General features: G+C 45.2%; 2 protein-coding genes across 10 annotated transcripts in view; one reads left to right on the plus strand and one right to left on the minus strand.

Moving 5' to 3' along the window:
- Nucleotides 1-1,462, minus strand: part of Eps8l1 (EPS8 signaling adaptor L1) — a 15,979-nt gene extending 14,517 nt beyond the window's left edge. The window contains exons 1-2 of one of the 6 annotated variants that reach the window (XR_015738696.1): nt 1,126-1,236; nt 619-672 (exon numbers count right to left, since the gene is read on the minus strand). Coding sequence is in view for 5 of the 6 variants with exons in the window: in XM_085692602.2 (XP_085548728.2) it covers nt 619-672; nt 1,126-1,172 (101 nt within the window). In the remaining variant the exon portion in view is untranslated. The other 5 variants (XM_048427007.3, XM_085692600.2, XM_085692602.2 and 2 more) reach the window with 5 other exon arrangements.
- An 18,573-nt stretch (nt 1,463-20,035) lies between these two features.
- Rdh13 (retinol dehydrogenase 13) lies at nt 20,036-43,534 on the plus strand. Of its 4 annotated transcripts, none has more exons than XM_087909645.1 (7): nt 20,038-20,221; nt 21,412-21,530; nt 23,165-23,320; nt 32,992-33,096; nt 36,658-36,870; nt 37,995-38,096; nt 40,121-43,534. In XM_087909645.1, exons 1-7 carry the CDS (start codon nt 20,157-20,159, stop codon nt 40,363-40,365), a joined length of 1,005 nt encoding a protein of 334 aa, XP_087765771.1. In that variant the 5' UTR covers nt 20,038-20,156; the 3' UTR covers nt 40,366-43,534. The 4 variants fall into 4 exon arrangements, with proteins under 4 accessions (XP_087765772.1, XP_087765774.1, XP_087765771.1 ...); XM_087909651.1 differs by lacking the exon at nt 20,038-20,221 and adding an exon at nt 20,228-20,372; XM_087909646.1 differs by lacking the exon at nt 32,992-33,096 and having other exon boundaries at nt 20,036-20,221.
- Nucleotides 43,535-71,477: the final 27,943 nt, after the last annotated feature.

Genomic DNA, 71,477 nt, shown 5'->3' on the forward strand with positions numbered 1-71,477 from the left:
GCACTCTCCTAGCTGAGCCACATCCCCACTCCTTGTAATTTCTTAAATCCCCATTTCTACCAGAAAAACAGCAGGTCAGAGCTAGGCAATCAAGTCTAGTTAGACTCTTGCCTTTCATCCTGATCCTGCTTGGGGCATGTTGCTACATTTGAGCTGGAGAGCTCACTGTTTAGTTTCTGCCACTCTTTGTCTTCCTGTACAAGCCCCCGCCCCCAACCAGGAGATCCAAGTCTTCATCATCCTCACAACTTTCTAGCCGAGGGTCGATATTTAATACTAAGATAAGGACAGGAGCCGTGGCCGTTCCTAAAGACAGGAGTGCCTGCTGTGGGAAGGGCCGGCTGAGTCCTGTCGTGTGTGCCTGATTCTATCAACACTCGAAATATGTCCCCAATTCCCATTTATCGAGAAAAGGGGGTGGGTTCCAGGAGGTGACATGCCTCTGCCCAGAGCCACACCATGGCAGAGTATGCATATTTACAAATGAACCCCGTCTGTCTGTGCCTAGCCACAGGCTGGGCAGGGAGGGGAGCATTCCTCCTGAGTGTCTAGAGCCTGGGTTGTAGAAACAGGATTTGCAGGTGTGGGGGAAGGGTGGAGGGGCAGGGGGGCACTTACCCCGTGGTGGTGCTCATGGTGGCAGGATGAGTGTGCTGTCCACCTGGAGGTGCCCTGAGAGCCAGCAAAGACGTGAGTGACTGACTCGGCTCAGTGACGTGACCCTGACTCAACCCTCCTCCCTCAGACCAAGTTGTCCAGGCCCAGCCCGGCTCCTTTAGACCCAGGAGTCAAGACTTGACCATTTCCCCTCACCTAGGGGCGAGCCCCCAGCCCCTTTCCTTAGACCCAGGACTGAACCCTCCTCCTTTAGACCCTGAAGTCCAGATCTCAGCTCTCCTTTCTTACACGCAGACTTCCAAGTTCCAGCCATTTTTCCTCAGATCCAGGGGGCCAGGGAGAACGTTATCCCTCAGATACAAGAGTTGAGACCCCAGGTCTCCTTGTTCAGACCCAGGGATTCAAGGAGGACCTCATCTCTCAGATCCAAGAATTTAGACTCCAACCCTCCTTGCTCAGACCTAGGGGCCCAGAGGTTCCTTATCCCTCATATCTGAGAGTCTAGACCTCAGCTCTCCTCCCTCAGACCCAGGGGTCCAGGCTCCAGCTTGCATCCCTCATATTCAGATATCTAGCCCCCAGCTCTCTCCTCCCTCACACCGGGGTTGGTCTGGCCTGGCCGCTCCAGAGTTCAGGCTTCCTCACCTGCCTGCTGGTTCTGTCTGACTCTCAGCCTTCAGCTCGCCCTCCCTTGTATTCTAGACTCCTCCTTTGCCTCCTCCCAGGCCTTGTGGCTCCTGCATACCTGAGCGCTCACCTGGCACTGCTGGCCTGAGGTGGCTCAGGGGCGGGGTTGGCACACAGTCTCAAGTGCGGGGGCTGGGCTGGCTGCAGGGGATCCCGGAAATTATGTGTGTCCGCTGTAACAACAGAATAACAGCAGCAATTTGCTGCCACGCTTGTTCGCACATCTGAGTGAGAAGCTCCTCCTTAAATATATCTTTGCGTCTTCCTTGGCGCTGGGGGTGGGGTAGAGGCTGGATTTCCTATTGACTGACTAGTAAGGAAGTTAAGGCGTGGCGTGGTTGGGCCACTTGTTCATACGGCTAGGTCACCAAGAGAGTGTGTGGGGGAAAAGGAGATCAAACACTGACTGCATCTCTAGGGCCACCATGTGTCCTGGCTCCCAGGACACACAGCCACTGCTGCCCTGGCTTCAGGCTCCACCTACCCTCTTCCATCTTCCTTGGAAAATTTCCCTCAGTCATCCCTATGGAGCCGAGGGATAAGACTTGTCTCCTGTGAACCTTTAACACAGTTCCTCATGTTGTGGTGGACCCCCCAGCCATAAAATTACTTTGTTGCTACTTTGTAACTGTGATTTTACCACCATATGAATCATTATGATATGATTCATATCATAATGTAAATATCTGATGTCATGACCCGGAGGTTGAGAACCACTGACAAGGCCGGATGTGGTGGCTCACTCCTGTAGCACCAGCTTGGAGGCTGAGGCAGAAGGACTGTGTTGAGTTTGAGGTCAGCCTAGGCTATGTAGTACTTTCAAGGCCAGGCCAGGCTACAGTGTGAGCCCCTGTCTGGGGATGCAGTTCAGTCAATACAGTGATTACCTAGCACACATGAAGGCCGGGGTCAGTCCCCAGCATCACATAAGCCGAGCACAGATATGCACGTGTGACCCAGCACATAGAAGGTGGAGGCAGGAGGACCATGAGTTCAAGGGCATCCTCAGATGCACAGTGAGTCTGAGGCTAGCCTGGTCTACAATGGGTTCAAACAATGGTGGTAACAACAAAGCCTAGACCTAAACTAACAGCCCAGCTTTCCTGGTACATCCTTGGAATCTTGTTGTCAGGTATCTTGTTCCACGGTCCTCAGTGACTAAGCTGTACACACCGTGTCTTCCCCAAACCCATGATGAGTGTGTGTCTTTACCGAGAAGAAGAAACTGAGGACCAGTATACTCACGTATTAGGCCAAACAGTATTTGTAAGAGCCACGTTGTGGAATCAGCTGAGGTGCCTAGAATGTTTGAATGGACAAGGAAAATGTGGTACACATATACAATGGAGCACTATTCAGCCACAAAGAAGAAATGGTGTCGTCATTTGTGAGAAAATCAGTGGAACTGGAGAGCACCACATTAAGTAAAAATGTCAGCTGTGCACTGTGTGTGTGTGAATGTGTGTGTGCGTGTGATGGTGTATGTGTGAAGGCCAGACAATAACTTGTGCAGTCAGTTCTCTCCTTCCAATATGGAGCATGTCAGCTGTGCACTGCATGTGTGTGAATGTGTGTGTGCACATGATGGTGTATGTGTGAATGTGTGTGTGCACATGATGGTGTTTGTGTGAAGGTCAGACGGCTGTGCACTGCGTGTGTGAGTGTGTGTGTACATGATGGTGTATGTGTGAAGGCCAGAGAATAACTTGTGCAGTCGGTTCTCTCCTTCTACTCTGGAGGATGTCAGCTGTGCACGCATGTGTGTGAATGTGTGTGTACACATGATGGTGTATGTGTGAAGGCCAGACAGCTGTACACTGCATGTGTGCACGATGGTGTATGTGTGAAGGCCAGAGAATAACTTGTGCAGTCGGTTCTCTCCTTCCACTCTGGAGGATGTCAGCTGTGCACTGCGTGTGTGAGTGTGTGTGTACACATGATGGTGTATGTGTGAAGGCCAGAGAATAACTTGTGCAGTCGGTTCTCTCCTTCCACCGTGGAGGTGGCTTTGGGGGCTGATATCAACTTATCAGGCTCTGTGGCAAGCGCCTTTACTCACTGGGCCATCTCACCTGCCATGTTAAGCAAGAAGACCCTGTGTATGTTGGCTGCCAGTTAGTGGATGGAATGTCAGATTTGAAGCCTGCAAAACCCAGAAAGCAGATGAGGGGGCAACTCCTTGGCTCTCCCCTCCTTCACTCTGTGGTTCCCATCTGGTCTTATTCACCCACTATCGTTTCTTTCCCGGATCATGGAGGAGCTTGACAAGGCTCTCCCTGCTGTGTACTTGACCCCTGCAGTGTTGCCTCAATTCAGGGACCCTGAAGGACCCTAGATCCACATTTGGTTCCTGGATTCTTCTTCGATAAAAGATTCTTCATCTTTCAGATCTGACCTTACTTCTCCCTCCTCTGTGTTTGAGCAGAGAATTTCTTTCACTGTTCCTCGAACTCCAAATCCCAACCTACCACAGGGTCTTTGCTGGGGCTGGACTCTGAGGGAGGAAGGCTGGGCCTGGACTCCTGGGTCTGAGGGAGGAAGGCTGGGCCTGGACTCCTGGGTCTGAGGGAGGAAGACTGGGTCTGAACTCCTGGGTCTGAGAGACAAGGCTGAGCCTTGCTTCTCTTTGAGGAGCTGCGGAGCCCACCCACTGTCCCACCCTCCAGTTCTGCCCACCACTACTTCTGGTTGTGTGCAGTCCAGACAACACTGAAACCTGACCCTCCACCCTCATTCCAGAGCAAAGAGCTCTTCCTCCTTTCCCCTCCCTCTCTCTAAACTGTAGCTTTGGCTCCCAAAGTCAAGCGAGGCTCCCACCCCTCGCAAACCTGACTCAGTCAGCCCGGGGTGGAGGCTGAGAATGTCTCCCTGGACAACTCACCTGAGGAATCCCTCCCTGAAGAAGCCTTTCCACCCTGTGCCTGCTCATCCAGCCATGGAGGACCTCCAGTGGGACTGATCATCACCCGATCAGTCTTGCCTCAGTGAGCACCTTAGTTCACTGTAGTCCAGGAGGTGGGATTTTCCTCGTTCACATAGGGCCTTGGTGTGCTGCTGGTCCTTGACATTTTCTTTTATATATATATATATTGAGCTCTACATTTTTCTCTGCTCCCCTCCTTGTCTCGCCCCTCCTCTTCAACCCTCTCCCAAGGTCCCCATGCTCCCAATTTACTCAGGAGATCTTGTCTTTTTCTACTTCCCATATAGATTGGATATATGTAAGTCTCTCTTAGGGTCCTCATTGTTGTCTATGTCCTCTGGGATTGTGGTTTGTAGGCTGTTTTTTTTTTTTTTGCTTTATGTTTAAAAACCACCCATGAGTGAGTACATGTGATAATTGTCTTTCTGTGTCTGGGTTACCTCACTCAAAATGTTGTTTTCTAGCCCCATCCCTTTGCCTGCAAATTTCAAGATGTTGTTATTTTTTCTGCTGTGTAGTATTGTATAAATGTACCACAATTTCCTTATCTATTCTTTGGTGACCCTTGATACTTCACCATCTCTAACCTCTCCACTCCCGCCTCAGACCTCTCACATGAGATCCTGCCATAGGAGAAAAATCAAGTTTCTAGGTAAGGGAAGCTAGGGATGGTTACCGGGGTGGGTGGAGTCATGAAACAGGAGCTGGTTATCAGAGGACTATGTCTGCCTGAATACAAGAGAACTTGTTCATTCAGTACACAGCAACCGGTTAGCCAAAGGCCTGTAATTCTGAGGATGAGGCAGGAGAATTGAAAATTCAAGGTCTGCCAAGGGCCTGGACAACTTAGTAAAGCTTGTCTTAAGATAAAAGGTCAAAGGGCAGAGCGTGATGCAAAGGGACGGGGAAAGAATGGGATCAAATTCATGATGTGAAAAACACATAGAATAAATAAATTTTATTAATAAAATAAAAAAGATAAAAGTAAATGGGTTCTAAGGAGCATGACTTAGCAGAAGAGTGCTTGCCTAGAATCCCCCAGTGAGGGGCTGGGGTGTGGCTCAGTGGTAGAGCACCTGCCTAGAATCCCCCAGTGAGGGGCTGGGGATTGGTTAAGTGGTAAAGTCTGTGGGGAGGGGGGGCAGTGACCTGTGCTCTATTTTCTCTCTTTTTAAAGATTCAGTTTTAATTACTTTAATCATGTGTAAGTATTTGTGTCTCTACGTGTGTGTATACAGTCACCCAAGAAGACAAGAGGCATCAGAGTTCCCAGGATCTGGAGTTACAGGTGATTGTGAGCCACCCAATGTGGATGTAGGAATTGAACTCTGGTCCTTGGGAAGAGCTTTTTACATGTTGTTAACCTCTGAGCCATCTGTCCAGCTCCTGGGTTCTATTCTAAGTACCACATAAACATAAGGGCCCTGATTTCTAGTGTTTGCCTTACCCTTTCCCTCAATAGGAAACTCTTATTGAGGAAATGCACCCCATCTATATACATAGTCTTAGTTTGTGGTGTGTGCATGAGTGTAGGTGATAGAGGCATTGTGTCCTGTCACTGGAGAAAGTACTTAATGTATCTTTGAGAGACTGTGAGTATGAAGAAACCAGAATCTTTTCTGGTCAACTGAATGACTTTCTGTTCTGGTTTCCTTCTGTTGCTATGACAACCCCTAAAGCAGCTTAGGGGAGGAAGGATTTATTTTAGCTTTCAGGTTACTATCGTTTGTCCTTCTATGAGGGAAGTCATGATGAGAACTTGAAGTCAGGCCTGCTGTGGGCATGGAATCCCCCAGTGAGGGCCTGAAGGTGTGGCTCAGTGGTACAAACCCGCAAACAGACACACAGACAGACATAATTTTAAAAGAATCTTGGAGTAAAAGACAAAATCCAAACGTTTTAAAATATTTTTATTTACTTAGTGTGTGTGTATCCTTGTACATCCGCCTTGCATGCACATGGCAGTCAGACAGCAGTTTGTGGCAGTGAGTTCTGTCCTTGTGTCATGTGGATTCCTGGGATTGCACTCTGACTGTCAGTCAGGCTTGGTGGACACTCCTTCACATGCTGAGGCGCATCACAGCCCTCAGAGGATCTTATGGGAACAGAACTTCAAATTGAGGCTGTGCTTGGTGACCCTTGCCTGTCGTCCCAGCACCAGGGAGGTTGAGGCAGGTAGACTGCCATACATTAAAGGCTAAACTGAGATACTCAGAGAGCCCCCGTCTCAAAACAGGAAACAACAGCAACAAGACAGGGACTAGGGTGTAGCTAGGATGGCAGATTGCTTGCCGAGCATTCATGAAGACCCAGGTTCAATCCCCAGCACTGTATAAACCAGACATTGTGGGCACACCTATAACCACAGAACTCAGGAGGTGGGACAAAAGGATCAAAAATATAAGGTCATCCTTAGCTTCACATCCAAAGCTAAAGCCAGTCTGGACTACATGAGATCAGTAAAGGTACTTGCTGCCAAACCTGTAGACATGAGTCTAGTCCCCAGAACTCTCACAGTGGAAGGGAAGAACTGACTCCTGAAAACTGTCCTTTGACCTCCACACAGATGTAGTGGTACACATAATTAATTAATTAATTATTAAAATATTTATTTATTTACTTATTATGTATACAATAGTCTGTCTGTGTGTCTGCCTGCAGGCCAGAAGAGGGCGCCAGACCCCATTACAGATGGTTGTGAGCCACCATGTGGTTGCTGGGAATTGAACTCAGGACCTTTGGAAGAACAGGCAGTGCTCTTAACCTCTGAGCCATCTCTCCAGCCCACATAATTAATTTATTAATTGAACTGGTGAGATGTCTCAGTGGGTCAAGGCACTTGCTACAAGCCTGACACCCCGAATTAGACCTCCAGAATCTGTGGCAGAAGACAAGAGCCGATTTCTGAAAGTGGTGCTCTGACCTTCGCACGGGCAGCATGCCACACCCATGTGCACACACAATGCTCACACACACACACATACACACACACACACTTTAAAACAACAACAACCTGGTCCACATGCACACACAATGCTCACACACACACACACACACTTTAAAACAACAACAACCTGGTCCACATGCACACACAATGCTCACACACACACACACACACACACACACACACACACACACACACTGTAAAACAACAACAACCTGGTAAGAAACAATCATGGCTATAGTCAGCTAAAAAACTAAAACCCAAACCAAAGACACGATGCACCTCCCTTCACACTGAGGGAAACAAGCTTTCAGAGCAGAGGTGAAGCAATGGTGTGAGCAGAGGCTCCAGGGCCACAGGGTGGAGAGGGAAGGTTTCCCAGGGTGGTGCCCGAGTATTGACCTGGATTTTGAGGAATGTGCAGAGGATTTCGAGCTGGTGAAGGAAGGCCCTAAGGAGGCTGGTGGATGAAATCGGCCAGAGCTTTGGCCACGGCTGTGGGAGATGAGCGGGTGCTGCCGTGGTGAAGGTGGTCAGTCTCCGGACAGCTCAAGTGGATTTGGTCCCTGTGTCTGGGGATGTAGCTCAATGGTAGAGCGATTGCTTGGAATCCACCGACTAGGGGACGGGAATGTGGTTCAGTGATAAAACACTTGCCTGGAATCTAGCAGTGAGGGGCTGGGGACGTGTTGCTGTGGTTTGAACATCTGCTTAGAAAATCCACCAGTGAGGGGATGAGGCCATGGCTCAGCTGTAGGGAGCATGCCTAACGCACGGAAGGCTCTGAGTTCTATTGCTAGTACTGAAAAAGGAATGACTTATGTCTGTGGTCCACGTTACCACTAAAGGCCACATGGATGTCTGTGGTCTGTGCTGCCACCTGAAGCCATGTTGATGTTCCTGGGCCCTGCCACCGAGGAGGCCATGTTGGTGTCCATGGGCTGTGTTGCATCGGAGATCATACTGATGTCTGTGGTTCACCTATGGCCATGATGGTGTCTGTGGTTTGTACTGCCACGGGAGACCATATGGAGGTCTGTGGTCGGTGCTACACCTGTGGTCATGATGGAGTCTGTGGTTTGTACTGCCACGGGAGACCATATGGAGGTCTGTGGTCGGTGCTGCACCTATGGCCATGATGATGTCTGTGGTTTGTACTGCCACAGGAGACCATATGGAGGTCTGCGGTCGGTGCTGCACCGATGGCCATGATGGAGTCTGTGATCTGTACTGCCACGAGAGACCATACTGAGGTCTGTGGTCTGTGCTTTCACCAGAAATTCTGTGGAAGTTCATGGTCCATGCTGCCACTGACAAGAGCAAGGAAGCTTTTTTTGCAGTGGTATCGATGACTACAGACTCAAAGTTGAGAATGAAAAACATAGAAGACTTTTTATGACAACCCCCTCTTCTGACCTGACCTAACTCCCCAAAAGAAACAGTCTAGATAGCAAAGAACCATTGAAGAGAACTCTTGTTTTTTTTTGTTGTTGTTGTTTTGTTTTCCTTCTCGAGACAGGTTTTTTTCTGTGTAACAGCCCTACCTGTCCTGGAACTAGCTCTTGTAGACTAAGCTGGCCTCAAAAACTCACAGAGATCTGCCTGCTTCTGCCTGTCGAGTGCTGGGATTAAATGCGTGCGTCACCACCGCCCAGCAAAGAGAACTCTTAAACATCGTGATATGGATGCTGAAGTGTAGCTCTTCACAGTGGTTGGTTTCTGGTGGGGGTGGGGAAAGACAGTTTTCTTTAAGGAACGGGCCACTGGGAGTTTGACTTTGATCCAGTGACTATATGGGCAACACAATTTGGACTTGTGGGTTTTTTGTTTGTTTGTTTGTTTTTACTCCCCCTCCCCCGCCCGTTTCCTTTTTCAAGGGAAGGTTACAGGGTAGGAGGGAGAACCTTGGAGGATGGGAAGTGAGTGTGTTTGGGGTACATTATGTGAAATTCCCAAATAATCAGTAAACATATTGTGTTGGAAGAAAAAAAGTGTTCAGAAAAAATTTATTTACACCTACAACATATTTTTATTTTTTTAGATAAATTCTTATTATGTTGCTCTGGCTGTCCTGGAACTCACACATGGGTCACCACCACCATTCTTGGCTGTATTTTGATCTTATCTATCCCTGCTCCCTCCTCCAACTCTGCCCAGGACCCACCAATCTGTCTCATTCTTGATGTCAAGTCTTCTTATTTTATTATTACTAGTATCCCCTTGAGTCTGAAAGTGCTCACCCCATGCACATGTTGTGGGGCCTCTTGTTGAATCCGGGCAGGCCCTGGTGATGACACAAGGAGACAGGGGCAGGTGCTTTGGTGCAAACTCAAGGCCGGGCTAGCCTGACAACACAGTGAGTTCCAGGCCAGTCTGGGCCACAGAGTGAGCTAGGGGTGGTTGCTGGGTCCCTCATTAAGCTTGGAGACAAGTAGGATTCCCCCAGAGTTAGTTCCTGCTAGGAGCAGCCCTGAGCTGGGGGAGGGACAACACCTTGGATGCTTGACTGGTGCTTGGTGGCTCTCCAGAACCGGCCTGGCTGGCAGAGGGAGGTGGAGGAGCAGGTTGGTGGCAGGGACTGTTTGTTATTTGGGAGGGACAGAAGGTGAGGCCGCCTCAGCAGTCCCTGACTGAAACTGGAAGAGTTGGCCTTCCCAGGAGGTCGGTGGCAGTGGGGGTGGCCAGACCCCAGTGTAGGTGTGGGTTGGAGCAAGGTGAGGTTTTCTTTTCGAGATCCTGACTTTCAGTTTCTTCCTCTCTAAAATGGGTGTGATTTCTAGTACCTGCCTCCACAGCAGCTAGGAGGGCCTCCCTGTGTGATTGATCAGACAGGCCAACCGTTTGGGTCATGGTTAAGTAAGTGCCGGCCAGTTGATGACGGAAAAGCTGGGCAGAGGAATGAACAAACAGTTCAGTAACCAAGGTGACGTCAAGGGACACGGAGGCTCTGTGGACAGGCAGTTCTGCATTCCAGTAGCTGCCTTAATGGCTCCAGCCTCAGTTTCCTTTCCTGATCTAAGATCCTCCCCTCCCCTCCCTTCTGTCTTCTTTTTTTCATTTTTGGGAGACAGAGTCTCTAGCCCAGATTGACCTCAAATTTGCTGTGTAGCTGAGAATGATACTGAACTTCTGATTCTCCTGCCTTTACCTCCAGAGTCCTTGGGTTGCGGGTGTGCTGCCTGACTGGCTTTTGTAGTGCCTGGAATCACACCTAAGACCTCTATGTGCTGGACAGGTACTTTACAATGCTGACCTCTTGATCTGAACTTCTCTTAAAACCTTTTTTATTTTATTTTATGTACATTGATGATTTGGCATGGGTATTGAGCCCCATGGAGCTGGGATTACAGATAGTTGTAAGCTGCCATGAGGATGCTGGGAATTGAACCTGGGTCCTCTAGAAGAGCAGTCAGTGACCTTAATCACTCACGCATCTCTCCAGATCCTTCCTAAAAACTTTTAAAATTAATTCTTTGATAATATTATACATACTTTGATCATATTTACCCCCACCCTAGATCCACCCATTCTTCCCTACCTGCCCATCTTTGTGCCCTCCCTTCCCCCCACCTATCAAGTCGAATCGATGTGCCAAGCATCCTTGGGTGTGTGGTCTTCCACTGGAACAAGGAATTGACTCTTCCTCTCACCGTCTATTGGTTGTCAATGGTTCCTCTTCTGGGCCTGGGACTGCACACCCATCTCCCCTCTCTGGGATCTGGTCTGTCTTGAACTTGCTCAGGTTTTGTGCATTTGGCCATAACCACTGTGCGTTCATTTGTGCGGCTGCCCTGCTGTGTCCAGAGGACACTTTCCTGTGGTCACCCACAGATTCTGAGCCTTATACTCTTTCCACCGGTCTCTCACAATGATGTCTGAATCTTAGGAGGTGGTAGCGTGACGTAGATGTCCAGGTGAGGCTTGAGCACTTTGTAATCTCCCTCCCTCCCTCCCTCCCTCTCTCTCTTTCTTTCTTTCTTTCTTTTCTCCGAGACATGGTTTCCCAGTAGCTATGGAACCAGTCCTGGAACTCGAGGCTGGCCTCGAACTCATAGAGATCCACCTGCCTCTGCCTCCCAAGTGCAGGGATTAAAGGCATGCGCCACCACCGTCCGGCCACTTTGTAATCTCATGCCCTTCACAACTTGACCAGTTGTGAGTCTGCTGGCTTCTTTGAGCCTTCAGTTACCAGGCTTCTTGAGCCTCCATGATCCCCTAGTTGTTGCTAGGCCTCCTTATTCCCCAGGGAAAGGTGAGTATGCTATCCACCTATTCTGCAGCCCCAAGATGCAGGATGCCCATTCAGCAACCCCACAACGCAGAACAATCAGACGCGACAGGGAGTCGAGCCAAGCAGAAACTCAGTTTATTACTGTGAGCATCAGCTTATATAGCTTAAGTGACATGGTGTGATGTGGGGGTACCTCCAGCCAATGAGAGGCAGCCAAACCCACCCTCTGGCTGGAAGGGCTCTCTCATCCTCACTCAAACTCGAGCCAGGCTTTTTTCTGTCCTATAGGCCTTGAGGTACAGGCCTTGAGATAATTTTGGCCCAACAGAGTCTGCATTAATCCCTCCTACTGCAAATAGGAGCTTCTCCGATGAAAGTTGAGAGATGTGTCTCCATATTTGCTCTGGACTTTTCACGGCTATTTCTTCAAGATGTTCCCTCACTAAATGTTTATTAAGCATTTATTCTCTGCCAGGTATTGTGGTATGTTCCACAGATAGAGATATGAACAAAATAGCCCAGAGTGGCTCTCCTGGAGTTCCATGCTGGTAGGAGGCACAACACCCCCACATTTAGAAGACTCTGGGTTTTATCTTGCTACTCAGAATGTCACAATCTGAGACTTACAAAGTGCTCATTTCTGGAAGTTTCCATTCAATAGTTTGAACTGTGGTTGATCTTGTGTATGTGAAACCGTGGAAAGCAAGTCCATGGGTAAGGAATAGACTACTGCAGAGTTTCCATCTTTGAACTCAAGATGGCTGTCTCAACTGCTGTCTCCCAGCCAGGAGGAAGGAAGAAGTGGGTGGGGACTGCTACAATGCCAGCTCTGGGACCGTGAGCAAGGGGTGAAGAATGGGTGCTGGAGGACAGCTAGACATGTGGGGAGGGACCTGACGCTGGCGCTGCCCCACTGTCTCTCCTCAGCCCATAGTCTGCATTTGAGACAGAACAGCAGCAACAGTGAAACCACACACACACACACACACACACACATACACACACACACACACCACATACACACCACATACACACCACATACCACACACACACCATACACACACATACACACACATACACACACACACACCACATATACACCACATACCACACACACACCATACACACACACACATACACACCACACATACCATACACACCATACATACCATACACACCATACACACACATACTATACACACATACCATACACATACACACCACACACCATACACACACCACACATACCATACACACCATACACACACCACACATACCATACACACACACCACACACACACACATAAACACACATCACACACACACCACACACACACCAAACGCACATCACACACACACATACATAACACCACATACACCACACACACACACACACACACCATACACACCATACACACCATACACACACACCACACACACATACACACACATAAACATATATCACACACACACCAAACACACCCCCCACACACCAAACACACATCACATACACACACATACATACACCACACACACACACCACACACACACCACACACACACACACACACACACACACACACACCACAGAGCAAGCAAGCAAACACACCTCCCTGTTGACTGAGGTTTCTGTCCTGCCTGGTCCTACAGTCATTCAGTCCCCAAGAAATACACGGAGCTCTACATTAATTATAAACTGATTGGCCTATTAGCTCAGAATTCTTATTAACTCTTATAACTTATATTTTAGCCCATAATTCTTGTCTGTGTTAGCCATGTGGATTGGTACCTTTTTCGGCGAAGGCAGTCACATCTTGCTTTCTCTGTGTCTGGGTGATGACTGCAGACTGCAGAATCCTCTTCCCTTTTCTCTTTGCTCTGCCTCTACTTCCTGTCTGGTTGCCCCACCTATACTTCCTGCTTGGCTACTGGCCAATCAGTCTTTATTTCAAATACAAGTGACAGGGTACAGACCATTGTTCCACAGCACTTCCCCCCCCCTTTTTAAAACCAAGAATTCTGAATTGAATCTCCTTTGTTTAGCTTTTCTACTGATCATTATTCATAACAACTTGTAACCAACATTCTAAACAAAGGAAAATATTCATGATCCATTTTTTTTTGAGAATGTGGGCATAGTTTTCCAGGATACTTCCTGCTGATTGGGGGAACTAATAATCTTTTGGGGACCTAACGAAAATTTAGAATTATGATCAAGTCCTGACTGGAGTATCCTGTGAGGTTTGATCATCTCAGCCAGCAGTCTTGAGGCTGTTCTGGATGTAGAACTCAGATATCTGGGCCATTCCTCCCATCAGAGATTTCTCAGGGGGTGTCTTCCTTGGTCAAACCCGATTTTCCTTGACACAGAATGAATCCACAGTCCCTCATTTGCTGTGGAAACAAAAGCAAAACCTCTTCTCCAAAGTAATGTATCTTTTGACTTAAATTTTAAAGTCAAAGCATTTTCAAAATATATATATTGGATTAATCCAGCAGCATTTATAATCAAATGTCTTTTAGCAGCTTTTGCTCCTTCCTCAGTCATCAAACAATTTAAAGATAACATAATAGCATACACTATCCAGACTCTCTGTGTATTTTTCATCTTTATGTGGCTTTATTTTAACCTTTATTTATTTTATTTTTAGTTTTAATTTTTGACTTTTTCAGACAGGGTTTCTCTGTTTATCTTTGGCTGTCCTGGAATTCACTCTGTAGATGAGGTTGTCCTTGAAATCACAGAGATATGCTTGCCTCTGCCTCCCAAGTGTTGGGATTAAAGGTGTGTGCTACCACAACCAACTACTTTCTTTTTTCTTTCTTTCTTTCTTTTTTTATTTTAAAAATTTTATCCTTTTTTCCTTTCTCTTCCAAGCCTACACACATTTTTAAACACACTGTAAACATTTAGAGGTTTTCTTCATCTGAATCTGTCTTTACTGTATATCTCTCTTTTCCTGAGCACATGAGTCTTTAATTTGCTAAGTGATATGGCTAGGAGTAAAGCTGTGGCTTTGACAGTTGGATAAACCCCATTCCTTAACTTTCTGAGAATCTAGCTTCATGGTGAAGGTACTGGCCAGAGCCATGTTTATTGCCACAACTTTATGGCATTTCAAAGTGTGTGCCACCACCAAGAAGCATGCTGTAGGCTATTCATAAATACTATTTAAGTGTTTTGTGGCAGAGCCTCTTAAAAGGGCTGCAAAGTTTTTGCAGCTAAAACTGAGTCAGGAAGCCTCTCTTAAACGAGATGCATTTGCCTCTAGCAAAGAGAGCAAACCCGAGAAATTGCTGTTACTAAGAAGCCATGCTTAATGCTGTAATTTTGTGTCTAAAATTACCTCTCAAGCTCTCTCAGGTTTTCTGTGGATGCAATTGTCCACAAGTTGGGCACCATTCTGCTGACTGAGGTTTCTGTCCTGCCTGAAACACACAGAGTCCTACATTAATTATAAACGGATTGGCCTATTAGCTCAGGATTCTTATTAACTCGTATAACTTATATTTTAGCCCATAATTCTTGTATGTGTTAGCCACATGGCTTGGTACCTTTTTCGGTGAAGGCAGTCACATCTTGCTTGCTCTGTGTCTGGCTTTCTCTGTGTCTGGGTGACGACTGCAGACTGCAGAATCCTCTTTCCTTTTTCTTGTTGCCCAGCCTCTAATTCCTTCCTGGTATCCCAACTTATACTTCCTGCCTGGCTACTGGCCAATCAGCGTTTACTTAAAGTACAAGTAACAGGGTACAGACCATTGTCCCACAGCACCCCCTCTTCATGAAAACAGCCATATTACTCATAACTGTCATTGCTCTAAACTCCTCTGTGGCTACCTAGTACCCTTGAGCTGCAGACAAGCTCTGCAGCCTGTTTTTTATGCCACGATCTAGGTTCTTTTTCTAGAGCTGCATCCTCTCTTCTATTTCCCCTGAAACTTCACCTCAAAATCAGGCTGCTCCCCCTCTCCACCCCAGAGACATTCTTGTCTCCTACTTTTATCTATCTATCTATCTATCTATCTATCTATCTATCTATCTATCTATCTATCTTTATTTATTTAATTATTTATTTATTTATGCCTAGCTTGTCTCACAGTTGGGAGCTCCTTTTTCTGGCCACTGGTGTCCTGCCTTCCCACAGAAGCCTCCTCTTCCCTCTCCAGGATGCCCCAGTCTGTCTTTGTTTGCCCAGAGTCTGGTAGGGAACATCACCAACTCTCCTATTGTGTCTTTCTTCTTCTACCTCTTCAGTCCCTTCTCACCCACCCTCTGTTCCTCCATCTCTTTTGCCCTTCCCTTTTCTGAATTACTGAACCATTACCGTGAGGTAGGTTAGATTTCTAAGGCAATTTAAAGGGACAGACGCAGAAAAGAGAGTGGACACTGACCTCAATGGACTGAATGTTTGTTTCAAATATTGAGGGGCTGACATAGCAGGAAAGGGGTGTCTACTATAACGGGGAGGGAATAAGCAGAGTTTTTATAGGGGAGTCGGAAAATGGGAGCTACGTGCCAGTCCTCAGTTTCTCCCTCCTGGGTTGCTTGTCCAGACAAGGCTGTCTTGTCTTTAGAAGCTGCCTTGCCCCGGCCATCGGGATGCGGGTCATAGAGGAGTTTGAGTTTGGCAACAGCAATGAGGGGGAAGGGACTGGAGTTTCAACATTGGACCCTGCTCAGGATCTGAAGAGTTTGTTCAAGGTTTTTTCCAACAAGGTGTACTGATAAACAGAATGCTTACTTTACTTCCTGCGGCCATGTAACGAATGACCCCACTATTCAGTAACTCAAACAAGGGGCTATAGCTCAGTTGGTAGAGTACTTGTCCACCATGCATGAACAAAGCCTTGGGTCTGATTCCCAGTGCTGTGTAAAATACTTCAGTTTTCCTAGCTCTTAGGATGTCCAGTCAGGAGCTCTAGCACTGTATAAACCAAGCAAGGTGGTGTGAACCTGTAATTCCAGACCTTGGATGGGGTGGAGTCAGGAGAATCAGGAATTCAAGGTCGTCCCTCAGCTGTGGAGGGGAGTCTGAGCCAGGCTGGGTTACAAGAGACTCTATATAAAAAAAAATGTTGAAGGTGGAGGGAGGGAGAAAGAGTTGGAGAGAGAGGTAGAGAGGAATCCAGGGAGGGCAGGAGGGGCTGAGAGAGACCTTTGCTGGGTGCCTTGAAGCATCTGCCCTGGGAAGATCAAGGGACCCTGCGGGCGAACCCTCTCAGCACCTGGGACAGCACCCAGTGCGTGTCAGCTTCTTCCTGACAACAGAAACCTTGGCTAAGGGAGCACAGCCAGCTCGAAGTTTACAAAGACATTCCATCCACCATGGGTGTGTCTGGGAATCGGGTAGGAGGCCTTCAAAAGCAGGAGTTTGTTTGCATCTTTTTCTTTGTAATAACCACTTTCCTAGCCAGCCACGTTCCGGGACTCACTGTGGACCAGGTTCTTGTAAGCACAAATGACATCTTTCTGAAATTGCATGGTAGGGACTGGCAAACTGTGGCCTAATGCTTGTTTTCTGCACTAAGCTTTATTGAGACACTGCCATGCTGATTTGTCTGTGTATTGTTTGTGGGTCTTTCCTGCTACTGGGCAGAGTGGCTCTACTCCTAGGGCAGTTGAGAGGACCAACCGGCCTTCTCAGTAAGAATTTGACCTAGCAGTAGAGAGGAAGTTAGGATGCTTGCACTCAGGTTATCTTCAACTACCCAGTGAGTTAGAGACCTGCCTGAGCTACAGGAGGCCCTGTTTCAAAACAAACAAACAAACAAACAAACAAACAAGAAAGCAAGCAAACAAACCCAAGAAAATAGCCTGTAGTAGGCTTTTTCTTTTGGGTCACTAACCACCTCCTAAATCATGACATGGAGACATTATTAGTTTTGGATGCTTGGCCTTAGCTTATGATTGTTTCTGGCTACCTTTTAAAACTTAAATTAACCTGTTTCTCTTCATCAACATTTTGCCCTGGGGTCTTTTACTTTTCTTTGCTTCTGTATATCTTACTTTCACTGCTTCTTGTGTCTGTCTGTCTGTCTGTCTGTCTGGTGGCTGCCTGGCTTCTTGCCCTGGGCATGTCCTTCTCTTTCTCCCTTGCTCTCTCCTTCTCCTTCTTCTCTCTTCTCATTCTTCTCGGGATCCTAGATTCCTCCTCCTATTCATTCTCTCTGCTCGCCAGTCCTGCCTATGCTTTCTCCGCTTAACTATTGGCCATTCAACTCTTTATTAGACCAGTCAGATGCCTTAGGCAGGCAAGGTGAAACAAATGCAACACATCTTTACATAATTAAACATGCATCCTTACATTCTTAAACAAATGTAACACACCTTTACACAGTTAACATAATATTCCATAGCATAAACAAATGTTACACATCTTTACATAGTTAAATATTTCACAACAGTACCCACCATTGTGGCTTATTCCACAGCTTGGCTCCCCTTCCCCCACTGTCTCAGTTAGGGTTACTCTTGCTGTGATCAACACCATGACCAAAGCAACTTGAGGAGGAAAGGGTTTATTTGCCTTACTCTTCCACATCACTGTTCATCATTGAAGGAAGTCAGGACAGGGACACAAACAGGGGCAGAAACCTGAAGGCAGGAACTGTTGCAGAGGCCATGGAGAAGGGTTGCTTACTGGCTTGACTTCAACATTCTTATCTTCCAAGCTCCTACAGAACAGACCACTAATGTCTCAGCACTCAAAGGCTTTTCTAGCACAGAGTGCCAAGGTACTTTTGCAATCTTCTCCAAAACACATGGTCAGCGATCTCCAACTCCAGATGCAATTTTCTAATCATGCTCTTTCCAAATCCAGTGCTTCACTGGCATTGGAGCCTATTTCTTCAGGATTCTGGTGTATCCTGAAGGCCAGCCTCACAGACTGAATGGCTATTAGATTCTTGGACCATTGCTAGACAACCATTGTTGGACTAGCTGGCCCACAGGCTGTAAGCCATTCTAATAAACCCTTTCCTCCCCAACTTGCTTTTGGACACGTTGTTTCATCATAGCAATAATAACCCTAATTAGGACATCTCCTCACATTGGTGGTAAATGAAGGGACTCAGACATTTTTAAAAACACACCTTTTAAATTAAAGATTAATTTATTTATTTTATGTAAGTGAGTGTTGTGCCTGTTTGTATGACTGTGCGCCATTTTTGTGCAGTGCCCATAAAGATCAGAAGAAGATGCCTGGTCCTTTGGAACTGGAGTGACAGATGGTTGTGAGCTGTCATGTTGGGTGCTGGGCACTGAACCTGGGTCCTCTGCAAGAGCAGCAAGTGCTCTTAACCATTGGGTTATCCTTCAGGCCCAGGAGAATGACCTTTTACTGTTACAGTCTGGGAACTGTGAGGGCAAAGACTGAATTCAGCTGTGACTGTGTTGGGAACACAAGAGGCGCTAAATAATTGTTGGAAGAAGTGGTGAGGTAGTACCCACAAATGTTCATGAAGGCTGGTTGTTCTTTTTGGAACAACCAATCATCCCCTAAGCGTGACTTCTTACATAGGGGAGTGTCTGGATGACCCTGCAACAAGGCTTTCAGGAACACCGAAAAAGTGACACTCCTGCCAACAGAGAGTTTCCCCATTCTTGCCAGCACTGAATGTTTAACATAATTCAATGTTGCCCATCTGATAATTGAAAAATATTATCTCATTGTCACCTTCAGGAGGACGAATGAGATGCCAAGTGTGCTGGGAAATTTTCTACCTCAGGATGCATTCCTCCACAATCTATAGCTTTCCCCCTAACTTCCTTTCCTTCCTTCTGTCTGTTTTTCTTTTCTTGTCCTCCCCACCCCAGCTTCTAGACACCAACATTTCTCTGTTTACTTTTGTTTTGTTTGGGTGTGTTTGTGTGTGAGCACATACGTGCCACGGTGGGAGGTCAGAGGACAGCTTTTGGGAGTTGGCTTTATCTTTCCTCCTGCGAGTTCTAGGGATGAAACACAAGTTGCAAAGCTTGTATAACAAGCTCTTTCATCCCACGAGCCACCCCACTGGGCTCAGTATGTCATTTTAAAGTCAATAGCTTTCTTTTCCTTCAGACCCAGGGGTCCCGGTCCCAGCCTTCTCCCTCAGACCCAGGAGACCAAACCCACACGTCCTCACTTAGACACAGTTCAGACCCCACCCTCCTCCCTCAGACGGAGCGGTCAGGGCCCCAGCCCTCCTCCTTCCCCCACAAGACCTATGAAGAAAGTACTATTGTTAAATATCATGTAGTGGGGGAAGTTCATTCTACCGGGACTCGCTGTCTGGAAATAAATGGTAAAGGTTTCTACCAAACTCCCCCACCTCGCCCTCCTGAGACAGTGCTTTTCTGGAACTCCTTCTGAAGACCAGGCTGGCATCGAACTCAGAGATCTGCCTGCCTCTGTCTCCGGAGTGCTGGGAGTAGCTCCCAGCTGTTTAAAACAAAACAACACAACACAACAACACAAAACAAAACAAACCCCACCTCAGGAGGCTTTTGGATTGGTTGAGAGTGACGGCGTTTGATCCGGCGCTGGCACGCCCGTCAACCTCGGCCCCGCCCCATCTCCTGAAACTACGACTCCCAGCATTAAGTGCGCCATGGGCCCACCTCCCAAAGAAGCCCCGTCCCGGCGCTTGGTCCCACCTCAGGGCGTGTTCTGGAGGCCGCGTCCTTCCACGTCCACGCTCGCACGTGTTCTGCCGGGCCCCGGGTTGTAGTGGCCCGGAGGGCAGATCTATCGGCCCTTTGTTCCCCAACCTGGAATGAACCGCTTTCTGTTGCCGGTGTCCGTAGTGGGCACGGTGATCGGTGGCACCGTGCTGCTCAAGTGAGTCTGTGCGCGTCTCTGCGCGCACGGTGGTAGACTTGCGGCAGGGGACTGCAGAATAAGGCCAGAGAAGGATCCTTTATCCTCAGTCCTCATTCCTGGATTCTTCCAGCTTACCCACCAGCACCGCTTTTCCAGATTGAGCTGAGGGGTGGGTCACCTTCCCAAGGTCACCTAGGGAGAAGAGATGGGGCCCGGACCTTGCACACTTTTTGTCTCTGGATCCCTCTTTACTTTTCCTCCTCTCCGCACTTCCTGTCTGCCTTCTCTTCCATCTCCTCCCTTCTTTCCTTCCTTGCGTTTTTACACCGGGTGTCACTGTGCAGCCCTGGCTGACCTAGAACTCATGTAGACCAGGCTGACTGAATTCACCTGCCTGTGCCTCCCGGAATGCTGGGATCAAAGGCGCGTGTCACCATGCACGGCCTGCTTTTTTTTTTTTTCCCTTGCGTGTCTGTTTATGTCGTGCTTTCTGAGATTACAAGAGTGAGAGTGTGTCAGAGCTGGAACTGGAGTTGTGGATGGTTGAGACACCACGTGGGTGCTGGGAACTGAACCCGGAAGCTTTGTGGGAGCAGCAGAGCTCCAGCTGCTGAGACTTCTCTCCAACCCCACGCTGTATATAATGTACTTTAACCATAGCTACTTCCCACTCATGTTCTCCAACTCCCTGGACCCCTTCTGATGCATCCTCCTTCCACTTCATGTCCTTTATTTTATTTACATATTTTGAGACAAGGCATCACATAGCCTAGGCTGGCCTTGAATTTGCTGTGTTGTTGAGGATGACCTTGAATTCTTGGTCCTTCTGCCACTGCCTCTCAAAGCTGGGCTTATGCTTTACAGTCTTTTTGTTTTATTTTGTTCTCTGTGTAGACCTCGCTGTCCTGGAACTCACTCTGTAGACCAGGCTGGCCTTGAACTCAGAGAACCACTTGCCTCTGCCTCCCCAAGTGCTGGGATTAAAGGTGTTTGCCACCACCTCTGACCCTAATCTTTTGTTTTTATAAAAAAATAGTATTGCCACCTCACAGAGACTTCCCAAGTGTAGTCTTTTCTGAGACCGTGATAAGAACACCCTGTGTTTTGGTGCTTTGATGGGGGATGTGAACTTAGAAGGGTGGTTGGCCCCGGATCATAAGTCCAAGCATGAGGCAGAGAGAATTCATTCAGCTGTTTCTCACCCTCAGGGACTATGTCGCTGGTGGGGCTTGTCCCAGCAAGGCCACCATACCCGGGAAGACTGTCATTGTGACAGGAGCCAACACAGGTATTGGGAAGCAAACTGCTTTGGAATTGGCTAAAAGAGGTAAGAGCAACACCTGCTTCGGGGATTTGAAGAGATTCGTGCACACTGGTGTGTATGGCAGTGTTGTTTAAAATAGCTCAGAGGTGGAAGGAAGCATTCTAGGTCCTCATTTGCAGACAGTCAGAATGTGGTCCATCCACAGTGGAATATTATCAAGCTTTCGAAGGGAAAGGAATTTGGACATGGTCCTGTGCGATGATTCTAGAGGATGTGCGCTAAGTGAGAAAAGCTCGACCCCTAAAAGACTACTGTGTAGTTTTGCTTGTTGGAGTAGTTACATTCTTAAAAAAAAAAAAAAATCTGTTTTTACTATGTAGTATGTGTATGTTGGGGTGGGATAGGGTTTGAGCTTTGCCATTGTGTGTGTGTGTGTGTGTGTGTGTGTGTGTGTGTGTGTGTGTAGTTCAGAGGACAACTATGGAAGCTGGTTTTCTTCTTCCATTATGTTGTTCCTAGGCCAGACTTAACTGCAAGTACCTCTACCTGTTGAGCCAATTTCCAGCCCCTGTATTTGTATATCTTGAAAGTTTGCTTGTGTGTATTTGTGTGTATTTGTGTGTGTGTGTATGTGTGCACATGCTTGTGGAGGACAGAAGACAGCGTCTGGTGGCATTTCTCAGAGTAACAGTAGCACTAAGCTCACTGCACATTCACATGTGCTCTCAAAATGTTTCCATCTTCTAACATGGCCTTAGAATATTTCATGACCCTTAAGATACCCATCATCCCTTTATTCGTCACCCATGGCAACCTGATCTTCCCCTGCTGCCACAGCTCCAGGAAACCTGGGTCTGCTCTTTCTTTCTGCATTTGCTTCTTTGGGACATTTTATAGAAATGGAAGCATGTATGTATGAATAATAATAGTTATTATTGTTGGTTTTTCGAGACAGACTTCTCTGTAGCTTTGGAGCCTGTCCTGGAATTCGTCTGTAGGTTGGGTTGGACTTGAACTCTGCCTCCCAAGTGCTGGGATTAAAGGAGTGTGTCATGTATGAATTTTGTGTCTGACTAACCGAGTATAGTAATTTCAAGCTCCATTCACTGTGTCATATGTTAGTGTGTCATTCCCTTTTATGACTGAATATTCATTGCACAGATAGGCTGCAGTTGGTTTATCTATTGATTAGTGGATGGATGCTTGCTATTGTTTGTTTGTGTTGGAGATTGGACTCAGAGCCTCTCATTTGCTAGTCAGGTGCTCTACCACTGAGCCACACCCCAGCCCCTCACTGGGGGATTCTAGGCAGGGGCTCTACCACTGAGACATGCCCCTAGCCCTGTACTGGTAGATTTTAGGCAGGTGCTCTACTACTGAATTACATCCTCAGCCCTGCTTTTTACTTTTTGAGAAGCTTCTTACTAAAATGCCTAGGTAGGTCTTGAACTCACTCTGTAGCCCAGACAGGCCTTGAACTTACAGTCCTCCTGCCTCAGCCTTCAGAGTCACTGCCGTTTCAGGCCTATACCATCAAGCCTGGTGATATTTGCATTTCTGTCTTTTGGTCATTGAATATATTACTAAGATTGCTTGCATACAGATTTTAGCGGGTGTACACTTTTATGTCTGTTGGATAGATATGTAGGGGTGCATTTATTTTCTTTTTCTTTTCATGTTTTCTTCTGGGCATCCAGGAGGCAATGTCATTCTGGCCTGTCGTGACATGGAGAAGTGTGAGGCAGCTGCGAAGGACATTCGTGGAGAGACCTTGAATCCCCATGTACGAGCCCAACACCTAGACTTGGCCTCCCTCAAGTCTATCCGAGAGTTTGCTAGGAAGATCATCAAAGGTAGGCAGGAAGACGTTGACTTTTCCAGCCAAGGTTTAGAGCTTCCAGCCAGTTCTCTGAGGAACCTGAAGCTAGTAAGTTCTGAAGAAGAGGTTGGTCAGTGTAATCTGCTGGCTGAATTCAGCTACTACCTGTTGTTTCATAAGATCAGCTGTGCCTATTCATGAGAGTCCATTGTGATCCAGTTGTGGACTGTTTGCATTCCCTCAGAGTAGGAGGGGGTGGTGGTTTGGATGAGAATGGCCTCTATAGGCTCTTATGTTTGAATACTTGGTCCCTAGGTAGTAGAATTGTTTGGGATGGATTAGGAGATGTGGCCTTGTTGAAGAAGGTGTGTCACTGCCCAGTTTCAAAAGCCCACACTGTTCCCAGTTAGCTCTCTCTTCCTCATGGTTATGGATCAGATGTGAACTTCAGCTGCTCCCGTAGCTCTATGCCTGCCTGAAGATAGAAGTTTCTGTTCCACCTGGTCCTGCAGCCATTGAGTCCTAAAGAAACACACAGAGGCTTACATTAATTATAAACTGTTTGACCTATTAGCTCAGGCTTCTTATTAATTAGCTCTTACAACTTAAATTAACCCATAATTCTTGGCTATGTTTAGCCACGTGGCTTGGTACCTTTTCTCAGTGAGGCATTCTCATCTTGCTTCCTCTGCGTCGGGCTGGTGACTTATGTCAGGGTCCAGCCCCAACATAAAACATTTCTCACCAGTGTAGAGGCATGGGAAATTTAGCCTCTATGCATTTCTATTGACCTGCTTGCCTTTCTGGCTCTACCACGCAGGCAGGTTAGACTCAGCTGGCTACAATGCCTGTGCGTGGACTGCCACCATCTCAGCAGTACCCAGACGATAGCTAGCAAAACACTACACTTCCTTCACTCTTCCTGCCCATTCAGCAGCGACAGAAGCTTCATCTCCACTGCCACTTGTAGGAGAAGGCGCGGCCTCACCTTGGCTTCCCTGAGCCAGAGGCTGCGGGTACTCAGCCAGTGCAGGGGTGGGAATATGCCATTTACAAACTCTAAATATCTCTGCCTTTGTTTCTGCTCCACTGTTAGCTCCTTTAGTTATCAACATACATAACTGAATGCTACTTCCTTGTCCCATATCTATATTTATTATTTACAAATTTTTACTCCTGATTTTTATTTCCTGCTTTTCTGCTTTTTAAAATTCTACAACTTATTTCTGAGTGCTCCTTACTCACCTTTCCACTTGTGGTGCAGTTTTTTCATGGGTTCCTCATGTTATCCTCTGTACATCTGGTTACTCTTCTGTGTTTTTCAGGGTTCAACCCCAACATAAAACATTTCTCACCAGCGTAGAGGCGTGGGAATGAAGACACTATTCACATGACAGTATTGGGAGGGTTTTTCAGTGATCATTCAAATCCTGAAGCCGCCCACATTTATTTTCCAAACAGCTTTTTTTATCATAGAGGGAAGTTAACAAAACTTCATTAGCATTCTGTTTCCTAGGTAGTGGGGAATGACTTAAGTCACATCTTGTCTATACCTATTTTTGTCATGTAGACTGAAAACACCTCTTTCCCAGGTGACCTCATAATTTATAATAGAAGGAGCAGAACGACATTATCATATCCTGGCACCTGTTGAGGTGGCACAGTATTTGCTTCAAAAGAGCCAGGCGATCCCCTCCTGTGTGGCAGGTGCCTTATAAGTGGCTCAGATTCTCTGACTGCCAGACAATCTGGAATATAGGCCTGCATATTTTGGCCCCCACATGACTTTGTCTTTGCCTTTTCTCTTCCCAGAATTCTCTTAGTCTGTTTACGCTGCCTATACTTCCTGCCTGGCTACTGGCCAATCAGCATTTTATTAGACCAATACAAGTGACAAATCTTTACAGTGTACAGGAGCATTCTCCCACAGCATCTTCCTGTCTGCTGTCATAGTCCCCACCATGATGGTCATGTACTCGCTGCCTTGGTCATGGTGTCTTATCACAGCAATAGAAAAGCAACTAAGACAGAGAGGTTGGGGTGGTCATTGGACCCTCATCTGAGTGTCTGGACTATGCTGCCAGCATTTGTATATAGTTATCATTTAATTACACGTGGCTGGTGATGGTTAACTGAGAGGGGCACCGTCTGTGTGGCCATGGGTACACATGCAGCTTTGGGGTCAGCTATACTCTTGCCTATAACCCCTTATCTATGATCTGTAAGTAAACCCAATAAACTTGTGGGTTTCCCAGGGTGAACTTCATGGAATGGGATTTTGGTTTGCTATTGGGACCTTAATAATAATATTCTTTCATTTTAAAGATTTTTTTAAAAAATTTTTACTTATGTGTATGTGTGAGTGCCCTCAGATACCAGAAGAGAGTGTTGGATCCTCTCCAGCTGAAATTACAGATGGTGGTGAGCCTCTCTTTGTGGGTGCTGGGAACTGAAGTATGGGTCCTCTGGAAGAGTATCAAGTACGTGTAACCGCTGAGCCATCTCTCCAGCACCTCTGTGGACCTACCAGCTCAGGCCTCTGAGTTAGCTAGGCCTCCTACTTCACCCTTTTGTAGTGGAGGCTGCCACAGTTTCCAGAGCTAGTAAAAGGGGCTCCCTGGGCCTAAACTGGTTGTTCCAGCCACAGGTTTATGCTGAATTCTTATTTCCCTGCTGGGAGTCTGAAACCTGGGCAGTTAGTCTGTTTGGGTGACTGGAGTAAAGAGCCGTAGTCCGGGTGATGAGTAACAGCAGACATTTCCCGCTTGCTCTTCTGGAGGCTGAAAGTGCAAGATAGTGCAGATTCTGCTTCTGGTGAGACCTTACTTCCTGATTTATAAGTAGCACCCTGACTGTGTCAGTGTTGGAAGGGAATGGGGAGGCAGCCTCTTTTGTGAGTGTAAATAATCTAATCCTGAGGGTCTATCCTTATGCTCCAACACCTACAAAGAACCCGAACTGTCAAATTATCTCGATTTGAAAAATAACCAGGCTGTCTAAAAGATAAAACAATTACATTTTTATATTTATTAGAAGGGGCAAACTCACGAAACAGGAACGAGAAGTCCAAGCTCAGCTGTGCTAAAAGGGAACCACACAGAGAGGGCACCTAGGCTGTGCGCTGTTTTTCTCCAGGTTCCAGAAAGCCACAGCCTAACTTGGTTCCACCTCTTAAAGATAATTGGTTGACAAATATTCCCCATCACCTACCCTTTTGTCTAAATAAGAACGATCCAAGCCAATACAAAATTATATACAATAGGAACAGATATCAAGTATAAAACTACAACCAACATAAACAATATTAAGCCAGAAACACGTGATAAATGTTTTAATAAACATTCTATTTTAAAGAGTCTAAGTCTTGCATCGGAAATTGATTTGGTTAAATCATAAGAGGAAGGTAACTAAGACTATCTAATCTTCAGCCCCATCGAAGGCCTGAGAAGGAAGATAACATTACTTGAGTAGGCAGGAAGTGCAATCAAGCATCTTCCAAAGCCAGCCGTATATGATGGAGGCAGTTGGCTACCTGAGCAATCACCCAAAGTCTCATTTGCAATGTTGAAGCAACCAACTTTAGCTAAGGCCTAGTGTAACTGACAGACCATTGTTTGAGGCAGGAAAATTTTTAGAATCATCTTACCCTGTCTTGACAAGGTTTGGTGGTCCTTTTCCTTGTGCCCTGCTTATCCAGTCTCTGGATACTATGTACTTTGTCAGTGGTTGAGGCAGAGACCAATTGTGCCAAGAACAAATTCCAAGTGGAGTGTCTTTGGTGCTCAACATTATCTCAGGAATAGATTGGTGCTGTCAGGAGCAATTGTGTCTCATATCAGTATAACCCTAAATTATTTAAATATCATGTTCTGCAGATTCTTGCAGTGGTTGAAGATTACCTATCTAGACAGAATACAATCTCTATGTATCTAAAGAACCTAATTAATCTGACTATATGTATAACAAAAATGAATAACTATTGACCTATAATATTTAATACTTGTATAGTTAAAAGACTTCATATCAGAATATTAAATAATCTGTAAACAAATGTGCAGCAAATGAGGACAATGACCTCAAAATGTAAGCAATGTATAAGTATCTTGATCAGAGGTAAGAATAGTATATAATACAATATGAAAATATATCCTAAAAGTTATATCAATATACAAAATGTCCTAAACAGAGGTAGAAACATGCATGTATACAATCTGCATAGGTGTACAAATACTGTAAACAGAAATAACAAATATAATTTGAACTTGTATCACTATGCAAAAAACTATACCAATATAAATTTTGATTTTCATATTTGTAATGGTTAAGTATTTTGAACAGTTCTTTAAGTGGTTAAAGCTATTAGAGACATTTCTTTCGAGAATTCTTGGTTTGTATGTGTGCCTCATCTTAAAATAGGGTTATTTATTTTCTTTCTATCAAGTTTTTTGAGTTCTTTATATGTTTTGGGTATTAGTCCTCTATTGAACGTGAAGTTGTTAAATGTCATTTCCCATTCTCTAGGATGCTGCCTTGTCTGAGTGATGGCAGATGCTGCCTTGTCTGAGTGATGGCATTCTTTGTCTTGCTGAAGGTTCTCAGTCTCATGGGATCCTGTTTATTAGTTGTTGTTCTTAGGGCATGTGTTATTGGTGTTCTGTTCATAAAGTCATCTCCTATACCAGTGTGTCCAAATGCATTTCCCAATTCCTCTTCTGTCTGGTTCAGTGTATCTGTTCTTATATTGAGGTCTTTGACCCTTTTGAAGTTGAGTTTTATACAAGGTGATAAGTATGGATCTATTTGCATTTTTCTATATTCAACTATCTTTTTTTGACAAAAACTGTTAACAATGCTATTTTTTCCAGTGTGTGTTCCTTGCTTCTTTAGCAAAGATCAAGTATACATAGCTGCCTGCACTTATGTGTGGGGCTCCATTTTTGTCCTTTGATGAACGTGTCTGCTTTTGTACCATGCTGTGCTTGTCATTATAGGTCTGTTGTGCAATTTGAAAGCAGGAAAGTTTAGACCTCCAGCAATTCTTCCATTGTTCAGCATTGTTATAACTATTCTGTTATTGTGTGTGTGTGTGTGTTTTCACATTTGAAGCTGTAAAATTCTCCTCTTAAGATCTGTGTAGAATTGTGTTGGAATTTTCATGGGGATTGTGTTGAGTCTATAGATGACAGTTGGTAGAATGTCCATTTCCCCGTGTTTATCCTATTGATTCATAAACATGGATGATGTGGGATTTCCCTCTGTGTGCTGTGAATATGTTTTATTACCATTGGTTAATAAAGAAGCTACTTTGGGCCTATTGCAACACAGAATAGAGTAAGGTGGGAATTCCAAACAGAGATAGAGGAGAAAAAAAAGGCGGAGTCAGGGAGATGCTAGCAGCTGAATGAGGTCGTGCTTACTCCAGAATCACATCTGAAGTTGGAGGGTGAGTTGAGAAGAGGAGGATGCTGACTCATCATTGCTCCCAATTTTCTAAGGACACAGATGAGTCACAAGGGCCCTGTGTGTCAGGTCATAGATGGTCTGTGCGCTGCTGGAGGGCAGTGCCTGGGGCTCTTGTTTGTTGAGTGCCCTTTGATAATCCAGGGCTCAGCTGACAAATTCTATATTTCTGTCACACTGAGGACTGACTCACCCCTTTGTTTCTTTCTAGGTGATGTTAAAACTGTCATGTGTCAGTGTTTTGAATAGGAGCATAGCTTGAAGCAACTATCAGGGAGTGTAAAATGTGTTCAACATGCTATTTATTTTTATTTTATTATGTATGTATGTATGTATGTATCTATCTATCTATCTATCATCTATCTATCTTTATATGTATTTTTCTATATGCCAGAAGGGGGCTCCAGATCTTATTATACATGGTTGTGAGCCACCATGTGGTTCCTGGGAATTGAACTCAGGACCTCTGGAAGAGCAGCCAGTGCTCTTAATCTCTGAGCCATCTCTCCAGCTCTTAGTTTATTTTTTAAAAATTATTTCTGTGTATGATTGTTTTTCTTACTTGCACATATGTGCATCACATGCATGCAGTGCTTACAGAGGCCAAAAGAGGGCATGGGCTCCTCTGGAACTGGAGTTACAGATGGTTGCTAGTTGCCATGTGGGTGCTGAGAATGAAACCCAGGTCCTGTGGAAGAGCAGTCAGTGCTCTTAATCTCTGAGCCATCTCCCCAGCCCCTTGTTATTTTTTTTTTTTCCTGGTTAGTTTGTTTTTGTTCTGGAGACAGGGTTTCTAAGCCGTCTCCAGCCAGAGACTGTCTTTTAGTTTTTTAGTTTCTTTTTTCTTTTAATAAAATCACTTATTAGCCCAAGAACCCTCCTGTGGTTAGAACTTATTGATGAAGGGAAGAGTCCCCTTTAGAGCAGGTTTTGGTTCTCAATCTTGCTGGAATGTCCGGTTCAGGAAGGCAGTGACCTTGACTTTCCTCTCCACCCTGTATTTCCAGTGCCCAATGATAGGTGCTTAGCAAATGCCTGTTGATTGGATAGTAATTATGTGTTTCTACTAGGCAGGCACTATTATGCTTTTTAATAAAGGCAGAAACCGAGTCACAGGGAAGCTATGTGAACTGGTCAGTGTCAAAAATCCAGTCAAGTTTTTTATTTTTGAGACCAGAGTCTCACTCTGTAGCCCAGGCTGACCAGGATTATAGGCATGAGCCACCATGCCAGGCTTTAGATCTAAGACAAGAACTCCTGTCTGCCAGCTTTCAGATCTGATGTCCCCCCCTCCCACTCCAACGCTGGGAATCAAACCTGGCTCCTTACAGACGTGTGGTGTTGGTTGTCCGTGTGTCAGGTCCTAGAATTGTCCAGGAGGTAAACTGCTGTGCATGTCCATGAGGAGTTTCTAGACAGGTTAATTGGGAAGACTGACTTTACCTGTGGGCAGCATTGCCCATGGACTGGGGTCCCAGACTGAATAAAAAGGAGATGCAACCTGAGCATTTCTTTTGTATTGGGATTAAAGGTGTGTGGCCTCTATCAGCTATGATTTATCTTAATTTACTAGCTTACTTATTTTTGGTTGTGTGTCTGTTTGTGCATGTGGGCACAGGTGCCTGCAGAGACCACGAGAGGGCTATGGATGTCCTGGTGCTAGAGTGACAGGTGGTTTTGACCCCTGGTGTAGGGGTTGGGATTGAAACCCAGTCCTTTGCAAGAGCAATGTGTGCTCTTAACCTCTGAGCTGTTTGTCCAGCCCTGAGACAAGGTTTTGCTTTTTACCCTGGCTGGCCTTGAACTTGTCATTCTCCTGCCTCAACTTCTGCAATAGCCTGCTAATATTACCACCTGTGGCTTGGAGCTTGTCTACTTCATTGGTGTCCTATATATCTCTTCCTCATGAAGTGAAGAATGAGGGCCTGGTCCATGTCTCTTAGGTGCTAGACACCCAATTCCTTATCTCCACTGAAAATATCTTGAAAGTGTTATGGATTCAGTTACGTCTCTGTGGGGGAGGCCCTGACTCCTACCTAGGATCTCAGAAGGTGATCTTGTTTGGAGGTAGGCTCTCTGTGGAGATTATCAAGTTGAAGTGAGGTCATTAGACTAGGTCCTAGGTCAGTATCCCTGGTGTCACCATCACGGGAAACTGGGGCACAGAGGGCTGTGCACAGAGAGAAGATGCTGTAAGAAATATAGGGAGGAGCTGGCTATCTATTAGCCGAGGCTTGGGACAGATTCCCTTCCTCAGCCCCAGCTGGACCAGCTCTTGCTTAGGTTCTGATCCAGCATCTTGTCCATCCATTTCTGATGTTTCAAAGATTTATTTATTTTTATTTTATGTGTATGAGTATTTTGCTGGCATGTATGTAGTACCATGTTCATACCTGGTGTCCAAGGAGGCTAGAAGAAGGCATTGGATTCCTTAGAACTGGAGACATGGGTGGGCCTCTGTCTTAGGGTTTCTATTGCTGTGATGAAACATCATGATCAAAAGCAAGTTGGGGAGGGAAGGGTTTATTAGGTTTATACTTTCACATTATAGTCCTCATTAAAAGAAGTCAGGACAGGAACTCAAGCAGTTCTGGAACATGGATGAAGGAGCTGATGTAGAGGCCATGGAGGAAGCTGTTAACTGGCTTGCTTCCCCTGAGCTGGTCAGTCTGCTTTCTTATAGAACCCTAGCCTAGGGGCGACCCCGCCCACGGTGGATTGGGCCTCCCACTGATCACTGATTAAGAAAATGCCCTACAGGTTTGCCTTCTGCTCCATCTCCTGGAGCCGTTTTCCCAACTGAAGTTTCCTCCTTTCAGACATCTCTGGCTTGAGTCAAGTCGACATGAAACTATCTGGGCAGCTACCGTATGGGTTCTGGGAACCAAATCCAGGTCCTCTTCAAACTCAGCAGGTGGTTTTAACCACTGAGCCATTTTCTCCAGCCCCAATTTCTATTGTTTAACTTGCTTGGTTTGTAGCATTTTGTGATTTTTCAGCCAGAAAAATTTCTGGGGTCCTCTTTAAGAACATTATGCACTCTTAACTGCAGAGCCATCTCCCCAGTTGCTATTTATTTGTTTTTTGAGACAAGGTGTCTAGCCCAGGCTGTCCTTGAACTCCCTTGTAGTTTTAGGACTACCCCAACCTTCTAATCCTCTTATCTTTTCCTGAGTGCTTGGATTACAGATGTTGCCACAATACCTGTTTTATGTGGTACTAGAGATGGAAGCCAGGGGCTGGTGCATGCTGGACAAAGACTGTAAACACCTGTTTTATGTGGTACTAGAGATGGAAGCCAGGGGCTGGTGCATGCTGGACAAAGACTGTAACATGAGGGCCAGCTTGTTGGGGTATCTGTTCCCGCCCGGTACCCCACAGCTGGCAAGTCCCAGAGAAAATCAATCACACAGAGATCTCTATAAGTTATAAATCTGATTGGCCCATTAGGTCAGGCTACTTAATAGCTCTTATAATTTATGTTACCCCATTATCCTTATCTATGTTAGCCACATGGCTCAGTACCTTTCTCAGCTGGGCAGCTTACATCTTTCCTCTCCGATGGTCAGGGTAGAACTGCGGAGGGAGCTTCCTGCTTGCCAGAATACTCCCAGTCTCTTTGCTCCACCTCTACTTCCTGTCTGGCTTTCCTGCCTATACTGCCTGCCTGGCCAATCAGCGTTTTATTAAAATATGATTGACAGAATACAGACAATTCTCCTACACCAAAAGACTCTATCACCTGAGCTATATCTGCAGCCCCGAGGACGTCACTAGATTGCATCTGTGACAGTCTTACACCTCTCCCTGCCCCATGTCAGCTACAAAGCTCAGGCTCAGGATGTGGCTGTGGGACTACGAGGTAAAGGCTGCTCACATCATGGCTGACCAGTAAGCTATAACCCAGGACCCTTTGGTGACTTCCAAGACCCTTTCCCAGCAGCCAACTTCTACCAGTCAGTGCCCAGCACTCTGGTCTTGGTGTCTGTTGTCACCGGATTTCCTCCCTTTGTGCTTCAGCCTGGCTGGACTCCCTTAGGAGGACACTAGCCCTGTTGCATCAAGGCCCCTTCCATGATCTTACCTGAGTGGCATTGGAGTATCTCTACAAAGATGCTGTTTCCCAAGTGTCCACCTTCCCAGGTGCCAGGTAGACAGGAATGTGTGTGGGACACTGTCCTACCCTAGGCCAGGGTGGAGCCCATCCTCAGCCCTGATGTGTCTGTCCTCACCCATGTCTTCTAGAGGAGGAACGGGTAGATGTTCTGGTCAACAATGCAGCTGTGATGCGGTGCCCACACTGGACCACTGAGGATGGCTTTGAGATGCAGTTTGGTGTCAACCACCTGGGTGAGATCTGGGCTGAGAGTGGGTTCTCTGTGGGGAGTCACCCAATCTGGGTGGTGGGGTCTTGCTCCATTCTTTTAAAATTTATTAATGTAAGTGTCTGTCCCATAGTCTGAGTGAGTCTTGATTTTTTTTCCTCTATTGCTTTTAAAAATTAATTTTTAGGTCATCATGTAAGTAATAGTGTTTTCGTATGTATATGTCCTTATACTTTGGTCTCACTTGTTACTCTCCCCGACTGCTGTTCTCTCAGGCCTTCCTTTTCTTCCCGTAGTCCTCTTTTGTTGGCATACAAAATAGTTCCACAATAGCCTGGACTGGAGTGTAGCAAAGGTTTATCTATTAGGGGATAAACTCACAGAAAGAGTAGCCATCTGCAGTCCTCAGCGTGCTCTGGGAGCCGGAACTGAATCCAGCAGCCAAGAGGCCCACACTTGCTGTCGTCACAAGACCACGTGGGCTAGTATCTTTTTTTTAAAAAAATATTTATTTATTTATTATGTATACAATATTCTGTCTGTGTGTGTATGCCTTCAGACCAGAAGAGGGTACCAGACCCCATTACAGATGGTTGTGAGCCACCGTATGGTTGCTGGGAATTGAACTCAGGACCTTTGGAAGAGCAGGCATTGCTCTTAACCTCTGAGCCATCTCTCCAGCCCCGTGGGCTAGTATCTTAAAGGCAATTGGCTGAAGGCTTTCCCACAGCACTCTTTCGTCATTTTATTTCTGTGACTGTGATAAAATGCCCTGACAAAGAAGCAGTTTAGGGAAGAAAAGGTTTATCTGACTCACAGTTCCAGTCCCATGGCTTTGGGAAGTCAAGGCAGCTGGGACTTGAAGTGGCTGATCACATCACATCCACAGTCAAGAGCGGGGAGGTGTATGCGCACCAGCTACTTTCAGGGTAGTGATCATAACCAAGATACCTGCGGACATGGCCATACCAAGCATGACCTCGGCAGCTCCTCTCTGAGGTTCTGTTTTCAGGCGAGGTTGTGCCAGATGGACAGTGAAAATGACTGTATCTTTCCTTCTGTTTTTTTCTCTTTCTCTTAAAAAAGATTTGCTTTTACTGTGTGTGTGTGTGTGAGCGCGCGCGGGGGCCTGTGTTGCCCGCATGTGTGTCTGTGCACCACATGCATGCCTGGTGACCTCAGGCCAGAAGAGGGTATCAGATCCCCTAGGATAGGAGTTGTGAGCAGCCATATGGATGCCAGGAATTGAGCCCGAGTCCTCTAGAAGAGCAGCCAGTGCTCTCAACTGCTGAGCCGTCTCTCCAGCTCTGATCTCAGTTTTCTTTACGGCCTTGTATTTCTTCATTGCATATATCTATCACATGTTCTTTAATTTTTTCCCTCAGTCAGGTGGTGGCACACACCCTTCTTTAATCCTAGTACTGGGGAAACAGAGGCAGGTGGAATCTCTGTGAATTCCTAGGTTAGTCTAGTTTATATAAGAAATTCCAGACCAGTCAAGGTTATGTATAGTCTCAAAAACTTAAAAAAAAGAATTTAACTTTGAGAATTTCCTATATGCTTACAGTGAAATATGATCATCTCTGCCCAGCATTTCTCCTCTCCAGACTCACCCTGTCCTCTGCAGCATGCTCCCGTCCCAACTTCTTGTCTGTTGAGACCCAGGCTAGCCTTGAACTTGTATCCAAAGACTGTGAACATCTGATCCTCCTTCCTTTACTTCCCCAGTGCTGGGATTATAGGCACATGCCATTGTGCCTGGCCTTTTTCTTTTTTCTTTTTTGGATACAAGGTCTCGGTATCACATAATCTTATCTGTCCATCTGTTGATGTTCTTCTGGCCATAGGAATCAGAGCAGTGCAGATTGAACATGGATGAGCAGGTGTCTCTGTGGTGTGCTGACTTAGAGCGCCTCAGTCTCTGTCCAGGAGAGGTGGAACTGGGCCGTGTGGTAGTCCAGTGTAGAGAAGTCCGCACTAATGTCCATAGTGGCGACACCATCTTAGATTCTGTAGCAGTGAGTAGGTTCCCTTTCCACACGTCCTCACCGGCATTTGTCATCATCTGTTTTCTCGGTGATGGACATCCTTACTTGGGTGGAGATGACATCTCAGAACAGTTTCTCTGCTAAAGGTACAGAATGCCTTCTCAAATATTTGTTGACCATTTGCATTTCTTCAGTTCAGTTCAGTTTGTTAGCCTCTTTAATGATTGGATGATGCTTTTGTTCTTTAACTTTTACATTCTTCCCCTAAGTCCTCATTTCTGCTAATGGAAGGGAGAAAAAAGGAAGAGAGGCTGTAAGAGGAAGCTGCCATTTCACCACCAGAATAGCTGTGATTAAAAAAAAATTAACTTGGTATGGTGGCTTTAATGAGAATGGCCCCCATAGCCTCATATATTTGAGTGGTCGGTTCTCAGGTAGTGGAACTGTTTGGGAAGAGTTAAGAGTTGTGGCCTTGTTGGAGGCAGTGTGTCATTGGGGGTGGGCTTTGTCTCTTTCCTCCTCTGCCTGTGGATCAGGGTATAATGCTCTCGGCTGCTTCTCTGACACCATGCCTGCCCGCCACCGTGATTACTGTGGATCAACCCTCTAAAACTAGGCAAGTTTTGTAAGGGATGACATGGTATCTCTTCATAACAATAGAATAGTAACTGAAACCCTGGGCTTGGTGTCATCCGCCATGGCTCTAGTGGGGGAGCACAGCCACTAATACATCCTTGATGGAAGGGAGAAGGTCCTTTCAACCAAGTGCCCAGCTCCTGATGTCCATGGAGTGAGGGAGGATTGGGTATCTGCCCAGCCTGATGGGTTTGCTGAGATCAACATCAGTCAGCCTGCCCTCATATCCAGTGCTGTGTACCTTCAATCCTTGCAGAGGTAGGAGGATTGCTTGGAGTTCAAGGTTAGTCTGATCAACCGAGTGAGTTCTTAGGCTCATCAGGCAGAGCTACATAGTGAGACTTGTCTCAGAAACAGAACACGTACTGCTAAGCCTGATCTGGGTTTGATCCCTGACCTGGGATGGTGGTGGAAGGAGAGAATACAAGCTCCGGAAGGATGCTCTTCCCTCCACGTGCTGTGGTCCATGTTCAGTTGAAAACAGAAATCTGAGTTCAAGGCTAGCCTGTTTTACGGACTGAGTTCTAGGGCAGCCAGGGCTTCACAGAGAAATCCTGTCTTGGAAAAAAAAAGCCAAAATAGAAAAAAAGAAAAATCAACTGAATGTAAATCTAAGGTTTTTTTTCTCCCCTAAGAAACAAAACAACTCCAAGCAGAATAATAAAGTGGGCAAGGGAGAATATAGAGGAAGAGGAGGATTATGCCACTGCTGGAAATGAAAAATTAAAATTGTGGCTTAGTGGTTAAGAGGACTGGCTGCCCTTGCAGAGGACCTGGGTTTGACTCTCATCTCTAACTCAAGTTCCAGGGGATCCACTGCCCTCTTATGGCCTCCATGGGCACTGCATGCATGTTTTGCACAGATACACATGCAGACAAAACACTCATACCCATAAAAATATTTTAAAAAAGTAAAATAGCCATTGTGAGAAAATAGTGTTTTCTTGTCATCCTTCATCTAGGTCACTTTCTGTTGACAAACTTGCTGCTGGACAAACTGAAGGCCTCGGCCCCTTCACGCATCATCAACTTGTCCTCCCTGGCTCATGTTGCTGGGCACATAGACTTTGATGACTTGAATTGGAAGACAAAAAAGTATGACACCAAGGCGGCCTACTGCCAGAGCAAGTTGGCTGTTGTCCTCTTCACCAAGGAGCTGAGCCGCCGGCTGCAAGGTGTGCACATGGCGATCTTTTCTCTTCTCCTTCCTTCCTCTTCGTATCTGGAATAGTTCTATAACCCGGAGCTGTTGGTGGAAGGGCACGTAGTAGCTTTAGACAAAAAGATGGCATCTGTACCACCATGCCGTGGCCCCTTCCAGTGCTGGAGGTAGACATCACTAATAAATCCTGGTTCTAATGATTGCTGTTTGGTCTCAACCAGCCTGCCTTCATCAGACATGCTTATCTTGGATAGTTTTCTAAGCCTCTGGTGCTCCAAGCCAGTGGTTGTCCACTGCGAGTGGTTTTGGCCCTAGGGGACATATCAGTGTTTGCAGACATGCCTGTCACAACTGGGTTCGTGAGAGGTTGCTCCTGGCATCTAGTTGGTTGATCCTCCTGGATGGTTCCCCAGTTCCTTCCACTCTAATGGAAGGAATGTAGTGTTAGGGATCAAGAAGCTTCCCCTGGCTTCTTGCTTCTCAAAAGTTGTCTGTGGCCAGCAGTGCCAGCCACCCTTGGGAGATAGTCATAACTGCAGCATCTTAGATCCCATTCCAGTCCCCTGCTTCAGACCCTGGTGGGGGTGGTGGAGCCCAGGAATGTGGGTCTCTCATGCTTCCAGGGCTGCTGTGCTGGGGAAGCCACTTGAGATGGAGGCTTCAGAGCACAGAGGGTAATGTGGGTTCAAGTGTGGGAAACAGCCTAGGATTGGGAAGACCCAGAGTATAGTGGTGGCTACAGCAGCCTTCTAGGCAAGGGGCCAACCTGGTCTTTTTTCACTCGTCTTTATGTGTGCCTGTTTGTATGTGTGCATGAGCACGTGTGCATGCATGTGGTCTGCGTGCGTATGTGTGTAAGTCAGTGGACAATGTTGGCTGCCATCCATGTTGCTTTTTATTTGAGACAGTGTCTCCTTGCCCTGGAGCTCACCGCCTAGGCTAGGCTAACTTCAGTGAGCCCTGGGGATCTACCTGTCTCTGTCTCCCCAGCACTCACTTGGGATTAGAAGCCTGGATTACCGTTGCGGGCATGTATTTTGACCTGGGTTCTGGGCATCAAACTCAGGACCTCCTGTGTGACAAGCTTTTAACAGCTGAGCTATCTTCCTACCACTTGACAGTCTCTATTGTTCCCAGGCACAGGTGTGACGGTCAATGCTCTGCACCCCGGTGTGGCCAGGACAGAGCTGGGCAGACATACAGACATGCACAACTCTGCCTTCTCCAGCTTCACACTTGGTGAGTCCCCTTCCAGCTTGGTATCTCCTCACAGAGTCCTGTTAGCCGAGGATCCAGGACTTTCACTCAGAGACTTGTCACTTTATTTCTTTTTGATTCTCTCTCTCTGACTGGGTCTCACTATGTATCTCTGACTGACTTGGAACTTGCCATGTAGACCAGGCTGGCCTCAAACTCACAGAGATCTGCTTGCCTCTGCTTCGGAGTGCTGGGATTAAATAAATGTGCTGTCACACCTGACATTTTTCCCCCCTCAACATGGCTTTAAGGACTAGGCTGGACTTGAACTTGGTCTTAAACTTCTGACCCTTTTACCTTCTGAGTTCTGTGTGTGCCTCTTTCTGCTCCTTCCCATGTCTTCCTGGGGTAGAAGATGAGTCATAATTCTATGTGGTTCTGACCTCAGATCAACAGAAAACAGGCTACAGCCCCACTGATGAATAAGAAAATTGTCCTGGAGGATAAGCCTTGAGCTGATTTCTAGGGTCAGGCTGTACACAGCGTAGCCTCAGCTTCACTCAAAATTAAGTCACCCAGGAAACACACCTCCCAGTTTTTATAACATCTTAATATGTAGACTAGTTTAGCCATGAGCTTCCATTCCTCCTGCCTCTGCTTCCTGAGTACAGGGATCACTGATAACTCTAAGATCACTGTACTTGTTGCTTTGAGTCTCAGTTTCCTTATCTGCATAGTGAAGTCCATGATAGGACTATCCTCACAGTCAGTGAGAAGAAGAGGTGAGATTGCCCATAGATTGACTGCATAGTGCCTGACCAGAATGTAGTTTGACCCATAGCCAAACATTAGGTAGAGAGAGCTGAAATTGGAGGTCTCTATCAAATCCCTCCCCTTGGAGTTCAGGAAACCCCATAGAAGAGGGGGAGGAAGAATTGTAGGAATCAAAGGGGTTGAGGACTCTGTGAGAACATGGCTCATAGAATCAACTAAGCACAGGGCTCATAGAGACTGGATTGGCAATCACAGAGCCTGCATGGGTTTGTGCTGGGTCCTCTGTATGTATGTTATAGTTGTTAGTTTTTTTTTTTTTTTTTTTTTTTTTTGTGGGACTCCTGACAATAGGAGTGGGGATATCTCTGACTTTTTTTGCCTGCTCTTGGGACCCTTTTCCTCCTACTAAGTTGCCTTGCCAAGCCTTGATGTGAGGGTTTGTGTCGAGTCTGTTGCATCTTGTTATTTGGTGTCCAGTTGATAACTCTGGAATACCTGTTCTTTTCTGATAGGAAATGGAGGAGGAGTGGATCTGGGGGAGGGAACGAGGGGGTACTGGGAGGAGTGGAGGGAGTGAAGACTGTGGTTAGGATGTATTGTATGAGAGAAGAAATGAAAGAAGAAGAAGAATGTAGTCTGAGTCAATAGAACATTGTAACTGGTATTTATAATCCTTGAGAGTCATATAGTGGGCATGTATCAAGAATTTTAACCCAAGAGTACCTTGAAGTGTATTTAGTAAATTGAGGGCTGGAGATGCAGCTCAGTGGACAGAGTGCTTGGCTAGCATGTCACAAAACCCTGGGTTTGATCTGCAGCACCACATCAAATCAAACATGTTGGTATATATGCTGTCCAGTACTCGGGAGGTAGAGGCAGGAGGACAAGAAGTTTAAGATCATCTTTGGCTGTATAGTGAGTTCAGGGCCAGCCTGGGCTACATGTATCCCTGTCTGAGAAGAAAGATTATTTTCAAGGATAGAATAGGGAAAAATATATTTTCATCTTTCTGGAAACTCCGGGGAGGTTTCCTGTAGAAGGCAGATTTTGTGCTCATCCCTCTGTTTGGAGGTTTTTTTTTGGGGGTGGATGTTGCCAGGGAAGGGACCTTTAGATAGAGGGAACTGCAAGGACAAAGGTGTGGAGGTGGGTCCATGGGGCTTCAGGACAGGTTCCATCCCTAGGGGTTTTGGGTTCCTTGGGGTAGAACAGGGAATTTTCTTTTCTTTTCTTCTCTCTTTCTTTCCTTCTTTTTATTTTTTTTTGACTGAATGTTCTATGGTTGATTGTAGGGCCCTTCTTCTGGCTGCTGTTCAAGAGTCCCCAGCTGGCGGCCCAGCCCAGCACTTACCTGGCAGTGGCAGAGGAACTAGAGAGTGTTTCTGGGAAGTACTTTGATGGACTCAGAGAGAAGGCTCCATCTCCTGAGGCTGAAGATGAGGAAGTAGCCCGGAGACTTTGGGCTGAAAGTGCTAACTTGGTGGGCTTGGACACTGCTCATGGGTCCCCTGGAAGGGGACATTCCCTCCCCAGATAACCTTCAAAGATTCAGATGGAACTGTATTACCAAGGCTGCTGGCTGCCATGCCCTCATCCTCTGGGGCACTGTTGGCACTGTTAAAAAGCATGGCTACTGACAGCCATGCATTCATCTTTCTCTAGAGGCAGTGTTGGCACTGTCAGAATCTTAAGACTATAGCTGTTGGCTGCCATGCCCTCATCATCCTCTAGGGGCAGTGTTCGGACTGTTAGACTCCCAAGACCATGGATGCTGGCTGCCATGCTTTCATCTTCCTTTAGGTGGCAATGTTGGTCCTTTTTTATTAGCTGACCACATTCAGTTGGACCATAGCGGAGCATTGACAGGGGGTATGTGTGGTGGTGGCAGGTATAATGTACTCTGATGATTTCTGGGGAGCGGGTCTGTCAGGTGTCTCTCTTGGGAATGGTTTTGGGCAATGTTCAAAGGTAGCTGTGGTGGTAACTGATTGATCTACTGTTAAAGAGTGGGTAATCAAGCAAATATGGCCAGTCAGTCATAGTTCTTTTGGGCCTTTGCACACTTCTGTCTCCTCTCAGAGAGTTGGCTGTTGTTTCAAAAGCAACTGGGGAGCAAAAGGGTTTACTTTAGTGTACAGGTTATAGTGCATCATGGAGGAGGGAAGCTGAGGCAGGAGCTCAAGGCAAGAGCTTGAAGCAGATAACAGGCTTACACTCAGATAACTTTCTTTTATTTTCATCATTATTTCTTTTACACAGAGAGTCTTACTCTGTAACTCTGGCTTTCCTGGAACTTGCTCCAGGATGGCCTTGAGCTCACGGAGATCTGCCTGCTGGGATTAAAGATGTGTTGCCATGCCTGAGTTAGGTATCAGCCTAGGCCTACCTGCCCAGGAATAGGACCACCCAGTCCCTTTTACACCAACTAGCAAACAAGAAATGTCCCATGGACATTCACCCAGGGTATTCTGGTCCAAACAGTTCTCTGGTTGAGGATCCCTTCTTCTTCTGGGTGTGTCAAGTTGATAACCAAAGGAACCAGGACGGCTCTTGATTGAAAACGGTTGTGGGTAACTGCTACCTCATGGGATGGTGTGGGCATTAAGCTCTTGTCTGGCTCAGTAAAGGACAGTTATGGACTTCTTGTGTCCTGGCTGAGGTGCTGGAATTCGGTGGAGGCCCTGGCCCAGATGGAATGGAGTGAAGTGAAAAGGTGCTAGCTGCTGCCTCTGAGGACCAGCATGACCTGAGATCATGATCTCTCCAATTCCTATGATAATTTTAACCTTAGATTCTCAAGCTTGCTGTGTGATTATAATAACTTGCTGGGTGTAGTAACGCCAGCACTTCAGAGGTGGAGGCAGGAGGATTGAGCGTTCGAGGTCATCCTCTGCCAGCCTGGGCTATACAATATCCTGTCAAAACAGTGAAATCTCCAAATGTAGCTGAGTCATAGATTTAAAATAAAAACAAACATTTGCATAGTGTGTATGTGTGTGTGCATGTGCACAGGTATGCCCTTGAGTATCTGCCTTCTGTGCTGAGTTCATTCAGAGGACAACTTGTGGGAATCCATTCTTGTCTTGTGAGTCTTGGGGGTCCAGCTCTGTGACAAAGACCTTCACCTCTGAACATATTGCCACATGACCCTGAACTTGAGTCATAGGTTTTATTTTATCCATTGTATATGGAATTTATTCCACACACAACTTGTATATTTATTCCTTTTAAGAAACCGACTTTTAAGTTACCGAGGCAATGAAGCAAGCTGCTGCCGACTCTGTAGTGGTGGAAGGCGCAGCTCACTATATGGCAGTGATCACTGAGGTCAGGCTGTCTTAGGGAACTTCTGCTTCAGAAATGGGACACCCAGCTGGGACGTAGAATTTCCGGAGCATCAAAAAGGTCAATAGAGAGCTGGGAAGCACACACCTTTGATCCCAGCACTTGGGAGACAGAGGCAGGCAGATCACTGAGTTTGAGGTCAGCCTGGTCTACCGAGCTAATTACAGAATAGCCAAGGCTACACAAGGAAACTCTGTCTTGAAAAACCAACCCCTTCCCACCTCCAAAGCTCAGTAGACCCCTGGGTACTTAGAGCAGGACTGGCCTAGAATTGTCACTTGCCAAATGACTGCAGAGCCCAGCCAACCACGTAGCACCTGCTCTGCTGGCACAGTGACACCAAGAAGCACCTCAAGTACTCCAGAATATTTTGAAGCCACTAGAGGTCAGAATTGAAAGCTCTTTGGCATCCACTCCAAAGCTGGCCAAGTTCAGTCTTGATAGCAGTGTTCCTAGTAGGGTATATTTTGCAACCAAATCATATGTAGAAAGATGCCTTTGGATGTAAATATATTTATATATCTGTTTATCTTGTACATGTAGTGCCTGAGAAGTTGCAACCAAATCATATATAGAAAGGTATCCTTGGATGTACAATATTGATAGCATCTATCTATCTATCTATCTATCTATCTATCTATCTATCTATCTATCTATCTATCCTCTATCAATCCTCTCTCCCCCCCCATCTATCTTTCATGTATATCTGTTTGTCATGTGTTTGCAGTGCCTGAGAAGGATAAAAGAGGGCTCCAAATCTGGAACTTGAGTTACAGTTGTAAGTCTCCTTTTGGGTGCTGGGAATTGAACCCAGGTCCTCTGGAAGAGCAAGCCAGTGCTCTGAACCACTGAGCCATTACACTGTTAGAGTCTCCTGCCTCCGTCTTCCCTGTTTAATGATCCCCTTGGTCACATAAGCCCATCAGGATAATCCAAGACAATGCTTTACTGTTTTTAAAATCTGTAGCGCAGACTTAATGCTATCTGTTATCTGGTCCTGTTTGCCAGGTAAAGTAACACAGTCCTTTGTTCCTGTGTCCCAGGTTCTGGTGATGGGATCTAGCTACCCTGGGGAAGGCCATTGCTCTGCTGACTGTATACTCCCCTTCATAAAGCCTGGCTCTTAAGGTTTTCCAATGACTCCCACTTGTTTCTCATCTATTCTGGTCTGCTTAAATTAGGCTGGCTCAACTCCACTTTTTTTTTCTTTTGAGACAGTTTCACTGTGTAGTTCAGACTAAACTTGAACTCTAGATCTTCTTGTCTCAGCCTCTTGAGCCCAGAGATTACAGGCCCACCACACGCTGCCAACTTGCAATGTTTACAACCAAATAAACAGAAATATACATTCCTGTTATTAATTCGTCATTGTCTTTCTGGTTTTTTGTTTTGTTTTTGTTTTGTTTTTCTCTGTGTAACAGTCCTGGCTGTCCTAAAATTCCCTTTGTAGACCAGGCTGGCCTCAAACTCACTGTCTCTCTGCCTCCCCAAGTGCTGGATTAAAGAGGTGCGCCACCACACCCTGGCTTGTCCTTCTCTTTTATTTGGTGTGTGTTCTCTTGCTGGGACAAACTTCCTGACAAAAGCCACTGAAGGGAAGAAGGCTTCAGTCTGGGTGGCAGCTCCAGGGTATGATCCATTATGGCGTGGGAGGCATGATGGCAGGGGATCCATTATGGCGTGGAAGGCGTGACGGCAGGGGCTTGGGGCATCTTGTCCACCCTGCGTTTTCAGACAGGAGGCATAGGAAGGAATGCTGCTGTTTAGCTCCCCTTTGGCTTCGTTTTTTTTTTGTACATTATTTATGTCTGTTGTTGTGCATGTATCACGGTGTGCTTGTGCAAGCCAGATGGTAACTTGTGGGGGGTTTGGTGACAAGTGCCCTTTCTCAATAAGTCACCTTGCCGACTTCCCTCATCATTATTATTGGTGGGTGGTGGTGGTGAGGGGAGAACGCCACACCATGTGTGTGGTGGCAAGAGAACAACTTTCAGGGAGTCAGTTCCTTCCGGCCACCGTTACATGGGTTCTGGGGGTTGAAGTCAGGTTGTCAGGCATTTGTAGCAAGTGCCTTTCCCTGCTGAGCTGTCTCACCTACTTTCTGTGTTCCTTTTTATTCTGTCTTCGGCTCAAGCCCTTAGTGTATTGTTGCTCACTCTCGCTGTGGCTCTTCACATTACAGTTACTTCAACCTAGAAACTTCCTTACAGACCTGTTCAGAACTTTGTCCTAGGTAACACTAGATACTATCAGGCTGACAGTATTTACCACCACAGGGTGTCTTTCTTGGGAGATGGCATTTATCTGAAGGAAGTAAAAGTCTAAACTTATCTGGAGCCCAGGCTACCAAGGTGGCTGATCAATGGGGATGCTTTTCATGCTGGGGGGATTTGTCTTTCTTGTACATGGGTGTGACGGCTTCTGACCACAAACCCTCATGACCAATATCCACTTCCTCTTCAAAATCAAGAGATCTCAAGTGCGACAAATGCTACGGTGTCCTAATCCTGAGGCCTGAGATGGCTTGAAAATAGCAGCACCCTAAGATGTATGAAAGACGACAAAATCTACCTGAAAAGACAGCCCAGAGAAGAATTTGTGGGCAAGTAATTAAGCCAACTAAGAAAGCTGGGTATGGCAGTACATGCTTATAATCCTAGCCTTGAAAAGGCTGAGACAGGGGGATCTTGAATTTGAGTCCAGTTTGGGCTACAATAGTGCGATTCTATTCAAAAACTGAACGTCAGACCACTTTGAGTAAAGATAAAAACCAAAACCAACCAACCAACCAACCAAACAAACAAACAAAAAACTCCAAACCAAACCAAACCAAACCAAAAACCAGACCAGAGAAACAGCCACAGAAAATTGCTTTGTAAGGTGACTCAACATGGAAAGGAATTGAACTTGCATCAGCTTGTATGTTCTTCAGAGCTGGGGAATTCTGTCCTGTTGCCTTTGGCCACTCACTGTAACAGGATGTTCAAAGGGTACAAACTGGGCTGATAGCTACCTATTTTTTGAGACAGGGTCTTGCTGCCCAGGCTACCATCAAGCTCACTACGTAGCAGAGGATGACCTTCAGCTATGGATCCTCCTGCCTCCTCCTCCTAAGTGGTGGGATTCCAGGTCAGACACACCATGGATCTCTACTCATACAGCCTCATCAGTTGTAAAAACATCAGCATACAGTGGAAGTTATGGAGTAAATAGCTGTTTTTACAGATGCACCCAGTGTCTTCCTCCATTGAACCCCCTTGCAGAGACCTGGGCCACTGCAGGATCCAGCAAACAGGAGGGTTAACTCCCAGCAGCACCAGGTAAGCTGATCTAGTCCTTGGGTCATCATCACCTTTGACAGGTCAGGGCCCATCTCATGTGGACAGTAGAATGTTGAAAATTACCCTAGGCTTAAGAGGCAAGAAACATAAATTAAGACAGTTGAAGCTCAACTGTAAGGCAGACACTGGTTCTGTGATGTATTCAAGACTCTCCCTGTCTGTTTTTCCGTTGTCAAGGTTAACTTCATCCTAGGTAGATCTCTGTGGTCAGCTGGATGGTGGCTCCTGAAGAGTATGGCTATAATTCTGGGGCCTGTGGACAATGCAATCTGTAGAAGTTAGCTCGATTCAGGAAATAACCTGGCTAGCTCAGTTGGTAGAGCATGAGACTCTTAATCTCAGGGTCATGAGTTCGAGCCCCACGTTGGGCGCCAACTGTAGAAGTTAGCTTGATTTGGGGGAAATAACCAGGCTAGCTTAAAGATAAACAACTATATCTTTACTTATTATAAGGGGAAACTCATGCCACAAGAATGGAAAGTCCAAGTTTCACTGTGTCCTATGGGAATCACCCAGAGAGAGTGAATACCTGGTCCATCCCAGTTTTTCTCCTGGGCTCCAGGAAGCCATGCCTTAACTAGACTCCACTTCTTAAAGATAATTGGTTAACAAAGCTTTCCCCATCAGCAATCTAGTAGGAAAGGATGTTGCTATCAGTTTCTTTGGGTTATCTGAGCATCAAGACACATGAATGCTTATAATCCTGGCACTTGGGAGGCTGAGGCAGGATTAGAGTGAGTTCAAGACCACCTAGACTACACAACAAGACTCTTACAGAACCAGGTTGTGTAGTGGAAGTGCATGTAATACTTGGGCTTGTGCAATTGCCCATAAGCAGAGTCAGGAATCTCAATCTCTGGTTTTGTTCAGGGATTATAGATGAGCCATAAAATGCTGGCTTCCCACCTTAGCTTTTCAAAAGCATCTCAGAACTCCAGGAGACTCATCCATGGTACACTTACACATATGACTTGAACATGTCTCCAGGTTAACCTGGGGGAAGCTTAGTCATCAATGTGCTAAGGTCAAGATGGGAGTGGAGGTGGTTAGTAGATCATTGGAAGTATTGCTGCCTGTTACAGAACGGGTGTGGGTTCACGTGGTCTGTGGAAGAAGACACAGGGCAGTTTAAGGGTGATTTTAGCCTTTCCAGCTGCAGGGGGCCTCAGTCTCTTGGGACTGAGACACCAAACTAAGGGCGTGTTTTTTTTTTGTTTTTGTTTTTTTTTTATTGTTCTCCAACTTACACCTTTAGCAAGTTGATTTCCATATTCCCGAAACATCCTAACTAAGTTTCCAAAGGGACAATGCCAAATGCAGATTTTTGATTAAGGAATATCACAGTGCCAAATTTTTCCCAACCAAGTTTTACATAGGCTTTGTACCCTTGGGAGACTCTCGGATGTGATTCACATAAACCAAAGGTGCTGAAGACAAAGGGCAAATTAAGGCTACCTGCCAGCTGCAACTGTGTGGTTCTCCCTACATTTGTCCTCTGAAGGAACTTTGGAGTTCTGGGTCTCCAGTAATTTCCTTCTCTCAGGCTTCCTGCTTTTTTCCCCCCTTAAGATGATCTTGCTCCATAGCACATGCTAGCCTGGGACTCAGGATATAGCCTAGGTTGGCCTCAAACTTGTGGTAAAATCCTTCTGCCTCAGCCTTATGAATGTGGGATTGCAGGTGTACAGGTGTGAGCCACCACACTGCCTTTTTAAATTTTGACTAGTGCTGGGGACTGAACCCAGGACCTCACACATTCTAGATCAGGCTATTTATCCCATCATGTGACATAGTCCCCTTGCACACACTCCCACTGTGATGTCATCATCCTGGGTCTACACAAGAGGCTGAAGCCGTCTGAGTTTGAACTTTCAGTTTCCAAGACTGAACTAAACATGACCGACCCCCTTCTTTATAAATCATCCAGCCTCACATGTTTCATTACAGCAATGGAAAATGGACTGATGCAGCCACTTAGAGTGTACGCTATCTCATTCACATCAAATGATGTCAGGTGAAACAGTGTCACTGGTCTTCTGCCTTCACATGAAGGCAGCCATGTTTCAAAGAATGTAGGATCCAGGGCAGCTTCGTATACCCCTGTCAAGACAGGCCCTATAGACCAACAGGAAGATAGGTCTGAGTCTCATTTTATCCTAAGACAATACCTGGTTCCAAGAAAGACCACAAACTGAGACCACCCATGCTCCAAAGGTCACACTTGTCTAGGGGTGACCACCAGGACACCCCTAGACAAATGTCAGTCAATCAGGGGCCTTGAACCTTAAAAAAAATCCTCTGCTATGATAAAAACCCTACCCCAACTGTGCTCAGGGCTCTCTGATCATGCCAATAGGTTGGGCACATGGAGAGTCTGAATTCGCAAACTTGTATAAGAATAAAGGCTCTTTGCTTTTACATATGGGACTTGGTCTCCTTGTTGGTTTTTGGGGTACTCAATGGATCTGGGTATAACAGAGAATACAGTACCCAAGTGTGCACTTAGACCTGTGTGTCCTGGTTCAGTATAGTATCCCTCCCAGGCATCTGAGGCATGATGCATTTTCCTGTAAACCTCAGTCCACGAACGGTGTGTGACACTGTTCCTGGGGAGATGTGAACAAATGTGTAGTCATCCTAGATAGGCAGCGGGTGACAGACCAAGGTAAGGATACCACTGAAGTCCTGTTTGGTGAGCCAGTGAGGTTTATTGCCCCTTCAGAGAGCAGCAATACTGTCAGTGGTCTAACCATCTCCACCGAGGCTCTACCTTTTACTGGTCCCATCACCCTGATCTTAGCACACTGAGGACCAAGCTTCCCTCACCAACCCCTGAGAACATTCTCAAACCTTCTGCAAATCACAGAAATAATGAAGTCCACTAAACCTCACAGACACAGACAGGAGGTGACCCAATGGATGAGCCTCCTCCCTTAGAACTCTGGAGGGGATGCTTTTCAAAGCCAAGATTGGGAGTTGTATTGCTTACCTTGCTGTTGCTGTAATAAAGCACCATGACCTGACCAAAACAAATTAGAGAAGAAAGAGTTTATTTGGGCTATGGTTCCAGAGAGTTAGGAAGTCCCTCATGGGGAAGTGGCAACTATGGTGGCAGGTGGGACAGCTGGAGCATCAGGCTGAGAGTTCAAGTCTTAAAGCACGAGGCAGAGAGAGCTAAGTGGGAACGGCACAAAGCTTTTAAACCTCAAAACCCTACTCAGTGTCTCACTTCCTCACACAAGGCCATACCCTCTAACCCACCCCACACAGCATCATCAACTAGGGACCAACCATTCAAATGTTCAAGACCACAGGGGACATCTTCTCCTTCAAACCACTACAGGGAGTTGGGTGTTTTGTGGCTCATCTGTAATCAGCACTTAGAAGGTGCAGGCATAAGGATGAGAAGTTTAAGGCCAGCATCTGCTATGCAAATGCACTACAGGAGCAGAGATGACTCAAAGGCAGCTGCATCATCAAAAGCCCGCCTCATCATGAGTGACAGCTCATGAAAGCTGGAACCGGGAGTGCAGGCAGCTGGACAGTTTGGAGAGTGTCTCTTCTAAGTAGCTCAGTTGGACTGAGCCTCAACTTGACAGGTCTGAGAATGTCTTTCTGTCCTTTCTGCGTATATACACTTGGGGAGGGAAGAAGTCTGGTGAAGCTGATCTGTTCAGTGACTTCCTGCAGGTTTTGAGTTGGTTACTTACTTCCTGAGCTTACGGAGTTTACCTGCAGTATGGAATGTTTCACTTTTTAGAACAGCAGTTCTCATCCTGTGGGTCCCAACCCCTTTGTGGGGGAGTCGAACAACCCTTTCACAGGGGTCGCTAAGACCATCAGAAAACAGATGTTTACACTACGATTCATAACAGTGCAAAATTACAGTTATGAGGTAGCAATGAAGGGAATTTGGGGTGGGGGGTCTCCAAACATGAGGGATTGCAGCAGTAGGGAGGCTGAGAATCACTGTTTTAAAATATCCCATGTGTTGAGGAACTTCCCTCCAATTGAAATGTAACGAAGTAGAGATGTGGTGCCTCCTTGAGGCAACATGGATGTAGTGTATCCTTTAGACAGCTAAGCCTCAGAGAAAGTAACCTAGGACTCAGTTAAGTTTGGGTTACACACACCTTGTATATATAACCCAAGTACACTTGGCAGCCTTGTTTCTTTACAAGCATACCCACCCAACATCTGTGTGTGTTCTGAGATTCAAACCCCAGATCTGACACTTGTGTGGTAAGTGCTTTAACCATGGAGCCAACTTCCCAGCCCCACACCTCATTCTACCCAATATTCTTCCTGGCTTTGTAGAGCAGGTTATTTTCTGTGCCAGAAACTGAACCCTGGGCCTTATGTATGCTAGGCCGATGCTCTACCACTGAGCTATACCACAAGCCTTTCTCACAGGTTCTTTATATTTGTTTTATTCATTTGGAAGTAAGTATATGCACTGCAGACTGGCTTTGAACTCACTATGTAGCTGACAATGATCTTGAATTTACCAACATTACTTCCACCTCCTGAGAGCAGGTGTGTGTTACCACACCTGTTTTATGCCATGCTGGGGATGGAACCCAAAGCTCTGTAATGGTTAGGCAGGTACTCTACCAACTGAGTGGCTTCTTTAGACTCTCATAGTTCACTCACCACAGCTTAGAAGTTATTTGCACAATACAGAGTAGTGAAGGTGGGGATGGGACCCCCAGGGCTGTACCCTTTCCCTTATTTTTGCTGGGGATTGAATAGAGGGTCTCATAAAGGAGAGGCAAGTGCTTGGCTTCTGTCCTGTCTTCTGAGGCCCTTATTAGCATATTCTAGGTAGATGCTCAGTCCCTTACTGGGGGATTCTAGGCAGGTGCTAGAATTGCCCAGGCTGATCTTGAACTCACTCTGTAGCCTAGGAAAGCCCAGAACTTGCAATCTTTCTGCTTTAGCCTTTCCAGTATCTACGATTACAGGCTTGCATCCCACATCAACTTTCAACATTTTGTCTTAACCAGTTGTATTTGTTGTGCCTAGTCTGTGGAGACTCTGGCTCACCAAAATACAAAAACAAGATTTATTGTGTGTACATATAAGCCAACAGGGACCTCATCAAAGCAATTGGTGCAGCAGGGGCAGAGGAGGCACCCCACCTTTCTGGAGGGCATTATTTAAAGATGAAAACCAGGTAAGTTACATTAGCAGTGTATGAGGCGATGGGTTTCTAAGGTTTAGGACCCCTGATTGGCTGACATTTGTCTAGGGGTGTCCTGGTGAAAAGCTATGGGTGTGTGCTGGCAGGTGATCCTATCTACAGTGATTGGAACGTTAGGAATTTCCTTTGGATGGTCTGTTCCTGGGTGGTGCCTGAGTAGTCTCAGTTTGTGGTCTTTATGGAACCAGGTGTTGCCTCAGGGTAAACTACTGAGACTCAGGCCTCTACTGAGCTTGTCTTGACAGGGTCCTACAGGATTTCCAGTTCATTTGGAATGAATAGTTTTATTTTTCAAATCCACTATCAGGCATTTGTGCATTCTACAGACATGTGGACTGTGTTGTGTAGTGGGCTTAGATCTACACCGGCAAAGACTTGAAAGTGGCTGAGGTGAAAACTGAGCAGAACAAAAACCAAAGAATAAAGGCAAACCAAAGAATTCTTTGGGGTGTCTGGGGAGGAGGGCCAATGTATAGCTATGGGTCTCAGCTATGGGAACTAATAGTCTCCATTGTTTTGAGTGTGCGGGGGTGGGGTGCTCAAGCACGAGCGTGGCAAACAGCTGAGCTCACAATCCTGCATAGAGTAAGGAAGGCAAAGCCTCCGGTTTCACTGAACACATTCTGCTTTTGAGTTTGAGAGTAGATCTCTGCTACTGGGTCATGGGGCATCATCAATCAACACATTGTCAGGTGAGTGAAGATGGCTCGGCGCTCAGTCGTCAAACAATCTTGTTTCTCTCCACAAATGTTTCTTATGGAATGTCAAGCATTAGAAATTACTATGTGACATTTAATAAAAGTTTATCATGTTTCCCCTGGATGTGGTGGTACACATCTGTAATCCTAACACTGGAGGTATTTAATCTTTGTTTCATTCTTTTCTTTTTTCCTTTTTGAGAAAAGGTCTCACTAGGGTAGCCCTTTAATGCACGAAAACAATCCCACACCAGTTAGGATTTAAAGGGGTATTTATTTTGGGAGTAATACTTATAAATCACCAACCATCAGGAAAGGAGCCTAGTTGCTGGAGCAGGAGCCGGAACCAAACGCCGGAACCAAGAGAGCGAGCTGAGGCTTGCCGCTCTTTTTTAAAGAGAAATATACCACGCCCCAGTGGGCTGGTATTTCAGCGGCTATTGGCTGAAGGAGCAGAAGGTGCTCCCGCAGAAGCCTTTGAACTCATAGAAATCTACCTGCTTCTGTCTCCTGAGTGCTGGGATTAAAGATATATGCCATCATGACTGATCTACTTGAACCCTCTCGAAGAACAGAAAGTGTTCTGAATTGCTGAGTCATAGCTCCAGATCCATATTTTCATTTATTTTTAATCACCATCTTCACTGAGACAGGATTTTACGTGTCACAGGCTGGTTGCAAACTCACTATGTAGCCAGAGGTGATCTTGAACTTCTTAAAAATTAAAAAAATTACATTTATTTATATGTGTATGCTATGGCACGTGTGGGACCAAAAGGCCTAAGATGACCTTCTTCTGATCATCTTTCCTCTAGAAGGACACCATGCCTTATGCGGCTCTGGGGACAAAGGGCTCATACATGCTAAGCAAGCACGTTACCAGCTGAGCCCCAGCCCTAGTCTGTCTATCACTTCTGTGACTGTCATCTTTCTCTCTTCTAGGGACTCAACCTCGGCCATGCATCTGGGCAGTGCTGAATACCTTGGTTGCCCTGTTCATTTTCTGTGGAGGACCTCCAGGAACGACTCAGTTCTTAGTTGTGGCAGAATAAAACCTCACGGGCTTCCAGTATGAGACTAAATTCTTCTTCAGAAATGTTACCTCTAGTCACACAGGATCTTATATCTGTTGGTATGAGATATACCAACTTGTCAGAGAGGAGTGACACTCTGGAACCAAGAGTCACAGCTAAAGTGCCCACAGTCCTATTCTTGTCTCTGGGACTCTGTTTCGGACAGGGCATATCACCTCTTTGTCCTCTGTCACTGATTCACCTGCTTTATACTGTTGATACAGGCTCTCAGGTAGCCCAGGCTGGGCTTGAACTTCCTTTGTGACTGAGGATTGCCCTTGAATTTCTGACCATCCTACCTCTACCTGCTGAGTGCTAGAAATACAGATGTGCATCACTATGTCGGATTAAGGCAGTGTTGAGGGTTGAACCCAGGGCTTTGTGAATGCTAGGCAAACACTCTACTGACTGAGCTGTATCCTCTAACTCTTCTCCACTGCTCTTTTTATTGATGTCTACTGTGACATAGTCTTTGATACCTGGCCATGAAGACTCTGAGGAACTGTGTGTACTTCCTGTGGGTCTCCACAATCACTGGGATTTCAGCTTCTTGGAGATGGGACTAGAATCTGGGTCTTGAGTAAATGAAGACAAGCGAGGGAGCTTCTTGTACCACTTTAGCCCTTTTGGACAGTGGTTCCTGGAGTATGGCCACCATATCATTGTCACTGTCACTATCATTATGACCATCATCACCACCATCATCATTAGCACCATGATCATCATCATCACCATCATTGCCACCACCATCACCACAGCCATCACACCATTTCTACCATAATCACTATGACTCCGTCAACATCAATACCAACACCATCACATTCATCATTATCCTCATTGTAATATTTGAAAATGCTTTATATAAGCCCCCAAAGAATTGGAAGCAGACTCTCACACAGTCACTCAAATGCACATACATGTGTGGGCATCAAAGCAAGATTCTAAGAGGTAGAAACAATTTCCATGACCATCATTGAATAAATGGACAAACATGTCTGGATGATGATCCACTTTATGGCCATAAGAGGAATGACGTATTGACACGTACCCAGATGTGACTGACCCTTGAAGTGAAGGAAGGCAGATTTAAGATGACACATGTGAGTCCATTCATAGGACACCCAGAACAGACACATTGCAGAGACAGAAAGTGGGTTAGTGACTGTCAGTGATTGCTTCATGGGCTCAGGGTTTCCTTTTTGGTTGATGGAAATATTTAGACTGCAGAGGGGTGGTGTTTGCCGACTGTCATGGCTGTAGTAAACACTATGGGACTGTCTCCTGTCACATTTTTAATTTCCCCCTCTGCTTCTTCTCTCCTCACCTTTAATTTTTTTACCTCTCTCCTTCTCTAACCCTTTCCTCTTTATTTCAGAGACAGAGTCTCTAGAGCTCAAGCTGGCCTTAAACGCATGGAATTTTTGACTCAGCCCTGTAAGTGCTGAGTCTGGAGGTGAGTGCCACAGTGCCTGATGTTAAAATGACTATTAGTATTTTGCTGCGATACTGGGGAAATAAAACTTAAACAACAACAAATACAATTTCTATTTTATTTTTATTTTGTCTTTTCAAGACAGGGTTTCTCTGCGTAGCCTTTGCTGCACTGGAGCTCCCTCTGTAGACCAGTCTGGCCTAGAACTACAGAGATCCACCTGCCCCTGCCTCCTGAGTGCTGGGATTAAAGGTATGCACCACACCAGGCTAAACTTTTATTTTCAAATTGATGATGATAATAATGATGATGGTGATGTGTGTATGTGTGTCTGTCTGTCCATCCCATTGAGTTAAATAGGATTGCTTGGATGGATATAGCTGGAGGCATTATTTATTGGCGCATGGGCAACTTGCTGGTGGCTATACTAGTGAAGAGTGACTTCTCTCTCTCTAGCAACTATGACAATAGTTTCTTAGGGAGGGATGAGGCCTTGTGACCACTGTTGTCAAATGGTTAATCTTATGCTCTTGGAATTTCACCTAGAGAAAAATATGGGTAGTGAGTTAAGAGTGTTTGGTGCTTTTCTAGAAAGCCAAGTTTAGTTTTCAACATCCACAAAAGACAGCTCATAGCTGCCCATAACTTGAGCTCCAGGGTATCCAACATCTTTTGTCCTCCACAGGCACTACACCTATGTCCACAATCCCACACAATGAAACACACACACACACACTCAATTAGTAATAACTCTTTAGAAACAAAAGAAAAGTAAAATGATTTTATCCCTTCAGACCTAGAGTAGACTCTGGGAGCATCCCCAGATATTTGTAGGGACCCTTCAGAGCTCCTCAGCCTGGACTGGGAGGAAAGTCCCTGCTCTCTTTCATGGGGGGGGGACGAGAAGAATGCCCTTCTATTCACATTACTCCTTACCTGTACAGCCCATGGCCTAGTTGTAACGTTATGTTTCTTTGTTTTTGCAGATGTCTACAAGGACAAAACCATTTTCTGTAGGAAGCCACCTGGAGGCACAGGTGGTCCTGCAGTTTGGAGGTATACAAGCCCATACCTGGCTTAGCCGCGTGGGGCTGAGCACCCTTGCCTGCACCCTTGCTTGCACATGCTCAGTCCATCAGAATGGCATTAACCAATCAGGACAGCGTTCAAGCCTCTCCACCGTTTAAAAGCAGCTGCCTCTGGGCTCTACTTGCTCTCTCTAAGCTTTTTCTTGTCCCTGCTCTATCTTCCCTTCCCCCAATTTTCCTCAATCAAATGCTCCGAATAAAGACGTGACCAGGGAAGGAATTCTCGTTTTTAGTGGCGTTTATTCCTGCTGGTCAGGATGCGCGTCGCAATTTTCTCTGCCCAACCAAGTGCTATGTTCCCTTTAGGAAAAAATATAACCTTTCATTGTCACTTCCAAACACCTATGACACGTTTCTTCGGTCTAAAAAAGAAAACATAAAACTTATTTTCAAACTTTATCCAAGAAGGCCAGAAAGGCTTCAGTATACCCTTTGTCTCCCAGGCCCATGTGGGAACCTACAGATGCTTTGGTTCTGCCAAGCTCTCCCTCTACAAGTGGTCAGATCCTGGTGACCTCCTGGATGGGATTGTTACAGGTAAGGAAGCTGTGGTCCTTTTCAACTTGAGGACTCCACGTGACTATTTGCTGGGCAATGCTGAGCTGTGTTGGGTGCAGGTTTTGCTAGTGTTTTGCTGTGTTGAGGCCAAAGGATTGGGGATGATTGACAAGGAGAGACAGTTATTAGAGAGGGAGCCATGCCACACCATGCAGAGCTACTTGGAGAAGATGGGCTGACTGCAGTGCTACAGGAGGAGGGAGAAAGGGAGAGAGGAGAGAAGGAAGGGAGGAAAAGGAGAGAGGGGAGAGGAGAAAGAAGAGTGGGGAGAGGTGAGGGAGGCAGGTCAGCACCCTTTATAATGGTTTCGTGGGAAAGGCAGGATAAACAAGGCTCAGATAGATTCATTTGAATAGTTTTAGCATCTCTGGCATGCATGAGCCTTCTTAGTTCTTTGTAGCTTGATCCTGAGGTCATCAGCACAGAGAAACAGCGAGACCTGGAATGGAGTGTCAGGCAAGTGTGAGAGTGTGGGCTCTGGGTTGGTAGGTTGGGGTCTGAATAGTACACTGGTTGCTCTATCTATGAGTCAGCTAGCTCCGAGAGGGGAATTCTCAGAGGGCCAGTGAGGCTTCAAGATTTCTGAATATCAAGGACATTAAAGAAACAAGAAAACAGTCAATTCCTGGGACCACAGAAGGGACACCCAGGGGCCCCAGTGAGCTTGAGAGGGAGAACAGGCTCTTGAGTTTATACCCTCACAGAATGTGCAGCTTGGGACCATCCTAACTGGTTTCCTAGGTGGGATGAGGTTTGAAGGATGGATAGAAGTGTGTGGCCAGAGGGGAGAATGGGGCATCTTCAGGATCCACACTACAGAAACAGCAAACAAAGAGAAGGCCAGGAGGAATGTTAACTGTAGCTGAGCAACCATATTGCTGGGCTTAGGGAAGAAATGGGAAGTGGGAGGGCATAGTGAAGCAAGTTTAGCTGTGTCCGGAAGCTGCTGGTCATCAGTTTAGGCAGCTGTCAGGCAGGAGTGTGGCTCATGGGGCGAAAGATAACAACGTCAGGAAGTTGTCAAGTGTCTGCCGTTGGACCAGCATTAAAGTCTGCAGCTTGGAACTTCCTCTTAGGTAGAGTATGTTTGTAGTTTTCCAGCTCGGTGTGGGGGGGTGGTGGTTTGCTGCACAGAGGTCAGATGCCACTATCTAGGGACATGCTGGTTGTCTTGACTAGGGAGTAGTGTAACTGCTCACACAGTGGGTGAAGTCCCAGGACACTGCCAGCATTGTAAAAGGCACAGGATAATGGTCTGGTCCCCCTTGTCTTGTTTGATATTTTTAATAGACATCAAATAGGATTTTAAAGCATGCTTCACAATGGGCTTTTCTTTTTTTCTTTTTTAATTTTTTCTTTGACATTTATTTGTTTATTTTCTGCAGATTTTTTTTTCAAAGTTTAAAATTATGAAAGTTTTCATTTCCGCCCCTCCTCCCAAACCCTCCCACTCCCCCCTCCCCCTCCTCCTCCCTCTCCATCCCTAAGAGCAGTCAGGGCTTCCAGCCTGTGGGAAGTTCAAGTTCCTCCCCACTCCTTCCAGGTCCCTGAAGGTAAGTATCTGAACAGACTGGATCCCAAAAATCCAGTATATGCAGAGGAAACAAGTCCCAGTGTCATTGTCAGTGACTTTTCAGAAAGGCTCCGGACCAGCCGCATTCAGAGATCCGGCCACATTCAGAAAATCTGGTTGGATCACATGCTTGTTCAGTCCCAGTCCAACTGGCCTTGGTGAACTCTCATTAGATCAGTCCCCTTGTATCAGTGGGTGATCGCACCCCTCGCGGTCCTGAGTTTTTTTCACGTTCTTCCTTTTTCTGCCCCTCATTTGGACCATGGGGGGCTCAGTCCGGTGCTCCAATGTGGGTCTCCATCTGTATCGCCATCCATTGTCAGATGAAGGATCTATGGTGAAAAAAAAATCTTCATCAGTATGGTTATAGGCCAAGGCCGGTTCAGGCACCCTCTCCTCTGTCCAGAGAACAATCTGGGGATCTCTCCTTGGACCTGGGATCCCATTTATAATCAAGTCTCTAGTAAACCCTAAAATGACTCCCTTAGTTGAAATATATTCTTCCCTGATCTCAAATCCATCCTTCCTCCCTCCCCCCATCCCAGTCCACCTAGCTTTCCCCATTCCTCCCCTATTCCCTTCTCTCTAACCCTCTCCCCTTCCAACAACCCTCCCACCCCCCCATGCACCCGAGGTTACCTGGGACTCTTGTCTATTTCCAATCTCCAGGCAGATAGCAACATGATTTTCAACAGGTTCACCTTCTTATTTAGCTTCTCTAGGATCACGAATAATAGGCTCAAAGACCCTTAATTATGGTTAGAATCCACATATGAGTGAATAGATACCATATTCCTCTTTTTGGGTCTGGCTTACCTCACTCAGTAAGGTGTTTTCTATTTCCATCCATTTGCATGCAAAATTCAAGATGTCATTGTTTTTTACCGCTGAGTAAAACTCTAATGTGTATATGTTCCACACTTTTTTAACCATTCTTCTATTGAGGGGCACCTAGGTTGTTTCCAGGTTCTGGCTATTACAAATAGTGCTGCTATGAACATAGTTGAACAAATGCTTTTGTGGTATGATAGGGCATCTCTTGGGTATATTCCCAAGAGTGGAATTGCTGGGTCCTGAGGGAGGTTGACTCCCAGTTTCCTGAGAAACCGCCACACTGATTTCCACAGTGGCTGCACAAGTTTGTATTCCCACCAACAATGGATGAGTGTTCCCCTCACCCCACATCTTCTCCAGCATAGGCTATCATTGGTGTTTTTGAGTTTGGCTATTCTGACAGGTGTAAGATGATATCTCAAAGTTGTTTTGATTTGCATTTCCCTGATCGCTAAGGAGGTTGAGCATGACCTTAAGTGCCTTTTGGCCATTCAGAGTTCATCTGTTGTGAATTCTCTGTTCAGTTCAGTACCCCATTTTTTAATTGGGTTAGTTAGAGTTTTAGTGCCTAGTTTCTTGAGTTCTTTGTATAATTTGGAGATCAGACCTTTGTCTGATGAGGGATTTGTGAAGATCTTCTCCCAGTCGGAAGGTAGCCTTTTGGTCTTACTGACAGTGTCCTTTGCTTTACAGAAGCTTCTCAGTTTCAGGAGGTCCCACTTATTCATTGCTTCTCTTATTGTCTGAGCTCCTGGGGTTCTGCTTAGGAACTGGTCTCCTGTGCCTATATCTTGTAGACTACTTCCCACTTTCTCTTCTATCAGGTTTAAAGTGGTCAGATTAATGTTGAGGTCTTTAATCCATTTGGACTTGATTTTTGTGCATGGTGATAGATATGGATCTATTTTCATTCTTCTACAGGTTGACATCCAGTTATGCCAGCACCATTTGTTAAAGATGCTTTCCTTCTTCCATTGTATGCCTTTAGCTCCCTTGTCAAATATCAGGTGTTCATATGTTTGTGGGTTAATAGCCGGGTCTTCTATTCGATTCCATAGGTCGACTTCTCTGTTGTTATGCCAATACCAAGCTGTTTTCAATACTGTTGCTCTGTAATAGAGTTTGAAGTCAGGGATGGTAATGCCTCCAGAAGTTCCTTTATTGTATAAGATTGTTTTGGCTATCCTGGGTTTTTTGTTTTGCCATATAAACTTGATTATTGTTCTCTCAAGGTCTGTGAAGAAGTTTGATGGAATTTTGATGGGAATTGCATTGAATCTATAGATTGCTTTTGGTAGAATTGCTATTTTTACTGTTGATTCTCCCAATCCAAGAACAGGGGAGATCTTTCCATTTTCTGGTATCCTCCTCAATTTCTTTCTTCAAGGACTTAAAGTTCTTGTCAAATAGGTCTTTCACTTCCTTGGTTAGAGTTACTCCAAGATATTTTATGCTATTTGTGGCTATCAAGAAAGGTGATGTTTCTCTGATTTCCCTCTCTGCTTCTTTATCCTTTGTGTATAGGAGGGCAACCGATTTTTGGGAATTGATTTTGTATCCTGCCACATTACTAAAGGTGTTTATCAGCTGTAGGAGTTCTTTGGTAGAGTTTTGGGGTCGCTTATGTACACTATCATATCGTCTGCAAATAATGAAAGTTTAACTTCATCCTTTCCAATTCGAATCTCCTTGATCTCCTTATGTTGTCTTATTGCTATTGCTAGGACTTCAAGCACTATATTGAAGAGGTATGGAGAGAGTGGACAGCCTTGTCGTGTTCCTGATTTTAGTGGAATGGCTTTGAGTTTCTCTCCATTCAATTTGATGTTAGCTGTCGGCTTACTATATATTGCTTTTATTATATTTAGGTATAATCCTCGTATACCCAATCTCTCCAACACCTTTATCATAAATGGGTGTTGAATTTTGTCAAATGCTTTTTCAGCATCCAATGAAATGATCATATGGTTTTTTTCTTTTTTTTTAAGTAAATTTTATTAAATTATAAAAGTTTCCATTTCCGCCCCCCCTCCCAACACCCTCCCACTCCCCCCACTCCCCCTCCTCCTCCCTCTTCGTCCCCCAGGGCAGTCAGGGTTTCCTGCCCTGTGGGAAGTTCCAGTTCCTTCCCCCTCCCTCCAGGTTCAGGAAGGTGAGTGTCCAAACAGACTGGATCCCCAAAATCCAGTATATGTAGAGGAAACAGGTCCCAGTGTCATAGTCAATGGCTTTTCAGTAAGACTTCGGGCCAGCCACAGTCAGAGAATCCGGCCAAATTCCGAGAATCTGGTTAGATCACCTCCTCGTTCAGTCCCAGTACAGCTGGCCTTGGTAAACTCTCATCAGATCCGTTCCCTTGTATCAGTGGGTGATAGCATCCCTCGCAGTACTGATTTCGTTTTTCTTTTTCTTTTTTTTTTTTAAGTAATTTTATTAAATTAGAAAAGATTCCATTTATGCCCCTCTTCCCAACACCCTCCCACTCCCCCCCTCCCTCTCCTCCTCCCTCTTTGTCCCTAAGGGCAGTCAGGGTTTCAAGCCCTGTGGGAAGTTCAAGTTCGTCCCCCCTCCCTCCAGGTCCAGGAAGGTGAGTATCCAAACAGACTGGATCCCAAAAATCCAGTATATGCAGAGGAAACTAGTCCCAGTGTCATTGTCAATGGCTTCTCAGAAAGACTCCAGGTCAGCCACATTCAGAGAATCCGGCCACATTCAGAGAATCTGGCTAGATCACGTCCTCGTTCAGTCCCAGTCCGACTAGCCCTGGTAAACTCTCATCAGATCCGTTCCCTTGTATCAGTGGGTGATAGCATCCCTCGCAGTCCTTCGTCATTTTCTTCCTCTTCTGCTCCTGATTTGGACCTTGGGGGGCTCAGTCCGGTGCTCCAATGTGGGTCTCCGACTGTATCGCCGTCCTTCGCCAGATGAAGGATCTATGGTGATAAGCAAAATATACATCAGTATGGTCATGGGCCACGGCCGATTCAGGCACCCTCTCCTCTGTCCAGAGAGCAATCTGGGGGATCTCTCCTTGGACCTGGGATCCCATATATAATCAAGTCTCCTGTAAACCCTAAAATGGCTCCCTTAGTTGAAATATATTCTTCCCTGATCCCATATTCATCCTTCCTCCCTCCCCCCCCCCCATCCCCGGCCACCAAGCTTTCCCCGTTTCTCCCCTACTCCCTTCTCTCTAACCCTCTCCCCTTCCATCGACCCTCCCACCCCCCCCATGCACCCGAGGTTACCTGGGACTCTTGTCTATTTCCTACCTCCTGGTGGATAGCTAAATAATCTTCATCAGGTTCATCTTCTTAATTAGCTTCTCTAGGATCACGAATAATAGGCTCAAAGACCTTTAATTATGGTTAGAATCCACTTATGAGTGAATACATACCGTGTTCCTCTTTTTGGGTCTGGCTTACCTCACTCAGTAAAGCGTTTTCTATTTCCATCCATTTGCATGCAAAATTCAAGATGTCATTGTTTTTTTACCGCTGAGTAAAACTCTAATGTGTATATGTTCCACACCTTTTTTAACCATTCTTCTATTGAGGGGCACCTAGGCTGTTTCCAGGTTCTGGCTATTACAAATAGTGCTGCTATGAACATAGTAGAACAAATGCTTTTGTAGTATGTTAGGGCATCTCTTGGGTATATTCCCAAGAGTGGAATTGCTGGGTCCTGAGGGAGGTTGACTCCCAGTTTCCTGAGAAACCGCCACACTGATTTCCACAGTGGCTGCACGAGTTTGCATTCCCACCAACAATGGATGAGTGTTCCCCTCACCCCACATCCTCTCCAGCATAGGCTATCGTTGGTGTTTTTGACTTTAGGTATTCTGACAGGTATAAGATGGTATCTCAAAGTGGTTTTGATTTGCATTTCCCTGATTGCTAAGGAGGTTGAGCATGACCTTAAGTGTCTTCTGGCCATTCGAAGTTCATCTGTTGTGAATTCTCTGTTAAGTTCAGTACCCCATTTTTTAATTGGGTTAATTAGAGTTTTAGTGCCTAGTTTCTTGAGTTCTTTGTATATTTTGGAGATCGGACCTTTGTCTGATGAGGGGTTGGTGAAGATCTTCTCCCAGTCAGAAGGCAGCCTTTTTGTCCTACTGACAGTGTCCTTTGCTTTACAGAAGCTTCTCAGTTTCAGGAGGTCCCATTTATTCATTGTTTCTCTTATTGTCTGTGCTGCTGGGGTCCTACTTAGGAAGAGGCCTCCTGTGCCTAAATCTTGTAGACTACTTCCCACTTTCTCTTCTATCAGGTTCAAAGTGGACGGATTAATGTTGATGTCTTTAATCCATTTGGACTTGATTTTTGTGCATGGTGATAGATATGGATCTACTTTCATTTTTTTTACAGGTTGACATCCAGTTATGCCAGCACCATTTGTTAAAGATGCTTTCCTTCTTCCATTGTATACCTTTAGCTCCTTTGTCGAAAATTAGATGTCCATAAGTTTGTGGGTTAATATCTGGGTCTTCTATTCGATTCCATAGGTCGACTTCTCTGTTGTTATGCCAATACCAAGCTGTTTTCAATACTGTAGCTCTATAATAGAGTTTGAAGTCAGGGATGGTAATGCCTCCAGAAGTTCTTTTATTGTATAAGATTGTTTTGGCTATCCTGGGTTTTTTGTTTTGCCATATAAACTTGATTATTGTTCTCTCAAGGTCTGTGAAGAAGTTTGATGGGATTTTGATGGGGATTGCATTGAATCTATAGATTGCTTTTGGTAGAATTGCCATTTTTACTATGTTGATTCTCCCAATCCAAGAGCAGGGGAGGTCTTTCCATTTTCTGGTATCCTCCTCAATTTCTTTCTTCAAAGACTTAAAGTTCTTGTCAAATAGGTCTTTCACTTCCTTAGTTAACCCCAAGATATTTTATGCTATTTGTGGCTATCCTGAAAGGTGATGCTTCTCTGATTTCCCTCTCTGCTTCTTTATCCTTTGTGTATAGGAGGGCCACTGATTTTTTGGAGTTGATCTTGTATCCTGCCACGTTACTAAAGGTGTTTATCAGCTGTAGGAGTTCTTTGGTAGAGTTTTTGGGGTCACTTATGTAAACTATCATATCGTCAGCAAATAACGAAAGTTTAACTTCATCCTTTCCAATTTGAATCCCCTTGATCTCCTTATGTTGTCTTATTGCTATTGCTAGAACTTCAAGCACTATATTGAAGAGGTATGGAGAGAGTGGACAGCCTTGTCGCGTTCCTGATTTTAGTGGAAAGGCTTTGAGTTTCTCTCCATTCAGTTTGATGTTAGCTGTCGGCTTGCTGTATATTGCTTTTATTATATTTAGGTATGATCCTTGTATCCCCAGTCTCTCCAACACCTTTATCATAAATGGGTGTTGAATTTTGTCAAATGCTTTTTCAGCATCTAGTGAGATGATCATATGGTTTTTTTCTTTCAATTTATTTATATGATGGATTACATTGATAGATTTGCGTATGTTGAACCAGCCCTACATCTCTGGGATGAAGCCCACTTGATCATAATGGATAAGTTTTCTAATGTATTCTTGGATTTGGTTTGCCAGTATTTTATTGAGTATTTTGCCGTCAATGTTCGTGAGTGAGATTGGTCTGTAATTCTCTTTCTTGGTTGTGTCTTTGTGTGGTTTTGGTATCAGGGTAACTGTAGCTTCATAAAAAGAGTTTGGCAATGATTCTTCTGTTTCTATATTGTGAAATACATTAAGGAGTATAGGTATTAGCTCTTCCTGGAAGTTCTGGTAGAATTCTGCATTGAAACCATCTGGACCTGGGCTTTTTTTGGTGGGGAGGATTTTGATAACAGCTTCTAATTCTTTGCGACTAACAGGTCTATTTAGATTGTTCACTTGCTCTTGATTTAACTTTGGTATATGGTACTTATCTAAAAAAATGTCCATTTCTTTTACATTTTCCAACTTTGTGGCATATAAACTTTCGTAGTAAGATCTAATGATTCTCTGAATTTCCTCTGTGTCTGTGGTTATGTCCCCCTTTTCATTTCTTTTTTTTTTTTTTTAGTAAATTTTATTAGATTATAAAAGTTTCCATTTCCGCCCCCCCTCCCAACATCCTCCCACTCCCCCCACTCCCCTCCTCCTTCCCCTCCGTCCCCCAGGGCAGTCAGGGTTTCCTGCCCTGTGGGAAGCTCCAGCTCCCTCCCCCTCCCTCCAGGTCCAGGAAGGCAAGCGTCCAAACAGACTGGATCCCCAAAATCCAGCATATGCAGAGGAAACAGGTCCCAGTGTCATAGTCAATGGCTTTTCAGAAAGACCCCGGGCCAGCCACAGTCAGAGAATCCGGCCAAATTCCGAGAATCTGGCTAGATCACGTCCTCGTTCAGTCCCAGTCCGGCTGGCCCTGGTAAACTCTCATCAGATCCGTTCCCTTGTATCAGTGGGTGATAGCATCCCTCGCAGTATTGATTTCGTTTTTCATGTTCCTCCTCCTTCCGCTCCCCCTCCAGACCTCGGGGGGCTCAATCCGGTGCTCCAATGTGGGCCTCCGACTGCATAGCCGTCCTTCGCCAGAGGAAGGATCTATGGTGATAAGCAAAATATACATCAGTATGGTCATGGGCCACGGCCGATTCAGGCACCCTCTCCTCTGTCCAGAGAGCAATCTGGGGGATTTCTCCTTGGACCTGGGATGCCATATATAATCAAGTCTCCTGTAAACCCTAAAATGGCTCCCTTAGTTGAAATATATTGTTCCCTGATCCCATATTCATCCTACCTCCCTCCCCCCCCCCATCCCCGGCCACCAAGCTTTCCCCGTTCCTCCCCTACTCCCTTCTCTCTAGTCCTCTCCCCCTCCATCGACCCTCCCACCCCCCCCATGCACCCGAGGTTACCTGGGACTCATGTATATTTCCTACCTCCTGGTGGATAGCTAAATAATCTTCATCAGGTACATCTTCTTATTTAGCTTCTCTAGGATCACGAATAATAGGCTCAAAGACCTTTAATTATGGTTAGAATCCACTTATGAGTGAATACATACCGTGTTCCTCTTTTTGGGTCTGGCTTACCTCACTCAGTAAAGCGTTTTCTATTTCCATCCATTTGCATGCAAAATTCAAGATGTCATTGTTTTTTACCGCCAAGTAAAACTCTAATGTATATATGTTCCACACCTTTTTTAACCATTCTTCTATTGAGGGGCACCTAGGTTGTTTCCATGATCTGGCTATTACAAATAGTGCAGCTATGAACATAGTTGAACAAATGCTTTTGTAGTATGTTAGGGAATCTTTAGGGTATATTCCCAAGAGTGGTATTGCTGGGTCCTGAGGGAGGTTGACTCCCAGTTTCCTGAGAAACCGCCACACTGATTTCCACAGTGGCTGCACGAGTTTGCATTCCCACCAACAATGGATGAGTGTTCCCCTCACCCCACATCCTCTCCAGCATAGGCTATCGTTGGTGTTTTTGACTTTAGCTATTCTGACAGGTGTAAGATGGTATCTCAAAGTGGTTTTGATTTGCATTTCCCTGATCGCTAGGGAGGTTGAGCATGACCTTAAGTGTCTTCTGGCCATTCGAAGTTCATCTGTTGTGAATTCTCTGTTAAGTTCAGTACCCCATTTTTTAATTGGGTTAATTAGAGATTTAGTGCCTAGTTTCTTGAGTTCTTTGTATATTTTGGAGATCAGACCTTTGTCTGATGAGGGGTTGGTGAAGATCTTCTCCCAGTCAGAAGGCAGCCTTTTTGTCCTACTGACAGTGTCCTTTGCTTTACAGAAGCTTCCCAGTTTCAGTAGATCCCATTTATTCATTGTTTCTCTTATTGTCTGTGCTGCTGGGGTCCTACTTAGGAAGAGGCCTCCTGTGCCTAAATCTTGTAGACTACTTCCCACTTTCTCTTCTATCAGGTTCAAAGTGGACGGATTAATGTTGATGTCTTTAATCCATTTGGACTTGATTTTTGTGCATGGTGATAGATATGGATCTACTTTCATTTTTTTACAGGTTGACATCCAGTTATGCCAGCACCATTTGTTAAAGATGCTTTCCTTCTTCCATTGTATACCTTTAGCTCCCTTGTCGAAAATTAGGTGTTCATAAGTTTGTGGGTTAATATCTGGGTCTTCTATTCGATTCCATAGGTCGACTTCTCTGTTCTTATGCCAATACCAAGCTGTTTTCAATACTGTAGCTCTATAATAGAGTTTGAAGTCAGGGATGGTAATGCCTCCAGAAGTTCTTTTATTGTATAAGATTGTTTTGGCTATCCTGGGTTTTTTGTTTTGCCATATAAACTTGATTATTGTTCTCTCAAGGTCTGTGAAGAAGTTTGATGGGATTTTGATGGGGATTGCATTGAATCTATAGATTGCTTTTGGTAGAATTGCCATTTTTACTATGTTGATTCTCCCAATCCAAGAGCAGGGGAGGTCTTTCCATTTTCTGGTATCCTCCTCAATTTCTTTCTTCAAAGACTTAAAGTTCTTGTCAAATATGTCTTTCACTTCCTTGGTTAGAGTAACCCCAAGATATTTTATGCTATTTGTGGCTATCATGAAGGGTGATGCTTCTCTGATTTCCCTCTCTGCTTCTTTATCCTTTGTGTATAGGAGGGCCACTGATTTTTTGGAGTTGATCTTGTATCCTGCCACATTACTAAAGGTGTTTATCAGCTGTAGGAGTTCTTTGGTAGAGTTTTTGGGGTCGCTTATGTACACTATCATATCGTCAGCAAATAACGAAAGTTTAACTTCATCCTTTCCAATTCGAATCCCCGTGATCCCCTTATGTTGTCTTATTGCTATTGCTAGAACTTCAAGCACTATATTGAAGAGGTATGGAGAGAGTGGACAGCCTTGTCGCATTCCTGAATTTAGTGGAAAGGCTTTGAGTTTCTCTCCATTCAGTTTGATGTTAGCTGTCGGCTTGCTGTATATTGCTTTTATTATATTTAGGTATGATCCTTGTATCCCCAGTCTCTCCAACACCTTTATCATAAATGGGTGTTGAATATTGTCAAATGCTTTTTCAGCATCTAGTGAGATGATCATATGGTTTTTTTCTTTCAGTTTATTTATATGATGGATTACATTGATAGATTTGCGTATGTTGAACCAGCCCTGCATCTCTGGAATGAAGCCAACTTGATCATAATGGATAATTTTTCTAATGTGCTCTTGGATTCGGTTTGCCAGTATTTTATTGAGAATTTTCGCGTCGATGTTCATGAGTGAGATTGGTCTGTAATTCTCTTTCTTGGTTGTGTCTTTGTGTGGTTTTGGTATTAGGGTAACTGTAGCTTCATAAAAGGAGTTAGGCAGTGACTCTTCTGTTTCTATATTGTGGAATACATTAAGGAGTATAGGTATTAGCTCTTCCTGAAAGTTCTGGTAGAATTCTGCATTGAAACCATCTGGTCCTGGGCTTTTTTTGGTAGGAAGATTTTTGATAACAGCTTCTAGTTCTTCACGACTAACAGGTCTATTTAGATTGTTCACCTGTTCTTGGTTCAACTTTGGTATATGGTACTTATCTAAAAAAATGTCCATTTCTTTTACATTTTCCAACTTTGTGGCATATAAACTTTCGTAGTAAGATCTAATGATTCTCTGAATTTCCTCTGTGTCTGTGGTTATGTCCCCCTTTTCATTTCTGATCCTATTAATTTGCAAGTTCTCTCTCTGCCGTTTGATTAGTTTGGATAGGGGTTTGTCAATCTTGTTAATTTTCTCCAAGAACCAGCTTTTTGCTTCATTGATTCTTTGAATTGTTTTCTGTGTTTCTATTTTGTTGATTTCAGCCCTCAGTTTGATTATTTCCAGTCTTCTACTCCTCCTGGGTAAATCAGCTTCTTTTTTTCTAGAGCTTTCAAGTGTGTTGTTAAGTCTCCAATGTGTGCTTTCTCTGTTTTCTTTAGGTGAGCACTTAGTGCTATGAACTTTCCTCTTAGCACTGCTTTCATAGTGTCCCATAGGTTTGAATACGTTGTGTCTTTGTTTTCATTATATTCAAGGAAGACTTTAATTTCTTTCTTTATTTCTTCCTTGACCCAGGGGTGATTTAGTAGTTGACTGTTCAACTTCCATGAGTTTGTTGGCTTCCTGGGGGTACCATTGTTGTTGAATTCTAATTTTAATCCATGGTGATCTGACAAGACACAGGTGGTCACTAATATTTTTTTGTATCTGTGGAAGTTTGCTTTGTTACCAAGTATGTGGTCAATTTTCGAGAAGGTTCCATGAGCTGCAGAGAAGAAGGTATACTCTTTCCTATTTGGGTGGAGTGTTCTATAGATGTCTGTTAAGTCCATTTGATTCAGTACCTCCAATAAATCTCTTATTTCTCTGTTAGGCTTCTGTCTGTTTGACCTGTCCATTGGTGAGAGAGGAGTGTTGAAGTCTCCTACTATTAGTGTGTGTGGTTTGATGACTGCCTTGAGTTCTAGAAGAGTTTCTTTTACATATGTGGGTGCCTTTATATTAGGGGCATAGATATTCAAGATTGAGACTTCTTCCTGATGAATTGTTCCTGTTATGAGTATGAAATGTCCATCTCCATCTCTTCTGATTGATTTTAGTTTGAAGTCGATTTTGTTAGATATTAGAATGGCCACACCTGCTTGTTTCTTAGGTCCATTTGCTTGGAAAACCTTTTCCCAACCCTTTACTCTGAGTATGTGTCTGTCTTTGTGGTTGAGGTGTGTTTCTTGTAAACAACAAATTGTTGGATCCTGTTTTCGTATCCAATCTCTAAGTCTGTGCCTCTTTATAGGTGAGTTGAGTCCATTGATATTAAGTGATATTAATGACCAGTGATTGATGACTCTGGTCATTTTTTTCGTTAGTAGAGTGTATGTGTTTTCCTTCTTTGAGTTGTGCTTGTGAAGGGTCGTTAGATGTCTGAGTTAATGTAGGCAGTGTTGGGAATGTTGGATTCCTTGGGTTGTGATTTTCCTTCTAATATTTTTTGTAAGGCTGGATTAGTAGCTACGTATTGTTTAAATTTGTTTTTATCCTGGAATATTTTGTTTTCTCCGTTGATAGTGAACAATAGCTTGGCTGGGTAAAGTAGTCTGGGCTTGCATCCATGGTCTCTTAGTTTCTGCAGTACCTCTATCCAGGACCTTCTGGCTTTCATGGTTTCCATCGAGAAGTCTGGTGTAAGTCTGATATGTTTACCTTTATAAGTTACTTGACCTTTTTCCTTTGCAGCTCTCAATATCCTTTCTTTAGTCTGAATGCTTTGTGTTTTGATTATTATATGACGAGGGGATGTTTTTTCTGATCCAGTCTATTCGGTGTTCTGTATGCTTCTTGAACCTTTATAGGAATATCGTTCTTTAGGATGGGAAAGTTTTCTTCTATAATTTTGTTGAGTATATTTTCTGGACCTTTGAAATGCAATTCTTCTCCTTCTTCTACTCCTATTATTCTTAGATTTGGTTTTTTTATTGTGTCCCACAGTTCCTGAATGTTTTGTGATGAGAATTTGTTGGATTTGCTGTTTTCTTTGGTCAGAGTGTTTAATTTCTCTATGGTGTCCTCAGAGTCTGAGATTCTTTCTTCTATCTCTTGTATTCTATTGGTTATGCTTGTTTCTGAAGTCTCTGTTCGTTTACCTAGATTTTTTCATAGCCAACCGGCCCTCAGTTTGTGATTTCTTCACTGACTCCAATTCAGTTTTCAAATCTTGAACTGTTTCTATTACCTGTTTGATTGTTTTTTCTTGGTTTCCCAGAATTTCATTTACGGAATTACTCATTTCTTCAAACTTTTTGGTATATTTCTCTTCCATTTCTTTACTCATTTCCTCAATCTTTTAGTTATACTTATCTTCCATTTCTTTATGGCGTATTTTCACCTCCTGTTTAAGTTCCTCTATTATTTTCATAAAGATCCGCTTAGAGTCGATTTCTTCTATTTCTTCTGTTGTAGGGTGTTCAATTCTTCTAGTTTCGAGCTCCCTGGATTCTGGAGATGTCATGTTGCCTTTCAGGTTGTTGGAGGAATTCTTGCATTGGCGCCTGCCCATCTCCTCCACTCTGGATGAAACTCCTCAGCACTTTCTGGATAGAACTCCTCACCACTCTCTGGGTAGGACTTCTCAGCACTCTCTGGATAGAGCTCCTCAGCCCTCTCTGGGAAGAACTCCTCAGCAGTGGGGGGAGGGGAGGGGTCCAGTGGAACACCGAAGACCCTGCCGCAGAAGCTGAGGGGGGAGGGGCTGTGCTCTCTTCCTGGACAGGCAGGCTGCCCAGGCGAGCACCCACTCACCTCTCTGGGAAGAGCTCCTCAGCAGTGCAACAGGGCTAGCTGGTCTTCCCAGGACCCGGGAGACAAAAGGCCCGCAGCAGTGGTGGGAGGGAGGGGTCCCTTGGAACACCGAAGACCCTGCCGCAGAAGCTGAGGGGGGAGGGGCTGTGCTCTCTTCCCGGACAGGCCCTCTCTCCAATTTTAAAATGGTGGATGTACCATTTCTGCTAGCTCTGGGACTGCCAGGTAGGAGCCACACTCAATTCTTTAACTCTGAGACTGAGTATGTGGCACATAAACTCTTTCTTTTTGAGTTATAGCCAAACCTGGCATGCAATACACTGCGCAGCCTGACCTATTGTGAATCTGTAATTCTTTACTATCCAGGAGCACTTTTTAAAATGCTGAGTACTTCTTAAAAACTTAAGTTGTGCCACAAAGGGGTAATACAGTACCACCTGTTTACTGTCCAGTATAAACCTTGACTGCGCTGTTATTATTTTAATTATGATAGTTTCTGCCTGAGATCAGCATAGTTTAGCATGGCAGAGCTGCTTGTGCCTCTGAGTTACTTGTGCTTCTGAGTCATGTGTAGTGCCCCCCTTTTAAGCACACAGCAAGTCCAGTTGCCAACAAACAAACCATAGCATTTTAGTCACAAACCCCACCCAAATGCTCTGTCTCCCATAAGAGACAGGTTGTGCTAGTGGCACAGTCCAGAGCGCTGGCATTTTAAAACCACCATTTTTTTTCCTGCTGTTGAGTCAGGAAAATTTCTTTGTGGCACCCTGTCAACAAACAGCAAAAGACTCTGTTAAACTCTCTCTCTCTCCTTTTTAAGGCCTCTTAGGTTTTTAAGTGGATTTAGACCCATGTTGGGTGCCAATCTGTTGTAAGGAGTAGCGAGTTGTGTCCCGCCGCCCTGCTAGCTTATAGCCTGAATTTCAACACACAAATTGTATTCATTTAAACACTGACTGGCCCATTATATCTAGTCTCTTACTGCCTAACTCTCACATCTTTTTTTTTTTTTTTGTTTTGTTTTTTCTAACTCTCACATCTTGATTAACCTATTTCTATTAATGTTTATCGCCACTAGATTATGGCTTACCAGCATGAGTCTTACCAGCGTCCATCTCAGGCAGGAGAATCATGGCATCTGCTACACTTCCCTTCTTCCCAGCATTCTGTTCTGTCTACTCCACCCACCTAAGGGCTGCCCTATCAAAAGGCCAAGGCAGTTTTCTTTATTCAACCAATAAAGGCAACACATAGAAAGAA

Source organism: Myodes glareolus, chromosome 1 (genome assembly GCF_982192425.1).
Source record: "Myodes glareolus chromosome 1, mMyoGla1.1, whole genome shotgun sequence".
Lineage (NCBI taxonomy): Eukaryota > Metazoa > Chordata > Mammalia > Rodentia > Cricetidae > Myodes > Myodes glareolus.

Coding starts and splice junctions, on each gene's coding strand:
- Rdh13 (XM_087909645.1), top strand. CDS start 20,157: ATGAACCGCTTTCTGTTGCCGGTGTCCGTAGTGGGCACGGTGATCGGT. Junction 21,531..23,164: donor TTTGGAATTGGCTAAAAGAG/GTAAGAGCAACA, acceptor CTGGGCATCCAG/GAGGCAATGTCATTCTGGCC. Junction 23,321..32,991: donor TGCTAGGAAGATCATCAAAG/GTAGGCAGGAAG, acceptor CATGTCTTCTAG/AGGAGGAACGGGTAGATGTT.